Source organism: Trifolium pratense, linkage group LG2, assembly GCF_020283565.1.
Source record: "Trifolium pratense cultivar HEN17-A07 linkage group LG2, ARS_RC_1.1, whole genome shotgun sequence".
Taxonomy (NCBI): domain Eukaryota; kingdom Viridiplantae; phylum Streptophyta; class Magnoliopsida; order Fabales; family Fabaceae; genus Trifolium; species Trifolium pratense.
In genome coordinates, this window is record NC_060060.1 from 51,861,087 (window position 1) to 51,928,344 (window position 67,258).

At 32.9% G+C, this 67,258-nt stretch overlaps 7 protein-coding genes and 1 long non-coding RNA gene across 10 annotated transcripts; 5 read left to right on the plus strand and 3 right to left on the minus strand.

Annotated features, from left to right (window-relative positions):
- Positions 1-7,017: 7,017 nt before the first annotated feature.
- Positions 7,018-10,583, minus strand: LOC123907979 (ranBP2-type zinc finger protein At1g67325). Of its 2 annotated transcripts, none has more exons than XM_045958464.1 (10): positions 10,438-10,583; positions 10,112-10,157; positions 9,801-9,916; positions 9,312-9,588; positions 8,981-9,051; positions 8,248-8,302; positions 8,048-8,157; positions 7,897-7,921; positions 7,657-7,808; positions 7,018-7,386 (listed from the first exon to the last, which is right to left on the minus strand). In XM_045958464.1, the coding sequence occupies exons 1-10, from the start codon at positions 10,444-10,446 to the stop codon at positions 7,384-7,386; spliced, it is 864 nt and encodes a 287-aa protein (XP_045814420.1). In that variant the 5' UTR covers positions 10,447-10,583; the 3' UTR covers positions 7,018-7,383. The 2 variants fall into 2 exon arrangements, with proteins under 2 accessions (XP_045814420.1, XP_045814421.1); XM_045958465.1 differs by having other exon boundaries at positions 8,248-8,299; positions 10,438-10,582.
- Positions 10,584-18,283: 7,700 nt separating this feature from the next.
- LOC123908214 (probable polyamine transporter At3g13620) lies at positions 18,284-19,893 on the plus strand. The gene has a single exon (XM_045958782.1). It carries the CDS (start codon positions 18,367-18,369, stop codon positions 19,798-19,800), a length of 1,434 nt encoding a protein of 477 aa, XP_045814738.1. The 5' UTR covers positions 18,284-18,366; the 3' UTR covers positions 19,801-19,893.
- A 5,240-nt stretch (positions 19,894-25,133) lies between these two features.
- Positions 25,134-28,429, minus strand: LOC123908216 (non-specific lipid transfer protein GPI-anchored 1). The gene is made up of 2 exons (XM_045958783.1): positions 27,902-28,429; positions 25,134-25,674 (listed from the first exon to the last, which is right to left on the minus strand). Exons 1-2 carry the CDS (start codon positions 28,245-28,247, stop codon positions 25,454-25,456), a joined length of 567 nt encoding a protein of 188 aa, XP_045814739.1. The 5' UTR covers positions 28,248-28,429; the 3' UTR covers positions 25,134-25,453.
- A 2,037-nt stretch (positions 28,430-30,466) lies between these two features.
- LOC123910315 lies at positions 30,467-31,765 on the plus strand. Its single transcript, XR_006810188.1, has 3 exons — positions 30,467-30,542; positions 30,631-30,730; positions 31,643-31,765. It is a non-coding gene; the product is annotated as an uncharacterized LOC123910315 (long non-coding RNA).
- Positions 31,766-35,011: 3,246 nt separating this feature from the next.
- Positions 35,012-36,997, plus strand: LOC123908393 (probable methyltransferase At1g27930). The gene has a single exon (XM_045959013.1). The coding sequence runs from the start codon at positions 35,521-35,523 to the stop codon at positions 36,391-36,393; it is 873 nt and encodes a 290-aa protein (XP_045814969.1). The 5' UTR covers positions 35,012-35,520; the 3' UTR covers positions 36,394-36,997.
- Positions 36,998-38,448: 1,451 nt separating this feature from the next.
- LOC123908879 lies at positions 38,449-41,305 on the minus strand. The gene is made up of 5 exons (XM_045959608.1): positions 41,062-41,305; positions 40,848-40,951; positions 40,644-40,757; positions 38,908-38,991; positions 38,449-38,714 (listed from the first exon to the last, which is right to left on the minus strand). The coding sequence occupies exons 1-5, from the start codon at positions 41,303-41,305 to the stop codon at positions 38,658-38,660; spliced, it is 603 nt and encodes a 200-aa protein (XP_045815564.1). The 3' UTR covers positions 38,449-38,657.
- Positions 41,306-41,351: 46 nt separating this feature from the next.
- Positions 41,352-46,593, plus strand: LOC123908878 (alpha-ketoglutarate-dependent dioxygenase alkB). Of its 2 annotated transcripts, XR_006809775.1 has the most exons (8): positions 41,670-41,855; positions 41,954-42,105; positions 42,404-42,750; positions 43,283-43,421; positions 44,883-44,949; positions 45,080-45,201; positions 46,194-46,403; positions 46,437-46,593. XR_006809775.1 is itself a non-coding variant. In XM_045959606.1 (7 exons), exons 1-7 carry the CDS (start codon positions 41,746-41,748, stop codon positions 46,331-46,333), a joined length of 1,077 nt encoding a protein of 358 aa, XP_045815562.1. In that variant the 5' UTR covers positions 41,352-41,745; the 3' UTR covers positions 46,334-46,593. The 2 variants fall into 2 exon arrangements, 1 of the variants encoding a protein (XP_045815562.1); XM_045959606.1 differs by having other exon boundaries at positions 41,352-41,855; positions 46,194-46,593.
- A 1,536-nt stretch (positions 46,594-48,129) lies between these two features.
- Positions 48,130-48,765, plus strand: LOC123908459. The gene has a single exon (XM_045959102.1). The coding sequence runs from the start codon at positions 48,226-48,228 to the stop codon at positions 48,517-48,519; it is 294 nt and encodes a 97-aa protein (XP_045815058.1). The 5' UTR covers positions 48,130-48,225; the 3' UTR covers positions 48,520-48,765.
- The last annotated feature ends 18,493 nt before the right edge of the window (positions 48,766-67,258 follow it).

Genomic DNA, 67,258 nt, shown 5'->3' on the forward strand with positions numbered 1-67,258 from the left:
TATTGATTTGATGTTAAATATTATTTTCAAATACAAAACTTACAATTAACTTAAAGGGCTTACTTTAACATGACTCTATACATTATTTTTATCTGGAAATAACATTTCTTTAATAATTCTGAAAATTGAGTTAAGGATAAAATAGTTTTGAAAATTCTCATGTGCACAACATCAGTAATACTTGGGGGTTTGGTATGACCTCAAATTCATTAGAATTTCCCAAAGTATAATATATAGTTTGATGGTGTAATAGTTGTTGCTATTTGCACTCTCAGACTTGTTAGACACTCCTTTATAATTTATGAGGTAAATAATGATTTAATATTTCAATTAAATGTTGGCTTACCTTTTTTCTGAGATGAAGCAACTCTTACATTTCATCTAAAATAAGATCCCATTTAAGGGTCCCTTTTATATTAAGTTAAGTTAATAAAAATATGAGGAAACCATCAAATTAGTTCCTCACTCAATAATAGGGGTGAGCATGAACTCGAGACCCGACTCGAAACTGATATAACCGACAACATATTGAAGCATTCGGTCGGGTGCGGGTCGGGTCACGGGTCAACAAATTGCGAAAAACCGGGCATGGACGGTTGCATACAGGCGTGTGCGGGTCTCTAAAATTCAATTTCTTCATAACCGAAATCGACCGAACAACCATTAGATGCAAATTAATTTTTTTCCTTCTCTCCCTCTCAATCTCATATACTCTTCTCTTTGTTATTTTTATCCATCTTTGATATAAAATAAAAATGTTATATTTTACAAAGCTTATAATTAATAATATGGTGATGAAGAAGGTGGGAAAAAATATTCTAATATATATATTCTAGATCTATTTTAATTTCTACGTCTCTTTTACTTGATATTTTATTGTGTTTAGATCTGCATATTGAAAGAAAACAACTGCATCTAACCCTCTTTGTTTTTTAATTTACTTCGTCTATCTTTTGTTGCATTGTGACGAGATATTAAACTATTCAAAAATTATGAATTTTTGGAGAATGGGTGAGTTTTAGATGTAAACAAAGTTTCGATATAACCCGTAATAACCGACTCGTTCAACCCGCCACCCGTATGACCCGAACCCGAACAAACCGAAGATATAGACGGTCGGAATTGGGTCCAAATTAAATGGTTGCGGTTTTTTATCGATTTAGTGATTTTCAGCCCGAACCCGACCGAAACCGACCGATGCTCAGGCCTACTCAATAAGACACTTTTAAATAGATTTGTGACTATATAAAGCTCTTAAATTTGTCGTTATATGTATCCATTTACTATCAATTAAATTTTATATTTTAAAACTTTTTATTTGGTCTTTTAAGTTCATACAATTAATTTCAATTTAGTCTTTTAACATATTCTTTTCTTTGAAGGACGACCGTCAAAAAATATTCTTTGAAGGACGAATGAGTAAAATTTAACAAGGGCACTAATCCTTTTAAAATAGGACAAAACTTACATGCATTTTCATACATGCATTTCTTACTTTTCCTCTCACAAAGAGGTAGTTTTTTTTATTAAAAAATAATTTTCTTTTATTTTTTCAAAATGAAAAAACACAAATAACCACCTCTTTGTGAGTGGAAAAGTAAGAAATGCATGTATGAAAATGCATGTAAGTTTTGTCCTTAAAATATATATAAACTCAGATACCTACTCCCTCCGCCCTCATATGTAAGCAAAATTAACCTTTTTAGATTCATTAAGAAATGAATGTATTTAGTCTAAAATATAGACCAAATACATCATTTTTTCAATGAATCTAAAAAAACTATTTTTGCTTACATATGAAGTCGGAAGAAGTATTTAAGAATATCTTACAAAAATTGAATACCGGTTCACTGCTTGACTCATAAAAATCCATTCGATAAAATAGGCTTATAGTGTCATTAAATTATAGTCACTCACAATAGATTCCACTTAGAAGTACCAGATTTAGCATAATAAATCCTATTGTTTTCGTTCCATAGATACGGCTCTTTTCAAACTTCCACAGCCAAGGGGTTGTTTACTTTATAAAAATATTTTTTATAAATAAGTATTCAATCCGAAAATTAAACTTAAATTCTCTCGAACGATTCGTCTTTTAATAATTAGTTAATAAAAATATGTCAGACTCTTTATTTTAGAGCAAATCTTAAATTTAAGGTTTAACTACATATTTGGTCTCTTACGTTTATTTTAGGTTTCAATTTGGTCCCTTACGTTTAAAACGTATCAATTTGATCTCATACGTTTATTTTAGGTTTCAAGTTAGTCCTTTCCGTTAGTTTTGTCACTAACACCGTTTGTACATTACACATGTCAGTGTGTCCAAGTGCCACGTGTCTGTCCACATATGCAAATTGGCTGTCACATGTGACAAAATTGACGGAAAGGACTAACTTGAAACCTAAAATAAACGCAAGGGACCGAATTGATACTTTTTAAACGTAAGAGACCAAATTGAAACCAAAAATAAACGTAAGGGACTAAATGTATAGTTAAGCCTAAATTTAAACATTGTGACAAAGAGATGTTGAAATGCTAACTAAGTAAGAAATATGTATTTTTTGAAAACAATTATTTTGATGTTTCTATTTTCTTTTTAAAAAATGCATATAATTATTCACTTCAAAGTCTCTTATCTCTATGTTAGTGTGTATTATTTAAATAGAATTAAATGGTCTTTTGGTCCATGTAAGTTGGTGTATTTTTGTGTTTAATCCCTGTATCTTTTTTTAGCAACTCATCCTTTATGTTAATTTTTTTTGTTTTAATCCCTAAAGCTAAAATTCGTAGGAAAATCCACAGGAAGATTTTTCTTTGAATTGTCCTGCGCATTTAAAATCTGCATGTTTCCTGCGAATTTTAGCTTTAGGGACTAAAAACAAAAACACGCCAACATACAGGATCAAAATATTTTTTAATCCATTTAAATAACAGTTTTTTTTTTAATCGTAAATAAAACAAATTTTAAAAAACATTTTCACAAAGTAAAAAGAGACTAAGTTAGATGTAGTACAATTCATTACCCCAGCTACCGGAAATGTTGGCTTACTTCTATTATGTATAACAGACGTATGAGAAATTGATTTCTGCTATCTTTTGAATAATATGTGTAGGGATAGGCAAATTGAGAAAATGAGTAATTACAGCATTATGACAAACTTACCAACTAGATCCATTTATTGTTAGTTGTTAGGTATAAAAATTAATTTTGCCATTCATCAAAATAATTGCTATACTCAATTTTTAATTACTGGTTTCAAATAGGTTTTATGCGTATATTTAATTCATTACTAAATTATGCTGAAGCTTCAATTTTCTTATTACAGGAGATCCCACTAACATCGTAAAAGAGGCTTCGGGATAGATTCCGGCATCTGCATATTGTATACTTCAGAGTAGGGGTGATTGCGGTGCGGTTTGGTTCGGTTTTGAGCATAAAAGTCATCCTAACCGCGAGATAAAAATGCATGCGGTTCGGTTTGGTTCGGTTGATTTTTAAAAAGTCATCCAAACCAAACCAAACCAAACCAATGCGGTTTGGATCGGTTCGGTTGGTGCGGTTTAAAACATAACGATTGTACCGAACAATTTTAAGCATAAAAAAAAATAAAAAATTGAAGTTCCAAAATAACATTGTAGTACCAACAAAAATTATTTATCCAAAATAACATTATAGTAACTTACAATTTTAAATATATAAAAAAATTGAATTTTCAAAATAACATCACGGTACCGATAAAATTTGTTTATTTAAAATAACATTACAACACCAAAATAAAATTTCAGTACAAAAAATAAAAACAACTTGAAGTTCGATTAAATTGGTCGACTGACTTGGTAATTGGGCATGTATATTGGAATATAAATATATTTTCTTTTACGATATTGGAATATAAATATATAATAGTAACTTAATGCGGTTTTTGCGGTTATCCGCGGTTTTTGCGGTTTTTGCGGTTTGCGGTTTTGCGGTTCAGTAAGAAAGCCATCCAAATACATCCAAACCAAATGCGGTTTTTGCGGTTTTCGGTTTGGTTTGGTTCGATTTGCGGTTTTACTTTTGGATTGGTTCGGATACGATCACCCCTACTTCAGAGGTCCTAACTAAGTTGTATGGAAATTATTTTTAGACAAATCAGGCAATGCCAATTGTAGTTAAGGTTAATGTTGTTACTGATTTTCATGTGCAAGTTGGGCTTCATGAACCCAACTTAGAGTCCCACATCGGAAGTAATGAACCCGGTGTGAGGGTTTATATAGGATTGGACAATCCTCCCCTTTGAACCATGGTTTTGAGGTGAAGTTAGGTTCAATCTGTATCAATTGGTATCAGAGCAAGTTTGATCCTTGGGCGCCGAGACCGAACGGAAAGAATGAACCCTATAAAAGAAAGGGGAAGAATGAACCGTCGGGACGCCGGTTGTTCAGCGGGCGGATTTGTTACCGATTTCCATGTGCAAGTTGTGCTTCATGAACCCAACTTGGAGTCCCACATCGGAAGTAATGAACCCAGTGTGAGGGTTTATATAGGATTGGACAATCCTCCCGTTTGAACCATGGTTTTGAGGTGGAGTTAGGTTCAATCCTTATCAAATGCATCTCACTATATGAAAATCTTGTAAAAAATAATCATATTAATAAATAAACTTTTAACTATTTTAATACAAAATCCCAGTGAGTGATGAGATCAATGAGGACCATAAAAAACATTCCAACCATTTCGTGTCTTTACAATATGTCCTAGACCAAAGCGCAGCTAGCGGCTTCTTTGGAACACGCTGCCAAGTTCTTCATTTCTTCTCAATGGTTCTCTGCTTAAACTTGGTCCAAAAATAGTATAGAAGAGTAATATGTCGAACACTTAATGAATAAATTGAATCTAACTAAGCCCCTTGAATTGATTTACATAAATGAGTTACTCTTAATTTACCAAAATCCATAATCAAATAGTTCGTATGTACCAACTTAAAAAACGAGAATGACTAGTGTGATGATTAGTAAACTCAGGGATTGTATGCATATTTGGAAACTATACGTGTAAAATACAAGTAGAAAATAATTCCTACGAGTAAGTTGCATAATGAATCAATGTAATCGACAAAGGCAGGGCTGACAGCCTACTTGACATTATTGATTATTCAAACTGACCAAAACTCTTCACTAAACTTTCTTGATAGGTTAGTATGTCAGTGCAGATATGGAAACTTCTCAAACACTTATCACTCTCAGTAATGACACAAAAAAGCATTCAAATTGACTCGGTGTAATCGACACGGCTGACAGCATACTTGACATCATTAATCATTTCGAACTGACCAATTTTTTTAGTACATCTTGATAGTCTTATGTCGGTGACGCACAAAAAGGTAAACAAAATAAGAAGGCATGATAGCAGAAACTTCACAAAGATTAGCACTACCGATATTGACCAAACAAAGCACTAGTAAGTAAATTCAGAGACAGTATGCATATTTGGGGACTATGCAGGTAAAATGCAAGTAGAAAATAATTACCAAGAGTGAGTTGCATATTGACTTGATGTATGCCTTTGCCAAAAAACCAAAAAAATGATTTTTTGACACGATTTAAATGACAAGGCTAATAGCCTACTTGACATCATTAATTATTCAAATGGACCAAATTTTTTACTAAATGTTCTTGATAGTTGTAAATCAATGACACACAGATAGGGAAACAAAATAAGGCGTCGAGATAGCAGAAATTTCATGAAGATTAACACTCGCAGTTTTTTGACTCAACAAAGCACAAAGGTAAACCTAGGGGTAAAATGCAAGGGAAGTTTATCATGGGAAAGTTTGAATATTTTCCCACCATGGTGCAGTTAAGTTTTAATCATTAGATTAAATAAATAACACTTATCATAGACCCTCGACACTAGATTTTTTTCTCTAATACAATTTTCACCACCATTCTCTCTCCTCCTCCAAGCCCACTCACGCCCCACCACTACTACCAGCAACACCAAGTCCATTGTCCCAATACCCAATTCAACTTTTCAAAAAAATTAAGAAACCCAATTAGAAGAACGATGTTGTGATAGGTAGTGCTGGGAATCATAATTTTTTTGAAGAGGAATCAGTTGGTAAAGGAAGGAATATAAATGCTTATAGAGAGTAAATTTAGAAGAGATAATAATAATTGATGAATATTTCTATCCATTTCTTTGTACAGAGAGAGCTTAAGAAACTTCTTGTACATGTGATTTTCTCTTCTATGCCTTCGAAAGAAGCTTTTGAGAAGGAACCCATTTTTTTCCTCATTGTCACTGAAACTTTTGGTAGAATATAAAGGAAATTAAGGGAAAAACACAGACAAGGGAATAAGAGAATGACAGTAGGCTTGAATGTTGCTGGTGGTGGTGGGTGAATATGGGCATGGAGGAGATATAATGACAGTGAAGATAGTGTCAAAAAAAGAAGAAAAGAATCAGCGCTGAGAGTCTAGAATAAAAATGTGTTCCTTAGTTGATCTATGGTTAAAAATAACTGCACCATGGTGGGAAAGTATTCAACATTCCCATGTTAAATAATTCCTAAGAGTAACATGATATAATTGACATGACTGACAGCATATTTGACATCATTTATTAGTCAAACTGACCAATTTTTTTACTACTAAACTTTCTTGATAGTTGTATTCCAGTGACACAGATAGGGAAACGAAATAACATAGCGAGATACAAAGATTAGCACTCCCAGTTTTAACCCAATAAAGCACTCACAAAGATCCCCCCCCCCCCCCCCCCAAAAAAAAAAAAACTATCATCAGCAAGGGGTGCTTATATTACATTACATGACCATTAAAAAATCTAGGATTGGCTTAAATGCAAACAACTGTCAACATCAATACCCACACGACACGACATGCATCATCCGCACAACTAACCACAAGCACTGACACGAGAGAAAATGGTTTCTGCAATGCTGATGCATACACCGTAAAAGTGGTAGGATAACAGACACTTCCAACTAGCTAAAACTGAAACGCGGCCCTGAATAAACTAAAAATAATTGGAATCTTCAAATGCTTATGGCATCTATTCCTCTAAAGTTATACTTAAAATGCAGACAGTTCAGAACAAAGAAAACTTTGTTTTTTGAAAGTAACAAAAATGTAACTTAAAACTGGAACCTGCAACAACCTTTCAGCCAGGAAAGCTGGCTGACACGTGCATCATAACAATCCACAAAGACCAAAATACCATCTCAGTTAATACAACAAATTGACACAGATAATGAGAAGGTGGGTGACTTGACAACTTCTTCTACATAGAGGACGACAAGACTGACTGTCAGACACCCAAATTGAGCAATGCTGGATGACAACTCTGGACCTTCTCAACCCTCAAACATGTCCTAGTACTCACTGGAACAGTAAATAAATGCAAATCAAATATAGCAATAGATAGATACAAAGGAAAATCAAATAGGTATAATGTATATTGCAACAAGAGAATCCAAATGACAGGAAGCATAAGAGAAGATTTTCCAAAAAAAAATTCCATTTAAACAGCAACTTCACAACAAGTTTCATTTTGAAAATAATCACTATGTCGCAAAGCTGTTCATGAAAAACCAATTTTTGTTGCAACAATGAGTGAAGTTTCGCAAATTGAAAAGGCTTTACAAAACAAACCTGATCATTTTGATCTGGAGATGATGAGGGAGATTTTTCCGAATCAGCTGGCTTGTCAGCACCACAGTTCTGTCTGTTGCACTTTGTTCGGAACGGGTAATTTATGTTATTACATTTTTCACACTTCCAGCTTCCCTCGGGCATCTTTTGCTCTACATAATATAGAAACAGTATTACCAACTGTTGCATTTGTATCAGACAAGATCGTTAAAAATCAGATAACTATGGAAAGCAACTTACTAGAGTTCTTGTCAGACTTTGAGGCCTGCAGCATAATATTCATATCCAAAAATGTTGAACGTTAGCAACGAATTCTAAGCATTGTTGACTTTTTTCTATGATGAAAAAATGTGACAATCAATCTTTACACAAAGAGATGAAGGCAGCATACCTGAGACCCAGGTTTGGGAGTGTTGCACTTTCTCATGTTACAAACAGTTCTAAATGAGAAATTGACGTTGCCACATTTTGGACATGCCCAATCATTGTCACGAGTTGAATCTGTACATACAAGTGGGGGTTAAAAAAAACTATGCATAAAGAATCTTCTATTGGAACAAAAAAGAATGACACACAATAAATAAAGCATACCGGCTCCCTTTTTCTGAGACTTGTCATCGCGAAAAAATCCTGGCCTAGTGCCCTGCTGAGGCAAGGATTAACTATAAATTCTACTTTGCAACAATAATCATCAAATTGTATATTCAATAAAAGTATTGTGTTTTCAGATTACTAAGGATCAGATATGAAAAACCATATAAGAAATTATGAATGCAAGACTTCATATACACAAAACTTATGGCATGTGATGGTGCAAAAATTAATAGGTTGTTTGTTTTCACAGTGGGTTGGAGATAAGTGGAAGCTACAATTTGTAGTATCTATAAATCACGGCCAAATTTGCATTGGAAGCATTTTGAGTTAGGGAAAAATTTAACCAGACATGCACTAACTAAATATACCTTGATAAGGCCATTGTGACCAACTAGAATGCAAAGGTACGAGTACAGTACAAGTTAAGAATCCCGGATACAGATTTTTTAAAAAATAAATTAAGGTATGGGTACATCAATAAAGGATATACAAACAATAATATTTTAATTATTAGCATACTGGTTCTTCAGAGGAAACCAATAAAACAAGAGTCAAGATATCTACTTTTAACATACTCGTGGTTAATATAAAAAAACATGACCGCAGAGCGTGATGAAGTATTCATCATGCAACGATACAAGAAAGAATGCAGATTAGCTATTTTTTCTTTTCCAAAAAAATCATCCAGGCGAAAGTTTAAAATAATAAAGTTTTATCATTTATCCCATACCATTGCTCCAGGTCCAATAGGGACACCGAGGCCATAGCGATCCAATAGCTGGGGCATGGCATAGATCCCACCTGCCAAAGAATCACCAACAAAAAGTTAAACATAACTGTAAATGTAATAGGAGCATATCTACAAAATATAACATTACAAACGCAAGAGGGGTATTATAACATGAAATCAACAACAATCATTACAATTCCAACCGTCCATTCATTGTTTCCCCTTTAATTGTTTCCTTCATTAATTAAAAGTAATTTAAGTATAATATATTATATATCATTTTTAAGAAATTCAGTTACGTGTATGACAGGAAACGGGAAACAGAACATACCGTTTCCCACCATGGATCCACTTGTGTATGGTACTGGTGCTGATAGATGCAATGGTCTATACGGACTGCCAGCAGAAAGACGACCTCCATAATTGTAGTGATAGGCTGATCCTCCAGAAAATGGAACCTCATAGGGAGGAGGAACAGGTGATCCATTGAATAAAGACGGACCGTATGGTGGGACACCAAGATATATTGAGGGGGGAGGATTGGCGCCTAAATAAGGAGCTGCTGCTGAGTAGGCCTGTGGAGCTTGTAGAGGCTTGACAGCAGGTTTCTGGAAAGAGAACAACGCATACTAAGATAATTGAAACAATAAAGTAGGTTTCAAGGAGAGGATGTGCTGAAATGCTAGGACCAATGCTCATGTCCAACCAAAGAGCATATCTCAAAACTCTTACAAAGTGCATAGCAATTGCATAAAATCATCAGTTAATGCAAATCAAGTATAACATTTATGTTCATCCTTCATCATGGAAGACATATTACCGAATTATGATCAGCGGGCCTCGGTTGGGTGCAGTTACGCATATTGCAGGTTGTCCTAAAAGAGAAATTGACATTACCACAGCTGGGACATGTCCAATCATCTTCCCTGCGACTACCTACAATAAAAAACCAATTAAAATGCATCCGAGAACCGCATGAAATCCCCGTGCCAGAGAGGTGTGCATAAATTGATTACAGTATGTAAAATTAAACAAAACTATAATTCCAATTCCAAATAATAAAAAAAATATGTTGAACTATCCCTAAAACAAGAAACGAAACCAAATAAAAACAATCTAATTGTGACACACCATCAGTCCTGGCACGCTTAACAGCTGAAGAATTTCTGCTATCAACCTGTAAAACCAAAAAGAATAATAAGATTCCAATTTTTCATCTGGTAATTTATTTATTAATAAAGGAAAACAAAAAATTGGACATTAATAAAATTGGTTTATTGAATATAATTAAGAAAAAGTGATAATTGAATCGAATAGAAGAATTATGAAAATTAGGAAGGATGATGATTGACAAAACCCTAATTGAGATCGATTGTGATAGGGTTGAAGAGATTGAAAGTGAAGAAGACGATGGATCGAATGGAATTGGGTAATTAAGTGAAGGAGAGGGAATTTACCTGAGACATGGCTGGGTGGCTGGCGGTGGAGGAGTGAGTGGTGCGACGGAGGGAAAAGCAGAGAGGACAGAGATCCTTTGTTCTTGTTTCTTCTACTTCTCGAGTGGGGGCGGTCACAAAAGCGATTCCCAAAAGGTACCCAAAATAAATAAATAATAGTACTACGTAATAATTTATAAACTTTTTTGGTTAATGATTTTTTTTTTATTAATCTTAATCCTTTAATATTTATAATTTTTTTATCGACTACATCATGCGTTCCTTTTTAAGTAGGGATGTCAACGGGACGAGGAATGTGCGGAGGAAGCCTCTCCGTACCCCATTCGAAGTGCCTGTGGAAGAGATTTTGCCTCCATCCTCGTCTCACGGATATCGAATATTAACAAAATTTCTATATTTTCGATCAAGTATGACGTCATTTTTTTTCCTGCATTTTTCTTTTTAAAAAAATAAAAACAACACATAATGCATTTATAACAAAAAAACATTGCAAAAACATTTGCTACTAATAATCATACAAAACATAATAGCCAAAATATTCCATAATGTATAGTAAAATATGCATAATCATACAAAATTGTATAACCAAAATATGTTTCAAAAAAAAAATCATACAAAAAAATCATAACCAAAATATTTCAAAATTGTTGGAGAAAATAATGGACACACTCCTCGGTTACTTTTTTATTTTTAATAATAATTTCCAAATAATAATAATAATATAGTTAAGTATATATGGACGGATTCGGGGAATCCACGGGGACAGATGCGTCTTTCCCGATCCCCGCCACGAAGTGTCACTGGGGGAGTTTTTACCTCCATCCTCGTCACCACGGGGAAAAAATCTCTGTTTTCAGAGCTCTGAACGGGGTAATCCCCGCGGGGATCCGCTCTAACGGATACAAATTGACATCCCTATTTTTAAGTGTCCGTTTAGAATACTAACATCAAATTAAGAAAGTGTGTTTTTACACATTGTCTTTCTATTATACCATAATTTTAATCCACCAATAAATTCCTATTTTTTGCACACACTTTCTCTTTTCAAATAAATTTAATATATTATGTAAAAAAAAATATATATATTTTATGTACCAAATTTTTTTTTAAAAAAAAAACTTTAGTTTTTCTAAATATATAACATTAATTAGTTTTATTGAAAAACATAAGAGTAATTGATAAATGGTACAATTGACAAATTATACCTTAAAACACCAAATGAACAGTTAAATAGGAACGCCAAGTCCAACTTTCTCCCTAAAATATGGCAATTTCAAGGAGCAATTTGTAACAACATGACGTTTGAGATGTATGTGTATTTATAGGTCAAACCTAGAGTGACAATTTGACTTTGTTAGTGAGGCTGGGGATAGTACCGGTTTAGTACTATGCTATCCTTGCCTTGGTGTGTTTGGTTTGGAAAAGAATGTGGAAGAAAAAAAGTGAAAGAAAAGAAAGTATAAGAAAAGAAAGATAGTAGAAAGTAAGATGATTGTTTTAGTTGTTTGGTATAAGAGAAAGTGGAAGGAAAAATGATAAAAATATTTTATTTTATTGTTTGATTTGATATAAAAAGAAAGAAAATAAATATTCATATTAGCAAAATGACAAAAATGACCTCATAAAAAAAAGTCTCCTTTACAAAGCCCATATAAAAGTTTAATATTCATATTATTATTATTATTATTATTATTATTATTATTATTATTATTATTATTATTATTATTATTATTATTATTATTATTATTATTATTATTATTATTATTATTATTATGCATTATTATTAATTTTATAAAAAAGACAAACATGTGGATGCAATGCAGCACAACTAGGGGTGGACAAGGCCCGAAAAACCGGCCCAACCCACAATGTCCGAAAAAATAAACCGAACTGGGTTGGATCTGGGCGGTTTTCCGGAACTGCGGGTCTGTTTTACGGGTTCTTATGAGTTAATACGGTCGGGTTCGGTTCAATAAAATGGAACCATGGGTAACCGAACCGACACTGTTATTCTGCAGAGACATGCATCAACATTTATTATTCTACAAAGTAGACTGACTTGCTGACTTTTTTGTCTCTCACTTTAGCTTTTTAGTTTCCATTTATTTCAACTTTCAAGACACTAAAACCCACTTGGGGTTGGTCGAGTGGTGTTGGCTTGGGTCCTTGGAGTATGCTCCTCTCAAGGTCTCAGGTTCGATTCCCACTAGTGCCAATTTCGGTGGGCTAAGTCCATACAGAGCAAAAAAAAAACTTTGGCTTTAAATGGGGCCCCCGCAAGTAGGCGGTGGGATTGGTCCCCTTGGAATAGTCGGTCCTAAAGCCGGATACCAAGATTTAAAAAAAAAAAAAACTTTCAAGACACTAATAATTTAATTCCAATTTATCATCAATCAAATTAAATTTATTTTTATCCAACTAAACATGATATTTCCTTCTCTCTCCTCTCTAATTTCTCCTTCTCTCTAAAGTGAAAACAACTTCTTGTTCTCTGTTTTCTTTTTTTGATGATTTCCTGTGAAGCACTCGTACGGCTGTTTTCAAAAAGTACCGGTACCGGGTACTGTAGCGGTACGGGTACGAGTACTGTATGGGTACTGTGCGTACCTGACGCGTACTCTTTTTTTTTTTGCGTTTCGGTACTGTTGCGGTACTTTTCGCGGTACGGTAGACGACTGGACCTTTTTTTTTAATTGTTTACACGTTTTCTTTTGCTTGGCCCAATTTCCAATTTTTCTGAATCATTATAAAACTTAACAATCACAAGTTACAACCCTAATTTTGCAACTCTTTCACCTACCCATGTCTTCTTTGTTGCTCTTCTCTGTCTTTTTTGCTTGTTTGGACTGTGGAGGAAGAAGAAAAAAGTCTTCACTTTTGTACTGTTATCTACTACTTTATTGAAAAATAAAGGTACTACTACTAATTCTTTATATTTTATTCATACTACTAGCTAATACTTTACAGTTTATATTTTATTCTACTGAGTACTAGTCTTAAAAATTTCATACTTTTAAATTATAATATTTAGAATTAGAATAGTGGAGTAGGTAGGCTAATTTTATAATTTTTTTTTTAAGATGTCCTCACAAAGAAACAATAACAGTGGAGTAGGAAATAACACTACACGTTTAACAGATCGGTTTACAAGTGGAACTGGAAGTACTGATAGTGGTAAACCTCTTAAGGCTTATGTGACAGTTGTGCAGGAAAGGATTGAAGGAAACACAATTAATGAAACCTGGACTTGCAACTATTGCAGTGGAACCTATAAGGGTTCTTACTCTAGAGTAAAACATCATTTGTTGCGTGAGAAGAAAAAAGGGATAGCTATATGTACAAAAGTGACAGATGAATATGAGGCTGAGATGAGAGAACTTGAAACCATTGCTACTGAAAAAGCACAGCGAGTACAAGTTCCTTTCCCGAATGGAACAACAAGTTTGAATTCGCCAATTGATACGAGTAAAAGAAGAAGAGGAAGTGATGGACCTTTAGCAAAGACATTTAATAACGAAGCAAGGGACCATCTATCTGCTGAAATAGCTATGCTATTTTATACTGCTGGTTTGCCCTTCAATGTTGCCAAAAATCCTCACTTCGTCAGTGCATTCGCTTATGCAGCAAATACTTCTATCTCGGGTTATGTTCCTCCTAACTATAATTCCCTAAGAACAACCATGTTGCAAAGAGAGAAAAACAATGTAGAGAAACTACTAAAGCCTCTTAAAGACACTTGGTATGAAAAAGGTGTCAGCATAGTTTGAGATGGTTGGACGGATGTCCAAAAAAGACCATTGATTAACTTTATGGCAATTTCGAATGTGACGCTTATGTTTTTGAAGGCTATTGATGGAACAACAGAGTACAAAGACAAACATTATATTGCAAAACTAATTTTGGAAACAATCAGTGATGTGGGAGCACAAAATGTTGTCCATATCATTACTGATAATGCTCCTGTTTGAAAAGCTGCTGGTTCAATTGTTGAAGGTACGTATCCTCATATTTTTTGGTCACCGTGCGTAGTGCACACATTGAATTCGGCTCTAAGAAATATTTGTGCACCAAAACTAGATGATGAAGATGTTTATAGTGAATGTAATTGGATAGCTCTTATTGCTGCTGATGCAAAATTTATTAAGAAATTTATTAGGAACCATTCCATGAGATTTGCTATGTTCAAAAAATTTGTGGATTTGTCGTTTCTTTCTATTTATGAAACAAGATTTGCCTCAGTTATTGTTATGCTTAAGAGATTTAAAACAATTAAGAAAGGTCTCGTGTCTCTTGTAATTAGTGAAGAATGGTCTCACTATAAAGAGGATGATGTTCATACGGTTGCCTCTGTGAAGGAAACAATTTTAAACGATGAATGGTGGGATAAAGTTGATTATATTCTGAAATTTACAGAGCCCATCTATGACATGCTTCGTTCTTGTGATACTGATGAGTCAAATCTTCATCTAGTTTATGAGAAGTGAGATTATATGATTGAACAAGTCAAGTTAGCAATATATAAACATGAGAACAAAGAGTTGACCCAATATTCATCATTTTATGATGTTGTTTATAACATCCTAATTGATAGATGGACTAAAAATCACACACCTCTTCATTGCTTGGCTCATTCTCTCAATCCAAGGTAAATTTTATCTTATTCTACCTTTTCATTTTAAGTTTCAATTATCTTATCTCTCACTTATAATTTTTATTTTGTATAAAAGATACTACTACAAATAGTGGTTGGATCAATCCCCAAACCGAGTTGCGCCGCATAAAGACAATGAAATTTGCACTGGAAGAAAACATTGCTTAAGGAATTACTTTGCAGATGCACGTGAAAGGCTAGAGGCTACTACATAATTTGTTAAATTCTCAAGTGCGGAAGGAGAGCTCGGCCAATTTGATTCATTGCAAGATAGGTGGAACTTGACACCAAAAGAATGGTGGATCACTTATGGCTCCTTAGTCCCTAAACTTCAATCTATTGCATTGAAGCTCCTTTCATAACCAAGTTCTTTATCTTGTGCAGAGAGAAATTGGAGCACATATTCATTTATCCACTCGTTGAAAAGAAACAGGCTGAACCCCAAGAGAGCTGAAGACTTGGTATTTGTTCATACAAATCTACGTCTTCTATCAAGAAACAATAAAAATTATAAAGAATGAGAAACAAAAATGTGGGATATTTGTGGAGATGAATGGAATATGTCTGAAGGAGCTGGTTTGCTTGAAGTTGCAAGTCTTTCTCTTGATAAACCCGACCTGGAAGTTGTTCTTTTTGATGATGTTGATGAGGAAGACACTCTTTAGAGTGTGATTTTTTTCATTCTTGCATAGATCTTAAGTTTTATTTCAAACTAGTAACTTTTTTATTTTGATGTTTTGTCGTTATTTTGTTTCGTTGTCGTTTGAACAATATATTTTAATTAATTAATTATTTTTGGGTAACGTACCCGTACCGTTGTTTTTCGAAAATTGTTGTATTCCGTACCCGTACCGGTACCCGTATTTGTGCAACACAGATGATTTCTACTCTCTTACATTGTTCTTCACTTCTTCTTCTTCTATAATTTATTTTTGCAATATCTGAGACAGCCCTATACAAACATCACTATTTCAATCTTCTTTCTCTTGAATTTAGAAATTCCATGGCCAAGCATTTCTCATCCTCCAACTTTTAGATATGGATTTTGTTACCAAATTCAACGAGATCTCACTCATTATTTAAGATATGCTTTTCATTTTTTTTGCAAATCTGGATCTGTTAAATCTGAATCATATTTTGTTGCTGCATAGAAATACTGTGAATTCAGAAATTTTTCTTTTGTCTCTGATTTTTATTAGAGTTTTTTTGTACACAAAACTTTATTTTTTTATGCGATTTTTTTATTGAGTACTGCTATATCACACAAAGCTTTTCACCTGCGAAATCCACGAACGCACCTACGAGACACTTTTATATTATTATACACCCTTCCACTCCATTTCATATCTATCCTTAATCTCAATCTTTCTCTATCGCACTGCCACAAAGCTTTCCCTTTCCTTTCCCCAACATATCCATCACCTCATGAATACAAAAGAAAGGTTTTTTTTTTTAGAAAAAAATAAATTAAAAAGCGGACATAAATTGAAAACATGAAGCTGATCAATTAGAGAAAAACTGGTGAACTTTGGACATCAGAAAAGGAAAACAATGAAGCTTTTCCGATTAACATTCCCAATTTAATTTCTAGTAGCTAAAGTTCTGATTTCAAAGTTAATTGAAATTTGATGTTTTAAATCAATTTTTTCTTGATTAAATTGCGTCCTCTTCATTAGATGAGAGGGTGATGAAGCACATCCTAGAGAAGGGTTTGGATTTGATTACGGTGCATTATGTTTCCAGCGATAAAAGAAGAAGAAGAAAGAGGGTGAAGACTGTAACGCCCGAGTCCGACGAGGGCGGGGAGTGGTTGTCGGTGAATGAGGCATGACAATTAGCGGCTCCTGGCAACTTCTAGGCAAAAACGAATCACATCGGAATGAGAGGGATCCTGAGGCTGTGCATGTTTCAGATTGCATGGTGGAAGGAAGGCTTATAAGGATTGATGGGTACTACCTATACCAACAAGATGCATCTTCTTTTCGGTAGCTCATTCGATAAGAACTCCACAGTTAAGCGTGCTTGACTTGGAGTAGTCTTTGGATGGGTGACCTTTTGGGAAGTTCCCGGAAAGCGTGCGAGTGAGGACAAAGCACGCTGAAAAGACTCGTGTTGGTTTGTGGGGTCAGTCGGTCATCCTGAAAGCAGTTTGGGATGTTACAAAGACCAAACACTGTCCAAATTTGTTTTCACGTTTACCCGTTTAGCCAACTTTGCGTTTCTCGTGAAATTACTTTTCGTAGGATTAATCATTTTCCTTTTTTATTTGCATGATTCAACCCGTATAAACCGATCCGATTGACCCGCCGAAACCGAAGCCAAATTTGGGTCGGTGTGGGCAGTATATCTTCAACCACAGTTTGGGCTGGGTGGTGTTTTGGGGCCTAAACTGACCCAGCCCAGCCCGTTGTCCACCCCTAAGCACAACAACAAAAGAGTCAAAAACATAACCAAAAAAATTTGGATGCAATAATAGCAAAAACATAGTGGCATTTTTTTCATTTTAGAGCAAAAACCTTGGTCATTCCAAGCTTTCCGTCCACAAGTGGGAGGAAAGGTTTTTTGTGTGGGTCTCAGCTGCAGGTTTTTTTTCCTTCACCTTTTTAAGTTGTTTCAAACAAAGGAAGCCCTATCTTTCCATCATTTTTCCATCCCCTCACTTTCTTTCCTTCCTCTTTCTCTTGAAAAAAACACAGTGTAAATGTTATCCCATGTTTGATAACATGCCTATGCATTTTGACACCTTATGCATTTTGACACCTTAACCCTTGTTTATATTGAGCTTTAATCAGGTTCAAAACACTAATTATTTACAAATGCAATTTTTTTTATTGAATTACAAATGCAAAATTTAAAAGAGCATCAAATACATTTGATTTGAAATAAAACAAAGTAGTTTTAACCAATGACATAAATGGTAGATATTTAAGTTCCTTAACCATTTGGTTCTGAGTTTGATCTCATGTTGGTGCGTATGGAGAAATATTTGTTGAGAGAGATCAACCATTAAATGAATCTTAATTACTTTGAGAGAATTAGTCTCCGCAGTTGTGTGCGGAGGATACCTTTGATTAAAAAAAAAAAAGCTTTAAAATATGAGGTTTTTTTTTTTTTTTACTAAGAAAAAGTGAGGATTAATTAAACAAAAAAAAAAAATTTCAAAAAGAAAAAATGGAACAAAATAAAGAGAGGATCGTGGCTTTCATTCATGCATTGAAAGTTGAAACAATATAATCTGCCAGCTACTATCATATTCCTATGTGAGTCATCCAAACTAAATGATGGGAGAAGAAAATCCTTCCACCGTCCCAACCACCACACCACCACCAAAAACAACCACTACAACCACCACTCCCAAAAAACTCACCAAAAAACTAACCCTAATCCCTTTAATATTCATCATCTACTTCGAAGTAGCCGGTGGACCATACGGTGAAGAACCAGCCGTTCAAGCTGCGGGTCCTCTTTTCGCCCTCCTCGGCTTCCTCATATTCCCTTTCATCTGGAGCATTCCAGAAGCTCTCATAACCGCCGAATTAACCACCGTTTTTCCCGGAAACGGTGGTTTTGTAATATGGGCCGAAAATGCTTTCGGCCCATTATCAGGTTCTTTAATGGGCACATGGAAATTCCTTAGTGGTGTAATTAACGTAGCAGCTTACCCTGTTCTTTGCATCGATTACATCAAAAAACTGTTCCCAGTTTTTGAATCTGGTTGGCCTCGTAACCTTGCAATTCTAGCTTCAACTCTTTTATTGTCTTTTCTTAACTATACTGGTTTAACTATTGTTGGTTATGTTGCTGTTGTTCTTGCAATTGTTTCTTTGTCTCCGTTTATTTTGATGTCATTCATTGCTATACCTAAGATACATCCACATAAATGGATTAGTTTAGGTCAAAAGGGTGTTAAAAAAGATTGGAATCTTTTTTTCAATACCCTTTTTTGGAACTTGAATTTTTGGGATAATGTTAGTACTTTAGCTGGTGAAGTTGAAGAACCAAAGAAAACTTTCCCTTTGGCTCTTTTAATTGCTGTTATTTTCACCTGTGTTTCTTATTTGATTCCGCTGTTTGCTGTTACTGGAGTTGTTAATGTGGATCAGAGTCAATGGGAAACTGGTTTTCATGCACAAGCTGCTAAGATTATTGCTGGAAATTGGTTAAAAATTTGGATTGAAATTGGCGCTGTTTTATCGGGAATTGGTCTTTTTGAAGCCCAATTAAGTAGCAGTGCTTATCAATTTTTGGGTATGGCTGAAATTGGAATTTTGCCAAAATTCTGTGGAGTTAGATCTAAATGGTTTAATACACCTTGGTTGGGAATTTTGGTTTCAACTTCGATAACAATTGCGGTTTCTTATATGAATTTCACTGATATTATTTCATCAGCTAATTTTTTGTATAGTTTGGGGATGTTATTGGAATTTGCTTCTTTTCTTTGGTTAAGATGGAAGAAGCCATTGTTAGTGAGACCTTATAAGGTTCCAATGAATATGCCGATGTTGGTAGTGATGTGTTTGGTACCATCTGGTTTTCTGATATTCATAATGGCTATTGCTACTAAGACTGTATTTTTGGTTAGTGGTTTGATGACTATAGGTGGGATTAGTTTTTTCTTTTTTATAAAATTGTGTAGGATGAAGAATTGGGTCAAGTTTGAGGTTAAAGAGGTAGAAGATGATGATGGGTTGGAAGTTGATCATGCTTTATGATATAATCAGAATTTATATGTAATGTCTCTTTTAGTTTTTACTATATTGAACATATGTAAATTTCAGATTTTCATCAGAGATTGTGTTTGTGTATGGCTGTAAAAAATTTAGTTACTTGGCAGCTACAAGTGTTGAGTTTTTTTTTTTTTTTTTGGATAATTTTTGTTTACTTTGTTTTTGTTATAATGTCCTATTTTGGTCAAAGTCCTATTTTGGGCAATTTCCTTGTTTTTTAAAAGTCTATTTTGTCATTTACTTTTGTTTTGTTCTAATGTCGTGATCAAAGTCATTTTAGAGCACTTATCTTTCTTCTTGATTTCAAAATTTATCATTATTATTTGTAGAAAAAATGTGTTTGAAGGAATTGGAACTGTTACCTTGTTATATATGCAAGTTGTGAGTCTGACCCATTGTATTTTTTAGTAAAACAAATAACTCAATGAGGAATGCTATGACTAATCTCTAACACACCTTCTTGAATACTCTTTTAACTATTGGGCCCTCTCATCTATTTCTTGAATACTCTACTAACTAGGGTTTAGAAAAAAATGGACATATTCTCTTTTTTTTTTTTGGGTAGGAATGGACATATTCTCTTTATTCAACCATTAACTAGACATCGACCAGTGCGATGCACGGGTTATGTGAAGTGTTAAAAAAGAAATCATAGATGTATATAATAACAGTTTATATAAAAAAAGAAGCATAACTGAATTTTGTTAAATAAAATAAATAGCATATACAACCTTGCAGTTTAAAGAGCTAATGAAGTTACATTATTCGCCGAATAAAAATAATTTTCTTTCTGTACTGGGCGAAATCCAAGATGGGCCCAAACATGCCTTGTCAGATAAAGGCGCCTACCTTGAGCTGGAAGTGTAGTTGATGATGAAGTTAGCACCGAGTGAAACTGGGTGGAGTGTGATGTCTTAGCCGTTCCAGGGGAGGAGCCGGTGACGATTGCGACCCTGTCTTGAAGCGGTTATGCAGTAGCCACAGCAGTGCCAGTTGACAAGAGGCGATGTGAACTGATTTCGCCCAGGTGCCTTCAATCCTTTATTTGGCTTCAATTTACTATCATAGATTGATGATTCTGTTTTGATCCTTCAATGATTTGTAGTAATTGAATCCACATGAAATTAATAATCAAAAGGAATGCCTCCATAAGATCTTGTCATGTGATAAATTTGTGTTATTCTTCTTGTCTGTGTTTAATGTAGCAAAACGGTGAAAGTATCGGTGTCCATGACTTAGGAGTTAGGATCTCAGCAGAAATGTGTATGAATTTGTGATTAAATTTGAAGAGCTCATTCTTTATTTTATTTGTTTTTGCCTGTTTCCCAAGTAACCACTTGGTTGAGAAGTCACTTTGCAACTAAGAGGTACCTGGTTCGAAACTTGGCATTGGTAATTAAAGATTGTTTGCAGGTGATGGTGAGAATAGTTTGAAAGCATTTCTATCTCTATATGATATAAACTTTGGTTTCTATCACTATAGGGTGCACTAGTTGTTATTTAAATGATGCAGCAAGTTGCTTCTGAAGCATGGAGAGTATAATGTTGGAAGCAATCGTTAGGTGCACTGCTTCTTCTCTTTGGCAAATGGCTTACGCTTCTAATATGGAGAAGAAGAATAGTCGAAAATAAACTAGGTTACCAAGTGAGGAGGCAGCAGCGAATGAGTCACCGATAAAAAGGATGAAGAAACGAAGATTTATAAAAAAGCAAGGCTAACACACATCAAAAGGAGACACAATGAGATAGTATAATATCACCAATGAGTTTCGCCATCAAAGATGTCCGAGGTGCACTCGCCTATGAGTTTCACCCTCAACGGGTCTCAAGTCTACCCCTTTTTCTTCGTGATAAGTAGTAATGACTATCTCACAAACGCTGCGAGAAAAATTTGATTCCATGCTATTTCGATCGATGCATCCTCATTCATACATGTATGGTATGGATCTTTCAAACAGATTTTGAAGGAGGAATGGCTTATTATGAACGATGAACAATTTCCAAAGGTTGAACTCTCTTCTTTATCCGATCTTTTTCAAATTCCTTACATGTATGATACACATAATCATATCATGTTGTATTATTTAAACAAATTCAAATAAGTCCTGTGCTTATTTTTGTGATGCTTCTCAAAATTTATGACCGTGTTTACACATGTACACTGCGACTAGTAAGTCCAATTAGAAATAGAATATGATAAAATGTATATGTCACTTTCTATAAGAATGAATATATATCCTTTGTTTATACCACTACAGCTCTTTTGAGAGCGAATATTTTTTCCACAAGCTACTTCCCTATGTTTGTGACTATCATCATGACTGAAACTTTTTTATTGTTTATTTTTCCAATTCTCCTTTAGATCTTTAATTGGCTGCTCTTTGACAGGTTTAACTAATTTGGAGTATTTGAATCTGAATTCTTGCCAGATTGGTGAGGAAGAGCCTGCTAATTTGACAGGTTTACTACTACGTTTCATGTTTTCCCTTTATATAGATTTGAATGGTCATTACATTATTTAAAGCTTAGGTAGAAATGTAGAATTGCTATACTTCTTTAATGTTCCTACATACAATAGATCTGAAATGGGTCCATCTTTGCCTTGGATTGGACCTTTCAATAGAAAGAGATTTATAGCACCAAGTTTCCTCTAGATCCACACTTTGGAGATATATTGAATGATGCTCTATACCTTGTTGTCATTTTCAGCTGAATTGTGTTAACTTCTTGATTCTACTTCAGTCCACTAAGTTAAGATTGGAACAAAGCCATATGGAACTTGGCATAAACCAAATGGTTTTGACTTAGATTTATAAAATTATCATGTTGTGAATTTAAAGAACTATTTGGTCTTGACCTTGAGCTTAGAATATTCATTACATCATGCATTGTCTGGTGTTTTTTTTTTGTTGACAAAAACAAGCTTAATTCATTTCATTAATCAAAAAAGTCTCAATACAACGAGGAATTGACTGAAAAATACGGCGACTAGACATAGAATAGGTCGCTCTTGCTAATGTATGGGCAACCATATTCGCTTGTCGCTTGACAAACTTGACCTCAAAGTTAGGTTTCATACATAATAATGACTTAATGGGGGAAACTAACAAACTAAACTCTGATATCCCTATTTGCCTAGAAGTAATAGCATCAACTACAATTTTTGAGTCACTCTCAAAAATGACATGTGATAAACCTCTTTGTATAATTTCTTCTATTGCTTCCTTGATTACCATTGCTTCACCTTCCAATGTGTTGAGCTTTGTTTGCATAAAGTTGGTTCCTGCCATAACAAATCTACCTCTATGTCCCTTGCACACCATCCCGTCGCTTCAGCTGTTCCGTAAAAACTTGCGTCAACATTACATTTTATGTAACCAGGAGGTGCTTGCCTCCACTGTTGCTCGACATGGGCTGTTCGCTGCTGCTGTATGTGCGTCTGGTGCTGCTGTCTGTGCGTTGACAGCTGCTGTTCATGAGGCTGTTGATCTCCAATTAAGCCTTGTATCATCATGTTTGCTTGTAATTTTTTTCATTAATTTGCTTGATTTGTTCTATAATAATGTGTTATTTTTTTCATCATGTGAGTTCTTTGCAATGTCTTGCATCATGTAATTTTTGCTATTAACCTTACAATTTACAGCATGTACTATTAAAATGTGCTTATAGAAATACATTTGATTTATACATTTGAAAGAAAAATCTTGGTCTTCTAGATGACACCTCTCAATTTACTCAGGTTTCATACATCTTTATAGGCCTATAATATAGCTTCCATATGTCAATTTGAATTTAGAAATGTCTGAGGTCAAATTTGAGTATGGTTTTTTTTGGTTCTTATTTTGTTATAGGCTTGCAACAGAGTGTTATAGGTTTATTTGAAATACATAACAAACTAGTTGTTATAGGCTTATTGGAAAAAGAACAAAGTCTTATTGAAGTTGTTGTTTATTGTGTAACAAGACTATTCACTATGATTGTGATATTTTGTATTAAATTTGGGAGTTTTATCTTAATGAAGTTGTTGTTGTTCATTGTAACAAGACTGTTCATTGTGACCCAATTAATTGAGTAGTTTATAGGTATTGATTGATTGTGGAACCATCCCTTGGCATATGAGGGAATTGGATAAATTTACCCTAGATATAGATAAATTTAGTGTTAATAAAGTTTGAATTTATCTATTTGCTGCATTTGAATAGTGTAAGAAAAGATCAAAAGAAACCATGAAAGCAGAGTAGCTTAAAAAAAAAAAAAGTTTGCCACGGTTATAGGGGTGGCAATGTTTACTGCGTTGTTTAGCTTCGGTACCACGCTTTATATAGCCGTGTCAAAAACCAAATTTAGCCGTGGCTAAATTTTGCAACGCTAGGATAAGCCACCCTCAAAATTAACGTGGTAAACTTTATTAGTCATGGTCTATGACACTTTTAGCTACAGTTTTGACCGTGGCTAAAGAGCGTTTTTTTTTTTTTTTTGTAGTGACACCATTATGGAAAAACTTACTTACCAATCATTATAAGCATAAAATGCACTTGGGAGATCCTTACTGTAGTAGGAGATGTAACTTGCAGGTTGAAACTATAAGCCATGTGATGAGGGATTGTCCCATTGCAAGAGTGGTATGGATGCATATAGTACCCCACAAGCTTAGAAGGAATATTTTTAATACTGATATGGATGTTTGGATTGAACAGAATATGCTATATAATTGGTAGGATAATGATGGTATCAATTGGAATGCTCTATGGGCCATAGCATGTCATTGTTTATGGTTATCGAGAAATAGAGAAACTCATGACAGTAATGTTTCGAGACCTCCGGAAGCATTGGGTGTGAATCCGGAAGTTTAGCAAAAGACTATAAAATAGCTACTGCAATAGCAGATGAGTTGCAAAAAGGAGTAAGAACTCAAATTCAAGTGAAGTGGCAGCTAACAAGTATTGGGTGGGTTAAAGTCAATACCGATGGTGCGAGCAAGGGTGATGGAAGCGCAGGTTGTGGAGGATTGATCAAAGGTTCAGATTGTGAATGGTTAGGAGGGTTCTCAAAGCATATTGGGCGATGCATTGCAATTGTGGCCGAACTTTGGGGAGTGTTAGAACTTAGAAGGGTTAAAAATTGCGAGACAAAGGATTTCAACATATAGAATTATGCGTGGATTCGGCTTCTGTTATTTGTATCATTCAAAATGGAGGTGGTGGTGGTGGAAATGTTATGGATCACATGATTGTTTAAAGAATTCATCAAATGCTGAGATTAAATTGGGAAGTAAAGCTTAAGCATATCTACAGTGAAGAAAACTATGGCGCCGATGGTCAACAATTAATTGACATATTAATTGAACCCATATTCTTAGAAGACTTTTTTTGTTGACAAGTTCTCAACAATCACCAACAAACTACTACTCCATATTAATGGTGAAACCGAAATGTAACAAGTGAACAATAAAGGAAAATTAAATGATGACCAGTTCCCAAAATTCAAGAAACCATTAACAGAACAACAGAGATGCAAACCAATTAAATGCTGTAAAAAGTCCTACAGAAAACAGATACAACAAACCAATAAGAACCAAACTTCACTATTTGTAATTAGGTGAAGCATTCAACCATAGTATCTATCCAACTCATCATGATTAAATGCTCACAGTTACTGCACCAAGAACAATGGCCAAAGTTACCATCATCACTTCGGTCATCATAACTGGTCTAAGGTTATATGAACCACTTGATGGTGTTGGTGTTTTTGCAGTAGTTCCAGTTGATGAAGCAGATGATGAAGATGTTGGAGGGTTTATCTTTGATGCATTTTTGAAGATTGCTGCATCAGGGGAACTTGGAGATAAACCCAAAAGCTCTGTCACCAAAATATATATTCATATTATGTACGTTAGTATTATATCATAGTGAAATGTTTCAAATCAAATTTTTATAAGTTTATCCTTAATTTTCTAATCTAATAGTAACATAGCGTAGGAATCGAGATTTGAATCTCAGAAACTCCACTTGTTCATATCAAATGTAAGATTCAAACCAATAAATTACCCGACCAAAAAATAAAAAGAAATAAAAAGTATAAGTCTTATCTATATTTTTTACAAAATTACTATCATTCAACGTTTATATGGTCTGTTTGGTTCAATGGAAGAATTGAGAGATTTTAACGAAGAGAATGAAATATAAGAAATTGGGTGAGAGAGATTTTAATTACTCATATATTTAATTTAAAAAAGAGAAAGAAATACGATTTAAAATATTATTATGTCACCTCTCCTACAAAACCGTTTGACCAACCAAATTAAACCAAACACACTCTCACTCAGTATTGTTTGATTTTTTTTGTTACACCTCAGTAGTGTGTGTGATTGAGTTAAGCACCTAGATTCTTTAGAAGGAAAAAAAAAGGTTGTTTATGATAGTACTCCTATAGTCCTATGTGTACAAAGAATATTTGGTGCTATTTGATGGACAAAGCAAATATAAATAAAAGATTATTTTGGTGGAAAATAATTAATGCATACAAGGGTTTGAAAGCAAGTACATCGATTATAACTACTTAACCTGTCTAGGTGCAAGCTGTGTAATCAATTCCCATCCTCCTACCCAATATAGATGACAGGTCATTCACAATTATGTATGGTTATACCTCCCATTATACTAGTAGTTCACAGGTGCAAAATAAATAATTTTCTCTCTTCTAACCAAAAGAGTTGCAAAATAAATAAACAAAAGATGTATCTAAAGGTGTAATTTAGTAAAAGTTAGGACCTTAAAAGAGTTTAACAAAAAGGTTTAAGGATCGATATGTGACTATTAATCAATTTCCCTTTGTTTTTTTTTTTTTTACAAAAATATTAACTGTATCTTTCATTTTTATTTTTAATATGCTTAATAAATACTATTTCGGGAACACTATTTAATATGATTAACATCAATTAATTCTTATTTTTATTTTCATTTATATTTTATTAGGTTCAATTTTTATGATTTCAATAACATCATACAAGATACGATAATGTTATCCTATTATCCTGACCGTCAAATGGACTCTAATCGTTTATTTTTTTTTAAGTAATTTATTAAAAAGATTGATTATAGCAAAATTTAATATTTTCTTCGGTCCTTTTTATAAAAAAAAGTTATTTTTTTTGTTCATTAAATAATTAATGTATTTACTATTTAGTCCATAATATAAACCAAAAGACATTCTTTCTGCAATTACATATATGAAAGAAAAAAAACAAAACAAGAGGCCGAAATAATGTAAGGAAATGAGAAGAGATGGATTGTCTTTGTATACCGATTAAGTTAAAATTATGAAAAATAGTATAATGTTTTTATGCCATTTTCAAAAGAAAATGTGAAAATGGTAAAAATAAGTACAGTTTTAGGAGCTCAAAAAGACAGCACTTAACGTTAAATGGGAAGCTACGTTTTTGAGAGGTAGGTTAACACACGTCTAAAAGGAATGTGAAAACTAAAAACTGACAAATGAGAAGAATTTTTTAAACTCTATAGTTAATCTTTGTCCAGAAACGTCTTGAGCACAAAGTAAATTCTGTACAAATGAATCAAATTTTTTTCAGACATATGAGTCGGATATCAAAACTTTATTTTTATTTTTGGAGTAGTAAACTCCTAAACTTTGCTTTAAAGTCAGGTAAAAATAACTACTTAAGTCTGTTTTGTGTCCAAACTTAACAATAGCCGATATAAGAAGTTTTGAGTTTTTAAGTTAAATTTTGAGCCGGCTTAATAAAAATATAATTTTTTTATTGGTGTTTAGCAATAGTTAATCTTTGTTAGATAATATATTGGGCACAAAGTAAACTCTATACAAATCAATCAAATTTTTTTTAGATATAAGAATCAGATATCAAAACTTTAACCACTTATATTTTTATTTAAAGTCAAATAAAAATAATTTCTTAAGTCGGTTCAGCGTCCAACTTAACAATAGCCGACATAAGAAATTTTGAGTTTTTAAGTTAAATTTTGAGCCGACTTAACAAAACTTGTTAGGTCGGATACTACTAAGTTAGTAGAGTAGTAATTTGTAGAAGAAAATAGTAGTAAAAACTTACTGGGACAATTGGTTATGTTGGCATCTTTGACATGACAAACAGTTGGAAGTTGAAGAAGCTTATCTTCTTGAATACCCATACTCTTACTTTCAGGGCTACCCTTATGTGTCTGTTGAATGATATAACACAAACACTCTGGATCTGTTTCCTTAATACTGTTAGCAGCATCACAACATTCTTTCTTAGGAGTATCAGCTTTTCCAGTTGCAAAATCCAAACATGGAATCACTTTTTGAACAACTTGTCCACATTTTTGAGACAGATCCTCAGCTCCATTGGAAACAACAATGATCAGAGCTAGAACACATAGAGACATAAATATTTGATGTTGCTGTGTTTGCTTCATCTTTGTTGTTGTAGTGAATTGTAGGAACAGGTGTTGGCTTGTTAGATTATGAAGGTGTTGAAAAGGATGATGAGATGGTGTAATATTGTGGTCTCGTTCTATTTAATGATGAGAAAATGAGGAGGGATATGGTTCTCTTAGTAAAGCCCTTAGCTTGATGGGTAGCTAAACGTCCTACTCCCTCCGTCCCAAAAAGAATGACCCATTTTGAATATATGCACTATTCATATATATTGTTTTGACCATATTTTTCTACTAATAAATAAAAATAAATATTAACATATAAGATGTTGTTAGATTCGTCTCGATGAGTATTTTCAAAATATCAATTTTTTATAATTTTTACTATTATACAATTAAAGATATTAGTCGCCAAAGTTATGCATTGGCATGCGTGTTTCGGTCAACTGGGTCATTCTTTTTGGGACGGAGGGAGTATTATTTTATTTGACAACTCAACAACAATAAATTCACTTCAACCAAGTAACTACTCATCTGCATTTGTTACTCCTATTAATGGTCATGCATGTGAAATAATTTTTTTTTTTGGTTTGTTTTTACACTTCAACCAAGTAAATATTCATCGTGCATTCGATCTACCGAACCACCTAATCTGATTCGAAAGTATATCAAGTAGTTTCGGATTTAGATCCTCTCAAATTTTCCCTCATGTTTTCTCTCATTTTTCTTAATCTAAGGGTTGATAAAAGGAGAGAAAACATCAAAGAGAAAAAATCAACCACTGGATTAAGAAAAATGAGAAAACATGAAGGGAAATTGAAGAGGATCCAAATCCAGTGGTTTGAGCCTCATCTCGATCACAATTATGGGGATCGAATCATAGTTCTCTCTACCAAGTCCAACACCAATTATATCACATCGGGCAGCATGTGAAATAAATTTGTTTTTTTTATAGATGACAATAATTTACCTAATGTGTATTCCATAATATTGATAATTGTAGAGTTATCCTTAATCAAGAATTAATGTTGAGGATCAATTGTTTCTGTCTAATTCATGAATGAGTGAAAATAAGAAGACAAAAAATATAATTAAAATTAATTTTAAAAATGGAGTATCAAGTTTTGACTTTCGTAGGAACATAAATTTGTTGGAGTGATAAAAGAAAAAAGAAACATAAATTTGGATGGACGAGCAAAAGCCACTAGGTGGGAATAAATGAACAGAGGGGGGGTAGGATGGTGGCAGTTGGAATGAAATTAAGAGCACGTTGTTTGTTTGGAGTATGCAAGTTGAAACACAAGCCATGAATAAATGATATCCTTGTTGGAATAATCTTTCATTTCATTTTCATGCACCCCTTTAAAAACCATACATGTTTTCACATTTTTTAATTAATCACTACTATCTTAAAAGTATCGACATCCTTTGAATAATCAGGTGTTTTAATATCTTCTAAATTAAAATGATTTCTCCATCCCACCATTTTGTATGGGCCTTCTAAAATAGTGACACTCATCTCAATTTTTAATGTGTTTAGTTTAGTAGTGAGACTCTCACATTTTTTTTTATAGATGAAATGACAAAGTCATTGAAAACTCACACATACAAAGTGGAGTGATCGGAGTTCGAATCTCGGTCCGAGTCCGACACTAGTAATTTCAGGATTTCTGTCAGTTGAGTTAGAATTTGTTGACAGTCTCTCACATTTTAAATTGAAGATTTGATGAATATAAAATTAATTCTAACCTTAAACTCTTGCAAATTAATGTTTACTATGGACTAAGCTAGGATGACTCACATGCCATCTTCCATCTTTATAAATTATGAACCCATCCAAGCCTAATTCACTAACCCTAATTCACCCAAACCTAATACCAAACCTAATAACCCATTTTTCCAAACCTTTTTCCAAACCTAATACCAAACCTAATTCTAACCCTATAATACAAAACCTAATTCTAACCCTACTCACCTTCTTTGACAGATCTGATGAGAAGACTGCAAATTTCAGTGTCAGAGATCTTCACATTCCTTTCATGCAATCTTCCATGTGTCCCCTCTTATTAAAAATTAAAAATCTAAAAATTCTATTTATGATCAGAAGACCTGCAAATTCCTTTCATGCAATCTTCCATGTGTCTTTTATGGAAGATTTCTCCCTGTATCTTCCATGCAACATTCCATGTGTCCAACATATTGTATCCATGTTTCTCTATAAATACCACCAATCAACTCATCTATCACCAACAAATCAACCATCATCTCTCTTGACACAAAGATGACTAACTCAAGTGAACATCTTTTATGCATATGATTTTTCTTGATGAAAGGGTAGATTTACATTTTCATTCTTATGCTTTCTTTGCCAATTTAGTTTCAATTAATCTAAGTTTCTATGAATCTCTTTATTTTTATATAGGGTGACTCAATTCATGCAACTGTTAGGAAAAATTTGATCTCCCAATTTAAGGATCAACTTGAAGAAGGATGTGCTTATGTTTTTGAAAAATTTATGGTTGGTAAGAATGATGTTACTTTCAAGAGTACTCCCCATAAACACAAACACATGCTTGGTTTTTTTCTTTCTTCTCTGTTTTAGTAAAAAAAAAATTCATCGTGTTTGTTTCTATTTTTTATGTTGTTTTGCAGTGCTTCTTGTGCCAGAGATTTTGCAGTGCTGCTTGCTGAGCCAGTTTTTTTATGCATGTTTGCTGTTTTGTTGTCTTGCAAGTTAATGTTTTTATTCATTGAATCTGTTGCTGTTTTTATTTTTTTACTGCTATTTCATGTTTTGTAGCTAATTATTTATGTAGCATAATTTAATTTGATGCTTGGTGCAAAAATATAGGACATTTGTTGCTATTTTTTAGTGTTGCTTCCTATTTTTTTTTAAGCTTACTGTACCAGATTTTATTTATTTTTATGCTTACTGTTGTTGTTCTTGCTTTTTCCCTTTTTTTTCTCTTTAATCTGTTAATTATTTATGATTATTAATAATTAAAAAAAAACAAGAAATTGAAATTGGGGGAGGGGGCAGCGCTGCTTCTGCAGTCAATTTTTAAATTTTTTAACATATATTTTAGTCAAATAAAATATTATAATTATTATATAAATTAAAGTAATATTAATTATTATGATGTGTTTGTTATGCGAATAGTTTCTACATTATTGGATATGAATTTGCATTAAACAATATAAAAAATCCATTTTTAAAAAGTTAATTACACAATTTTGAAAAAAAATGTTGCTATATAATATGTCCCTTTAGGACACATATTAATATTAACATTTTTATAAATAAAATTGTATATCAAGTCTTAACAATTTTTTTAACTATCATATGCTAATATATTATGGCTTTATTTTAACTTTGAGTACAATATTGTGGCTTTATTTTTGCTAATACTAATAAATTTGTATATTTGTTACAGCTTGAAACCAATGACAAGAGAAAAAAGAATCTTCCCTATTTTTTGAACATATTGGATTAGCATGAAATCAATGAAAAGAGAGTCATGCATACTTTTCAAGATGGAAACCTATGAGTTTGAGTTTCATAGTGCAAGTGTTTGGTTTGTCATTTTTTTTAGCTTCTTTTGATGAACATGAAATATATGAGTGGTTTGTAAAAAATTGAATTGAGACTATTTTTATCAACAAGAAGGCTTCTATGTATACATGAGCAAGATTTGATTAAACAAGAAAATACAGAGTAAGTGCTTCGGTAAATTAACTAATCTCCAATTTAAATCAACAATCATCATCTCCATCGCAACTATTGCCTTCACTGAGAGATGACAATTTTGATCGCTGATAAAACTTTTACAATCACTATTACAAGTTATAATTGATAAAAAATTATTATTCACGGGTAGATGACAATTTTGATCGCTAATAAAACTTTTAAAATCACTATTACAAGTTATTGTTTATAAAAAATTATTATTCACGGGGAGATGACAATTTTGATCGCTAACAAAAGTTTTAGAATAACTATAACAAGTTATTACTGATAAAAAAATTTATAATTGACCGGAGAGATGATATTTTTTATCGCTAATAAAAATTTGTGCCAAATAGATATGGTGTTCCAATCATGTTATGCCATTCTAACCGGTCTCACATATTCATCTATTCACTAATGACCATTTGCAAAATGTAGATTCCTCTACTTCTTCTAAGCCATATTCACTCAACTCTCTTTCTTAACTTATATAAATTTTAAAATAAGAGTTTAATTTGTATGCATTATCAGTGTAAAGTTTTTATACATGTCACGGGTCTTGGAGACTCCATTGTAAAACTCGGTGTGATGTTTCACTTGATTCACGTTATTATGACGGTCTTTTTATGTTGTAGGTTTTCCTCTGTATCAAATTCAAACTATCATTCTTACGATGAAATGTGTTTGTTTGTTTTTAATTTTATGTTGTTTATGTTAGTATCCAACTTGACTTCTATTATCTTTTGAATACTTATCCAAATTTTGTTGTGTTCATATGATTTGCATCTATATTTACAATGATAGATTATACCTAACTCACTTGATTAACAACATCCATGATTGAAATATATATGGTATTACTTATAAAAATTTATAATTCACGGGGACATGACAATTTTTTTGCTGATAAAAGTTTTAAAATCACTATTATGAATTATTACTGAGTAAAATTTATAATTGACTGATCGATCCGACAATATGGTGATTCACTTTTGTATTGTACTTATAATTTGGTTTTTAAGTTTGTTTACTCTTTTGGATGTAACAATGCAATTTACTTCTTGATTTTATTATCAATGATTATATGAATGATTTTTAATTTCATCATGTAAACATACTACTCATAAGAAAATTTGACCAACTTAATTTATACATGTCACGGGTCTTGAAAGCTCCACTATAAAATTTGGCTTGGCTTTTGTGAACATTTATATTATCCCTTGAATATTACTACTTAGTCTACTTAATTATGTTTAATTTATCTTGATCAACAATATCCATGATTGACAACAACCATGATTAACATATAAATGACGTTCCACAAAACCCCGTGCAACGCACGGGGAGCTGACTAGTTTTATTCAATAAAAAATTGAGTGTTAGAAATAGAGTGTTTAGGGTTAGTTTGATAAATTTTAGAATTAAATATATTTTTAGTTCATATATTTTGATAGACTTCAAAAAATAATCTCTATATTTTTTTATTATAATTTTAGTTTCGCTCATTTTTTTTTCCGTTTTCAATATTAGTCCCCCTGCTGTCAACTTTAGGTGATTAGGCAAGACGTCACGTAGAACGCCACATAGATTCATTAAATGGTGTGGTTTCATACAATGGATTATGTATTTTTTTTATTTCTTTAAATAATTTGTTTAATTAGAAGTTCAAACATTATATTACGGACAACGCTTATAGTCATTTAACATGGATTATGTATTTGGGAAAATCTTTTCTAGGTTACTCATGTCCCTCAACATGATTTGTGGAGTATCATCAACTAAATTTATAAGAGACAGAAAGAGAGATTAATTATGTTGCTGATTGGTTTAGCCTACTATGCTCACTCTCAAGCATGAGTTCATTATACTGTGTGTTATGGATTAAACTTTTAGGTTGGGTCAAGCCTAATGTCACACCCATCAACCTGATACCATATTTGTTGATCTATATAACCAATACTTTACAACCTTACAAAGGTACGTTTTATTCTAAGTTCTATCACCCACCTCAGACTTACATTGACTTAGTGTCAGAGTGTTTGCAGATACACCCCTCATCGTTGTTATCTCTATCGTAGAGTGTGGCTCCACCACAAAGAATTTCTTCCACCGATCAACCATCATCGCAAGCCTTCTTGATATTTGAGTTCTGATCGGAACACTGTAGAATGTTGGGTTAAATGTTAGTTGTTATCCCCACATTGATTACGAATGAGTTGAATATTGAAATTATAAGAAATATAAGACGCGGGAGACTCACATTTCAAGTTAAAGTTGATGAATTCAAGAGGGGAAATGATACTTATAGCGAGAAAGTATATCACGAATGGATCACGAAGTTATTTTGTTTGTACCCTGCCCCACCTCTTTATATTTGACCACCCATGTATGGTAATAAAGCTGGAGGATCTAATGGCTGAAAACAATTCGTGAAGAATTCGGGACGTTTTTCCTCGCGAGAAATAGCACCTCTCATTCAAGAGTGAGTAGTTTGTCTCACATCAACTATAAATTTGTTGCTCCAATCTCTTTAATGGTCATCGATTATTAGTTCATCGTTACCCGTGATCAATATCGAGTCTCTTTCTTGTGCTTGTGGGCTACTTGTATTGCATGATGATGATTTCTCTTCCCACCCCCACAAATTTCTTTTTTCACTCGAAAAATTTCGGGAAACGTTTTCCGAAATTTTTTTAGTGCAAATTAAACTAAAATTTACACTGAAAAAAACTTCGATAAACGTTTTTCAAAGTTTTCTGAGTGAAAAAAGAAATCTAGGGGTGGAGAAGAGAAAATTTCTTTCATGATGCTTTGGGAACTAGTTTCTCTCATAGAGTAGTTTCTTGCTTTATGGGCCTAGCCCATCCGTTGCATAATTTTTTTTTTTTACTTATTCTTTGCTTTTTAATTAATTATTAATAATAACTTACATTCTGAATCTCTATGAGTATAACTCAATTGATAGAGATATTGCATGAAAATAAGTAGGAATTGCCGAATTGAGGTTCAAACCATGATACTTACACTTATTCACCTTAAAAGTGAAATTTTGGCCACATAGATCCACAAATTTATGCATTTATAAATATCGACAGTCATTTGATTAAGATCACATGGTTCAAATTTGATATTGATATTTTAAATTACAAAAAAATTGTTTTTCTTTGAATAATTTGATCAAACGATTATTAATCAACCCAAATATATGAAAATATTGACAGAAGGAGATCATTTCCATCCTACATAGGCCACCAACAATTTGGACATTCATTTACTTCCAAAATTCCTTCAACACCAATTGCTTAAAAAATAATCTCTCACATTTTATACTCTCTTTGTCATTGTCATTTGAACCCTCTCTCACTCTCATCTCATCTCACTCGTTTGCGTTGTACTGCCAATTTCTCTCATTCCCATCATATTCATTTGACAAAATCAAACCACCTTCATCACCTTTTCCCTTAACTTTCAAGCTAATAACCAATCCATCAATCCCTTTAACACCACACCATAACATGCCACACAAACACAAACACACCACAATCACATTACATTAACAACAAAAAAACAGAGTCATTAAAAAAAATGAGGAACCGATATTATAATTACCCTCTCCAACAGAGAAAATTATTCATCGGATTAACAACAGTTGGATTAATAGTCGCTGCATTATTCATCGTCACCGCGATCACCTCCGACACATCATCATCACTACATTGTCCAATCTCTTCCGGGATCCAAACCCAAACCCGAACCCGATCAAATGACAATAACAACCCATCCCCGATCCAACTCAGAGCAATTCTCCACTACGCTACATCACGTGTTGTTCCTCAACAATCCGTGTCAGAGATCAAGATCAGTTTCGATGTATTAAAATCATACAATCGTCCCTGCAATTTCCTAGTCTTCGGTCTCGGCCATGATTCTCTAATGTGGGCTTCGTTTAATCCAGGTGGTAACACATTGTTCCTTGAAGAAGATCCTAAATGGGTTCAAACCGTTTTAAAAGATGCACCGGGCCTTCGAGCCCATACGGTTAAGTACCGGACACAGCTCCGTGAAGCCCATAAACTCATTAACTCGTATCGGTCTGAACCTATGTGTTCTCCTTCTAAAGCTTATTTACGTGGCAATGAAGCTTGTAAGCTTGCGCTTGAGAATTTACCTGATGAGGTTTATGATACGGAATGGGATCTTATTATGCTTGATGCTCCTAAAGGGTATTTTGCGGAGGCACCGGGGAGAATGGCTGCCGTGTTTTCTGCTGCTGTTATGGCCAGGAATAGGAAGGGATCTGGTGTGACCAATGTTTTTTTGCATGATGTGGATCGTAAAGTGGAGAAGCTTTATGCTGAGGAGTTTCTTTGTAAGAAGAATTTGGTTAAAGGTGCTGGTAGGCTTTGGCATTTTCAGATTCCGCCTGCTAACGACACCCATGCTGCTCGTTTCTGTTAAACTCCTCGTTATCATCTATGAACTACAGATACATACACGAACACCGGATACTTATAATAATTTGAGGCGATGGTATAGTTTGATGTAATTACATGCGTCAAAATTGTGTCTGAAGAGCGAGTCAGCCTAATCTAAAGTGTGTCTGTGCTTCGTAAAATTTCATTGGTACTCTTCAAGTGTTGATCATTTTTCTTGTTTTTGCTTTTTGTTATTAGAGATAATGCCAATGATAGAAACAGGGTACCATGTGTTACAGAGTTACGTTACATTTCTTTTTTGGTTGATAAGAACGTTACATTTTTTTTTATCATTACAATACTATGTTACATTTGGTTATTCCAAAATTTGGTGACAAACGGAATCACCGACAATTATAGAGGAATGCAGATGCTGAAATTGGGCACTGCACCTTCCTTTTCCTGACAGGAATGGGCACATGCGAATAATGTAATTTTCTTTTTTTGTTTAGACCTTTCGATGTTGCTGGGAAACTAAGAAAGGTATATGTAGTAGTACAAATTAGGTGTTACTTTTTTAGTATTTGTTTGTGTTATTATATGATGATGATGATGATTTGCATTTTATAGTATATATTGATGGAACATTATTATCATGTCTCATACAATTATACAAACAAGGAACATTATCATCAAGAAATTTGAGGTTTACTTTGTAAGTTTATCAATAGTTAAGGGATTATTATTTAATAAATGTAACAAATTTACAAAAATACTACTAATAAAATCTGGTAAAATATATAATAGAGGATTGGTAACGGACAGGGATAGCATAATATGCCCATAATATTCGGGCACCTAGCCATACACTGGTTTGGGGCACCTATCCATTAGAGTTGCATTTCAGATTATCAAGAGCATATGCACATTTATTAGCATTTCGATAAATACAACGATACATACTTTTCAATTAAGCTGCATACGAGTTTTAATCTATCTTATGAGACTCCAACCCTTAGCGCTATCCACCTTTTCATTTCTATCACTATCCGCCACCACGACACAATCAACACAAATTTCCAAATTTCGAACCCCTCTTCTTTAAGCCAGCTGCAACCCTTCATATAGGCCCCATAACACAACTATGTATGCATCTTTGCTACCCAAGAACTTAGTGAATCCAACACTCCACTTACCACTATCATTTCTAAGCACCCTTCCACATCCGGCGGTTTATGTTTGTCGTTTTGAAGCACAACCGGTGTTGAGTCGAGGCCACCCTATCCGTGGAAGAAACAACCTATATTTAACAACTCTTTACCCCAAATCACGACGAGATTTAGTCATGAAGTGCCATTGAACAATTGGAAGAGAAGACGGTATGCAACCCCTTCAAAAGCTGCAAACAAGACAACTTTTGGAGTGACCCAAATTCAATACCACACCATTCCGATTTTATACAAGTCTCACGTCATCAACTATTCAAAAGTTCATTTTTCTAAACTTCTAACTCCTCTCATTTACTATGCTAACGTCATAGTGTTTTCAAATACACTTTCACACCATCAGAAATTATCTCATCCATGACTTTCTGCCAAAAACCTCCATTCAAAGTCCAAAGAGTATTTATTTCCTTATATCCACTATAACCGTGAGATCATTTATCTTGTAAAATCCGAGTTTTGATAAGAACAAATTCCTTCATGTTTTTTTTTGAGTGAATATACTCTCAAGTTTTTTATTGTTAAAGTTAAGTTCCTTCTTCCAAAAACAAGAGAAAAAACTAGAAGAAAAATACAATAGAAGACAAAATCAAGCAAACAAATTTTGCTGGTGGAAGATACTAATCGTAGCACAAGAGTAAGGGAAGATACTAATCATTTTGTACTATTGTGTAATCTAAGCCGTCGAAATCTATTACTGCGTGTAAATGTGTGATTCTTTTACTGCAGAGAATCCGGATCCGCACACTTCTACTACATAGCATAACTTGTAAGTTTTTATTTTATATATTTAAAAACCTATCTGTGCAATCAAGGAATCAAACAGGACATCTATGGCTTAGTGACTCGCCACCTTAAATTACATTTACATGCACTGTAAAATAATGTCTATAATCATATTATAATTATTGGAAACAAGTCATATACTAAGTTACATCTTCATAAAATACAGAAGTGACCCAGTTTGCAACGAATTATAACCATATCGTGGATTAATCAAAGAACAAAATCAGCCTAACCACTAGAAAGCAGACATGTCAATATACCAATTGGAAACACTGCATCCTATACAAAATCTACCATACTATAAAAAGTATTTCATCCTGTCATCCCTCCTCATGGCATTATATACAGCTTGGACCTGAAAAATACAACACAATTCAATATCAAGGGTATGTTCATCCAGGATCATTTGCATGGAGGTACAATCTACGTATATAACAGACGAAATTTCATGTTCTTTTAAGAATAAATCCATATTTAGCAGAAACATAAAGGTAAAAAAGGGATCATTTCAGAGAGAGGAAAAGATAAAAGGGTACAAAACAGAACACCTGTTCGCTGGAAACAACTTGGACTGGCCCAATGTTGACAGACACATATTTGCCCCTTGCTGATAACTTGTGCTTCACACTCCCCTGTAACCAATATGTAAACATTCTTAAAAGATGATCGACTACCAAATGTAAGTGAGAATGTAACATACTAATGAGGATTGATCATGCAATATTTCGCACTCTTCCTATCATAACTTGAAGGAAATCACAACGAACATGGTAAAAATTATACTTCAAAACACATTTCAAAATTTCAATCAAAGCTCTCATATTACATGTGATCATTAACAAGAACTTGGTAAAGAACTCAGAGTCATTCCATTTTGCAAGTCCCTACTTATAGTGGAATACTCTACATGTCCTCATAGTGCTTGTCTTTTACTTACAGAGCAATTAAATTCATCATCACCCACCAGGACGTAGTTACAAATTTTAATGTTTAATCGCTTCTAAAATCACATGTACACAACACTGCTATGATAGGTATGCTGCACAAAGAAGGTAAAAATCATATGCCTGTTGGCTGGTCATCTGGTGGTGGTAAACTCCAAACATCTGACTCGGGGTGAAAGGAAACTGAAATACACTTAAAGGATAGCCCAAAATTTGCTTATTTTGGGACAAAGATCATCAATTATCATCCAAACTTTAAAGAATAAAATAATTTTTTAATCCGGACACAAATAACAATGAAGCCCTTGTAAGTTCCAACCTTTGACAGATGTTGGCTTACAAGTTTGTTCTTTACATCAAAAAGTCTTTCTCTCAATGTTGTATGTGGAAGCGTAGGCCCGTTTGCGTGCATGTGTAGGAGTGCGTGAATGTAAGAGAGATAAGCCATATAATTTTTGGGACTTTAAGCTCCACCAATCAGACAAAAGTGCAAGTCAAAACTCTCTGCTAAAATGCATGTACTTTCATTCCCTTTGAACAGCTTCTAGAAGGGATTTGGTAACAAAGTACAGCTCATGAGTGCGTACTTAAAAAGTCTTTTTATAGTGTGAAACCCTATGATCAGAGTCCTTCATAATGTAGGGTCTTGATTCGTGATTATTGGTACCCGCTGTCCCATTCAGACTAGTACTCATCACATAGCTCTCTTCAGAGTTCAGATATACATTCTAAATTTTGAAGCTCAGTGATAAAATGTAAACCTAATATTAGCTTGATACAGTTAGTAGTTTGGTATCATACAACTATCAACAACAACTAAGACAACTCATAAGCCAGAAATATTTAGCAGATAAAACGATAAAGTTTCACAAGCAATCTTAGAACCACCACAGCAGCCAAACTACTCAAATAAAAAATTCCAGCCTACACCGGACTTCTAAAGTTGGCTATTAAGATATTGACTAGTTACATAGAATGTAGTAGACATATTATACATCAGGGGGTTCATTTGGCAATCAAGGACGTATGGTCCTGCCTTGGATGCTACTTAACAAGTCAAGCAAACAAACACCCAAAGTTACACAACAAGATCGAAGAAAAACTAGACACAAAATTAACCTTACAATAACAAAAAGCAAAATAATAAATATAATATTTGGTATGCCTATGTTCTAGGTTCTATCAATCTATTGTAATTACAAATAGCGCATATCCTATTCCCGTGGTATAAGAAAGCGACAACAATGCACACATCATTTCAATTAATCAGTAACATCCACCCCCCAATAAATAGTTTCAATGTCTTAATTTCCAGAAACGCGTTGATATATAAAATATACCTGAGGAATGGGCTGTTGGATTACAGATTCCACAGCAACAACCATAGCTTGCACAAAGTCGTCACCACCAGTTCCTATTGCAGTGAACCCCCTAACAGTTGGATATGTATTCACCTATGTAGCACACAACACAACTATTTATTATGATAATTAAAAAGACACACTAAAATCAAACAAAAAAACACATAATGAATGAATAAACACCTTTTTATCCAAAGCAACCCATTCATTAGTAGAATCATCCGTCACGGTTCCTCCAATAACCATATTCGTAGTTTGCCCAACTCTCCCTTCAGTTTTAGATACCTCTACAACCATTAACCAAACAAAACACAATTTCATTAACTTTTCTTTTAAGCTCTAAACAAAAACAAAATTAAATAAAATAGTTAAGATTTTTAGAAAAAACGGGAATTACCTGAAATGGCTTTCAACACAGCTTCTTGAGGAGGACCTTGATCATCCTGAAACGAAGGCTTATCGTTATGAGAGCAACGAAGAACACTTCCACTGCCACGGTGAAACGGACGAACCTTAATAGTTTTGCACCGAAATCCAACTCTCTTATTCGGATTCAAATTGAAAAGCAATGGTTTGAATTGAAATTGGAATTGAAATGGTTCAACAATAATCGCTGAACGAAGCATGCTTCTGCACGCCATTTTCTTTTCTGGCTTTTCTTTTCCTCTCTTCTCTTCTTACGCTTTGAACTCTCTCAAAACACAGATTTTTTCGATAAGGAACAAAATGAAATGTCTTTAATACCCCTTGTATAATTTTAAATTTTGTCAAATACCTATGAAATTTGAAAATAGACAAATACCCCAAATTATGAAAAGTCAATCAAATTGTCCCCTTGATACTGCCGGTCAGAGCCTACATCAGGAAGGGACAATTTGATCGACTTTTAATAATTTCAAATAATATTTACCTAATTTCAAATTTCATGAGTATTTAACGAATTTTAAAATTTCAAGGTATTCGTATAATAATTGTTTGGAGGGTTTTATTGACTTTTGACCTCGAGCTAAATAATTTTTTCACTTTGTTAATTTTTCCCCTTTGCGTCTGTAACCTAATTTCGGTTCGGGTTGATTTTCCGATGTACGGATCGGAGAATAACCGGGAAGATTCGGAGCCAACGGCTTTCAGAAGAGCTGAGAAGAATTACAAGCTCTACTACGATAACAATGCTTCATTCAAGAACAAAAAGTATTTTAATTTTAAATTAATTTAATTTCATATAATTGTAGTTGATTTTCACTTTATTGTTCCTTTCGGATCCTAATTGCAATTTTCTTTCTTCACAGGAATAAAAAACCTAAACCTGTGGACTTAACGGAAGTACTTGACTTCAAATCAATTCTAGAATGTCATCACCGGAACGGTGAGCTTCCTCATGGTGTTATTGCTCTTCAGGACAAGTTCAATTCTCCAGTGTTCTCTTTGCAGAATCACCCTGGTAAATTTTATTCTACATTTGCTACTTAACTAATCATATAAGTGCTTATGTATAAGCTATTTTTATAACACGATTTAAATAATGTCGAGCTATTGTTATATAAGTGATAAGCTACGAGTTTATGAAAATAAGTTGTTTCCATAAACTCTCTCGAACAGTCTAACAAGTGTTCGTGTTAGTAGATAAGTTCAAATAAGTCAATTCAAACAGGCATAGTAACTGATTGGAAACTAACTGATCATTTACAATTTACAACATACAAGTGCATACTAACTGAATGGTGATGCTTATTGTGCAGGCTTTTATTTTATCCCTGGGGCATTAAGCATAGAGAAACAATGCGATTTGATAAGGGAGAGTTTGGTTGATTTTCCGCAGCCACCTAACAGAACAAATCACAATGCTATATATGGTCCTATACACAATTTATTTCTTGCGGCTAAAGAAGGGAAAGTTTTGGTTGAAGAGAAATCTCTAATTACTTCGAATGAACCTAGTCTTGATTCCGGTTGTAGGGACGGTGAGGAATGGAAGTTTACCACGGAAAAGGAAGCGTCCTTGAGAAAATGCAAATCTGTTTCTGGTTCTTCTTTGCTGCGAAAGTTGCGATGGAGCACCCTTGGCCTACAGTTTGATTGGTCTAATGTGAGTTATGATTTGTCCTTCAAATTTTTTCAGCCACATTTAGATTTAAATTTAAATTTGAATTATATGCTTATTTTGTTTGGAATATAAAACATCATACCTGCTAATGTTTACTATTACATGTTTGCTTTGGAGAATAGTAATCGGTTACTTGACTCCCAATGATGTATTGCATAGCATACATCCGTTTTTAGCTAGAGAGGAACTCTCTTTTTAGTTGTGACTGAGATGCAAGAAAATTGCTTGTAAAAACATGCACCACGATTCCAGTGTCTCAATGTCCTTCTATCACACACCAAACCTTGCTTACAAACAAAATTCCTGAGGTTGATGATTTCGTCATTGTTTTTTAAAGATTGCTCAGATACTCATTAAATTTTGTTAGGGAGTAGGTATTCATTCTACTCTGTTACAAAGATGTCAAATAAAACTTTTTTAGTAAAGGTTATTGATATTTAAAGATGCTTAGATGCATCACTTTGATGTGTTCGTTATTGTTGAGAAATTTCTCTGTGATTTTCTTTATGTACAGCGAAATTATAATGTGTCTCTCCAACATAACAAAATCCCTGAAGCACTGTGTGAGCTTGCCAAACAATTGGCAAAACCTGCATTGCCTGCTGGTGTTGAATTCCAGCCTGAAGCTGCAATAGTTAATTACTTCGCATCAGGTTAGCTTAAAGCATTTTTTTTTTATTGTGAATTTTCTTGTGTAATAATTCTAGATGTCCTCTTTTAACTCCATGTTTAGTTTAATTTCAGTAAAAATAACGTTGAAAGAAATTTATTTATGCTTGGGAATGATTTTTAAAAGTTTAAAAGAATCTATTTTGCTTGACTGGTAAAATCTAATTACTTTTGAAGTGTGAACAGGGACGGAGGCACATACTAAGTTGTGTGGGCACATGCCTCCACAAACTTTTTAAGAATTTTTTTTATATAGAGCATATATTGTCATACTAATACTAATATGTATATGTTATGTTCACACTTTAACCAAAACACACCAATATAAAGTTGTTATGAGAGTCTAAAAGTTAAACTCATTAGCACAAATACTGATTTCTTATACGGAACATATGATTTTTTGAGAGTTAATATTAGTGTAGCAAATTTAAATCCCTTTTTTTCTTTTATTCTTTTGCATGTTTGATGGGTTGTTGGGTACGTGTAGGAGGTTCTCATGATAGTTGGTGCCTCTGCCTTTGTTTTTGAGGGGTATGTGGTGTGCAGAGCTTTAAGTTGTTTGAGCCTTTGTAGTGTATGATTTAAACATAGTTTTAATTGTGGTTTTTTTTTTTTTCATTTTTTATTTAACAACAAATAATGAAAAAAAAAATTCAAAAGAAAGTCAGGTTCAAAGCACCCATCAACTTCTAATTCCTCATGCACTTGATGAATGTAGAAGCATAAAATTGGATCCATTTATGGAAAAAAAATTGGGATTTGATTTTGAAATGCTTCCTAAATATCAAGAATGAGATGCAAAATAGCATGAAAGATTAATGGTTAACTGATTCTTTAGTTATATAGAGAGATATGTTTTTATTGAGATTTAAAATGAAAAAATCTTTCGATATTTCCCAAAGATATCAGGTGTAGAGAATATTTCTTTTGATAATTTGAGGGTATTTATCCACCAACCAATAAGAACAAGTCACATAAATAAATATACATGTGATATCCACAATTAACTTTTAACCAAATTTTATTTAATCAAATTAATATGACTTGTTTTCTTGGCTAAATACGCTCAAATTATCAAAGGACAATGTAGAAAAAATCATATATATTTAAGGCTACAAATTAAAATTACACATGTCATGCCCCCATTATTCAAGATTTCTGGCTCCGTCACTGAGTGTGAATGCCGTTGTGAATCTGCATCAAGAATACATTAATTACTCTTGACAGGAAAATTAGAAATTTTTAGAATTGTACCAAATTTTACAATTTGATTCTCCTAAACAAAAACTGCTCCAGTTGGGTATGTTATTCAAACAAGCACTAGTAGTAACGAACAATATCTCCTTTTGTAAAAAATACATATTAGCAATTTTTTGAACACACACCAGTGACACCATCATTTAGTTCAGTGATTTATCTTTTACTTTGGTGTATATATACTGCAGGGGACACACTTGGTGGCCACCTTGATGATATGGAAGCAGATTGGAGTAAGCCCATAGTTAGTTTAAGGTATTATGCTGATTTTTTTAGACTATCTTGTTTTTTGATCTCTAGATACAAGCATGTTAATGTCAAATGAAAGATTTAACATGTACTAGGATGATGAATTCTTATTAGTTTTCTGTCGTCATTGCCCCAGCTTGGGCTGTAAAGCTATTTTTCTTTTGGGAGGAAAATCTAGAGAGGATGCTCCCATAGCGATGTTTCTTCGAAGTGGTGATGTTGTACTCATGGCTGGAGAAGCAAGGGAATGCTTTCATGGTAAATATTATACCCTATAAAGATATATGTTGTAAATATCCAGCCCTATATATTGAATTTGAATCTTACACGAAACCATCTCATTCTCATGAAACTGCAATGGTTTTTTTTTGTTGTGTTTTGAAAAAGCTAACCATAACTATTTATTACATAAGATACTTAGCCTGTTTGTTTTAGATTTTTTAAAAATATATTTTGGTGTCTATGCTTTTTTCATCGAAGGGAGAGAAAAACATAATTTATGGTGTCTGCTTTTTCAACCATATAATATTCATGAAATATAAGTATGGCGGTGAGGGGGTCAATATATTGGCTGAGAAGCTTAGGGTGTGCTCTTCTTGATGAAAAGATGTTAGCAGAGTGGATAAAGGGGTTTGGGGGCTTATGAGGTAAAGCCGAAATATCACTTTGGCCGGCTGTTTATTTTGTCAAACGGACAAAGCAGCAATGGTGGCAGATATAAGATAACAATAGTCGGGTGTGTGGGAGTGGAGGTGGAATTGGAGTTGAAGGATTTACTTGTGTGAGGAAGAACTTGTTGAATGAAATGCTCTTTTGTGTTAGGAGGATGAGTGTGATAGGTGGATTTGGAGGGAAGCAACATTAGGACAACATTCTTTAAGTCAGGCATACAGGGTCCTTACAAGGACTCAAGACAGGCTTACTGTACACACACAAAACACACACCCACACACACTTGGCTTTGTTGTTGTCAATGTTATTGCACACACACACGCACAACACACACACACACACACACACACACACACACACACACACACACACACACACACACACACTTGGCTTTGTTGTTGTCAATGTTATTGCAGAATGCATTTTATGTTGATAGACTTTTTTCCCAACCTTAGCATGCCTTGTGATTTGTGTTAGTGTCTTTTGATAAATCTTTTTGCCTAAAGTGTCTTTATGTTGGTTCGTTTAGCTTCAAAATTATGTTTAATATTGGAAATTGTCTTATACATGTTTTGCAGGTGTTCCTCGGATCTTCGCTGATAAAGAAAATGCTGACATAGGCCATCTGGAGACACAGCTGACGCAGGAAGATGATCTTTGTTTCCTAAAATATATTCAAACTTCAAGAATCAACATCAATATCAGACAAGTTTTTTAATTAGCATTTTCATCTTTCAAAGTGAAATTTTGTTATATTATGAGAAAAGAAAAGATATATCATTTCTATTGTATCATGTCCAGCTCCAGCAAACCTCGTGGTAATATCTGCTTATGCTTGCATGCATTGTGGCAAGGTTTGCAATATTGTACAAACAATCCAAATTAACAACTTATTTGCATCTTGTAGATGATGTCTTGTCTATCTCATGTAATACTTGAATACAGACTCAACAATGTGAGAATTTAGCTTACACATAATCTTTAACTTATGTCTTTTTTTGAGAATAATAGCTATTAGTCATAATCTTAACCGTGCACATTACTCATCTTCTGCCGTGTCGGCAATAAGTTCTGGATATTTTAGATAAACGGTGCTTGAAATGTTGACAAAACAAATCATGTTTTGTAAGGGACTTTCCTATAGTCATAGGTGGTGGAAAAGACAAAATAGATGGTCCCTGTATTTATCTGTGGCATATGAGACTTTCTTCCCTGCTTGAATCGTCTAAACATTGGGCATCACTAAATCAGATAAAAATCGTCCACATGAATCTTGAATTATTATTTCTTAAACATATTAACATATTTTGCATCACTAAATCAGATAAAAAAAAAACACATGGATCTTGAATTTAAATCACCTTACATTTTTTTTTGTCAAAGTAATTTATTAGTTAGAAATTGCACACTTAGTGATTGTCTGAAATTTGAATCTCGGTTTTTATATATAAAATGTGATGTTATTATCAATATCAATTAATTAAATAGTAGTAAAATTGAAAGAAAAAAAAACTAAGCTATGACCAAACTATTTTGATATAAAGTGTACAAATTTCAAAATTTAGAATGGTAGAGATATAGTAGTCGAAAAAAGTGTAGGAGGATGACTATCTTTATTACATAATGTGTTAGGGATTAGATTTTAGCATATACAGTTTGATGGGATGCCCTTTAAATAATTAAAAATTAATGGCATGGACCTTTTTTAGAGACCTTTAATTTGACTTAATTGAATAATTCAATTTACAGTTTATTCAAAAACAAGAGTCTAATTAATTTATCAATATTTAATGCTTAATAACAATAAAACATAGTTGTCCCATAAGTGTAGCTCAAATGGTAGCTACCAGGGACATTATTGGAGTGGTTGGGGTTCGAACCCCGGATTCCACACTTCTCCACATTTAAATGTGTGAGAGTCTAGCCACTAGGCTACTTGACAAAAAAAAATTAGAACATAGTTAATTATTTTCAATTCATAATTGATTAATAATTAAATAATTAATACATGAAATAGCTCCCTTTGCTCTTTGTTCAGTCAACTCTTCTTTTCTTTTCTTTTTAATTTAATAGTTGATAGACTATGAAGATAGAAAATAGTCTAGAAGAGAAAGAGAAAAAAAAGTGAAGAATGACACAAATTAGTGCAATATGAATAGCATGAAATAATGAAAAGAGTCCAAATTCACATTTACTTTCTAAAACATATAATTAGTAATATCAACAACGTGTGCTGTTAATTAACATTTTTAAAAGATGTTTTATATGTATTTTTCTTATTAAAAAAACATTTTTTATTGTGTGGTTAAATGCAAAGCACCGTTCAAAAACTAAAAATCTTAGAATCACGCATTCGTAGAAGAAAAACTACAATTGAAAAAGAAAACATCTACACACACTATCCTCCAAAACTCCAAACTTTGTTACATTACAGCCACCAAACAGAGTGTCGTCAACGTGTACAATTCCACAACCACTTCATAATATATTTATTTATTTATTCATCTCTTTTATTCTGTATTCATTTCTTATTCACCACTCCAAATAAAAATCTTTATCTCTTCTCTTTCTCTTCCTTTACGTTATTCATCAATTTTCATCTCTTCAATTATGGGTCCACTCGTATTGAGCCAATTAGCCACCGGTTTAAGCGTCTTAGCCGGAGCGGTTCTTGTTAAATCGGTTTTAGATCAAAAACCTATGGCCGGTCCATTTCCTCGATGTCCTAGCTGTAACGGAACCGGTCGAGTTCCTTGTTTATGTTCGCGTTGGTCTGATGGTGATGTTGGTTGTAGTACGTGTTCCGGTTCGGGTCGGATGGGTTGTAGCAGTTGTGGTGGGTCTGGAACCGGTCGACCTTTACCTGCGAGAGTCACGATACGGCAATCAAACCGCCCTTCTTAGTTGACCGGTTCGGTTTAGAATCTGTTTGTTCGTTAGTAACATTTTATACTTATTTTTTATTTTATTTTTTTTACTTTTTAATTATATCCCGAATTCATCGATCGTCATATAGGTATTTGTGTAATATAAAGTGCAAATTTGACACTTGAAATAGAAGAGAGAAAAAGGGATATTATTATGTTGTAAGTAAATTACTGTAAGTATGAATCTTGATCATCATCATCATCATCATATAATTTTGATTAATCCTATTTAGATTCTCTTTAATAGAAGCTTAATTAGCTGTTTGGATTTTGATTTCAGTACTTGCAATGAATTACACTCTATCAAGTTACCACACAATTTGTTGTGATGTGAATTGTTGTACAAAAAACAAGTAATCTGTGTGTAGCCATTAAAAATAAAATAAAAAAAATCTATCAATTGTATGTTTGGGTTGAAATTTATCAAGTGTCTTGCTAAGGAGTGTCACATTATCCACCGTTAGTAACATTTAACGGTAGGGACAATTTTTAGTGACAGAAAATTTTGGAATTTGCATATTTACATATATTACCCTTGAATTAAAAATCAGATGTTAAGTAATATATAGTGAGATCACTTATATATTTAATATACTTAATGTTTTAAGATGTTGAGTGGAAATGTAGTGTCTAAAATTATTTGTGTAGTTGTTTCGATTCGAGTCTTATATAATGATTCACCCACCCAATGTTTAAGATCCTCATAAGTCCCAAAAGCGGTACTAGAGCTGTTTGACTTGGTTGGGGTGTGCGGTGTTAAGAATCATGAAATCATAGGGACGAAGATCATACTTGATAGAGAAGTATTCATGAGAAAGATACTCAAAGAAATTCATATTGAATGAATATAGATTGATAAAAGAATGAGTAAAATATATAATAGAGTAGTTTATTTATAGGACTATTTAGAGTAACTAACTCTCTAATTAACTTTCTAATCTCCTAACCAACTTGATAACCTATCAACTAACTCTAGTTGATTAACTAAGTATCTATATACTTAACATGTGGAAGTGAGAGTTGTTATTAAAGTTGAAATTGATATTGAGAGTCTCGCATCTGATAGGAGATTATTGATGTGTCAAATAAGAGTATTAGTTAAAAGTCTTACTTGAATAAAAGATAAATAATTAAGATGACTTATAATATCATGCTTTAAGAATTTCACAGATGATGTTAGTGTTTAAACTCACTTTCATAATTGCAATTTGCAAGTCCATGATCCACCACCACCATGTGTTTAGGCTCACCAGAAGTCCAACAAAACTTGAATATAATATAATTGTGCAATGATGAATGCAAGGCAACTTGCCAAATTGACTGATTGAATCCAATTAGAAAGTAGTCTTAGGCTTACTGTTTCCGAGCTTGACCTAATCAAATTGGACCATTTCAAATGATTGTACAAGTGTGACTCAGTAGTGCCTAACTACATCTAATTATGTTAATGTTTTTGGTTAGTTTTTATTTAGTAGTGCCTAACACTAAATTTGTTAAACTTTAAGTTAGGCTTGCACTCTGGCATGACATTATTTGCATGTTTATTGGTTGAATTGTTTAGTTCCTAATGTTTTTTTGTCTTCTAAGAAGCCAACTTAATATACATACTGATTAAGCATAAGGTATGTCCAACTAATGTAGAATTACAAAAGGTCTATCTAAGAACGTTAACAATCCAACAAAATCTTTTAAATAAGGTATCGAGTTACATCACCACATACTCAAATTAAAACTATAACTTTTCTTTTTAGATTTAAACCACCATCAAGCTGTAATTTTCACCTTATCACACTAAGCCTCCACCGACGATGATACGCTACGAGTAAAACATTTACTATTTTTTTCTTTCCAAAGAGTCAAATATCAAGTCAACCAAACCATTTGTAAACTTGACCAATCTTCTTTGTAAAAAATATATACATTACAAAATGATAAAGGTCCAAGCACACTTAGTGCTAGTGCATCTATGATGCAATATTGTGTTTATCTAGTAGTTTTAAAACAGAGAATCCTTTGTTTTAAATTATAAGTTATTTCGTAAAATTAGAATTTCATGTATACTAAAAATTCATTTGCATCAAAATGTTGTCCCATTAAAATAAAACTCATTTAATTTATGTGCATATATTTACTAATGATGTTGTCACATTAAAATAAAACTCATTTATGTGCATATATTTACTATTTATTTTTTGTACACGGTAATTAACGATAGAGGTTTTTTTTTTGTACAAGATGAAAGAAAAAGGAAAAGACAAAAAGAAAATTATCTAAAAAAAAATAGTCCCACTAGCATCAGCTAGCAGGAGAAGACTCATTTTATCCGGCGGAACAGCTATAGGAGAATAAGTTTCAGGGTTGCGAGCTCCAAACTTGCCTAAGAAATCTGCACAACTGTTCCCCTCCCGAAGAGTATGCACCAATCTAACCCTACAGTTTCTAGTTAGAAGATCCTTTATGTTATAGATAATCGCTGCATAGTGGTGCCACTCATTGATATGATTAGATAGCAGCTTAATCACGATTTTGGAGTCAGAATAGCACCACAAATCCTTAATGTCCAGCTCCCACACCCAAACTAAACCATGGTACACTGCCAATAATTCTGCATGAAGGATATTCGAAAAGCCTATATTTCCAGCAAAACCGTGCACCCACGCCCCGTTAGAGTTTCAAATCAAACCTCCGAAGCCAGAGATACCTGGATTGCCGATGCTACTCCCATCAACATTCAGAATCATCCTGATACCACCATGTGCATTTCAGCGAACCATTATAGTGGTTGAACTTATGTTAATTAACTATAGAGTTTTGCTAACGAATATTCAGTGTAGTTGTAAAAATAAATCAAGTATTAGTGCACATTTTGCACATGTTGTAATTCTTTTTTTTATATCGTTCATTTTGATGTTCTCCTCCATAGCGACTTATTGTTTTGACTTTTGACTATATGTACTGTACATGATTAGTTTTGGTAACCCTGCTGTACTTGATTATTATTACTACAGTACTTTTCTAGGAAGGGTGTACTATTAAAAATTTAAAATAATACATCGGTCATTGACTTCTATCAAAATAAATAATATAGGTTATTGACTTGATTGTACATGTAATGCTGATGCAAGTCAACTTTTATAGTACTGTACTGGTCAGTCAGAAAGTAATTTTTTTTTTTGGTACAATAGCAAAAAGAAGAAAAAATAAATAAATAAATAAAATAAAATCAGGAACGAGGGTGAAGCACCCTTAAAGCATCGGACTGAAGGATACTCTTCATCTCCACGGGCGGAGATTCCCAAAAGGTCAATTTATCATCATTAGTCAGAAAGTAATTTGGAAGAACCATGAAGGATTTTTGTTGTTAATTGTTACAATGAACTTTCTTCCTTGGTGGAGTCTATGCTACAATAAGTACTGTAGTTGCAACTAAAAAGGTTACACAATTTACTCCCTCATTTTTAAAATAATTGTCACGATTGTAAAAGGAAAGTAACACTTAAGTATTAAATTTATATTCATCAGAATTTTTTTTTCTACCCCAACAATTGTTAATCTATCCCAACATTAATTTCGAATGGATGAATTTGTCCTCATATATAAACTAAAACCCTGAAGAAAAAATTTTTGTTACCGGAACACTTTGAAAAAAGTGTTCTGATATGTAAATTTTTTTTTTACCTGAACACTTTGAAAAAAAATATGTAGGTATGTAAAATTTTTCCAATTTTATTTTGTTACCTACACACTTTGGAAAAAAGTGTTCAGGTATATAAAATTTTTCTAATTTTTTTTGTTACCTGAACACTTTAAAAAAAAGTGTATAGATATGTAAAATATGGTGATTGATCCGTCCTTACGTAGTAGTGGTGATTGAAGTTAACTATTAGTAACAATTTTTTCTGTATAAAATGTGTGTGGTGGGGGGTGTATAACCCTGCTAAATAAACTTAGACCCAAACGAACGAGCCTACAATAGAAAAAAACTATCATGTTGGATAGTTTTTTTTTCTACCCCTACAATTAACCATTTACCCCTACATTAATTATGATATTCCAATTCTACCCTTTATTATATATTTTTTTTAAAAAAATTATACCTACCCACTTTGTAAAAGTGTTCAGGTATGAATATTTATACCTACACACTTCGTTCTTGTATGAATATGCATACCTACACACTTTTATAAGTGTTCAGGTATGAATATTCATACTTATACACTTTGTTCTGGCATGAATATTCATCCTACGCACTTAGTATGAATATTAATACTTACACACTTTGTAAAAGTGTTAAGGTATGAATATTCATACCTACGCACTTGAAAAAAGTGTTCATGTATATAAAAAATTTCTTAAATTGAATAAATTGGTAGGCAAAATTACAAACCGGATCACTTTAGTAATATTTTCCGGAGAACTAAAACCATCAACACCAAAACACTTTGAAAATAATGTTTTCCGGTAATGCAGTGTTTCAAGAAGCATCATCACATGACAACCATACTGCTTCTGAAAATTAGCATAAATTAGGACGAATGACAACAATTGAAAGATTTTCCTTGAAGAATGTCATAACATACAAAATCTGAAAATCAAATGCTACTATATTAGTATTACTGTATTACACACCTTGAGAAACAAATCGGTGGAAATTCTGAGAAGCTTCAATGTCCTGTAAGCAACTTTATCCAAAAAATTCTTTCATGAATCGGTGGAAACAAAACAAATCAATACAAAGAAACTATTACATTCAAGAAATTCTTAGTTCTCTACTCTTTACCATAAACCATTTCTGGATTTTCATTTAAAATAATTATGCATTTTACCGAAAAAAAACTTCCAAGTGTTCCGGTGTGTTAATGGTCTTAGTTATGTAATTGATATAATTGGTATAATTACCGGAAAACACTTTTAAACTGTTCCGGTTTATACTTTTGGTCCGAAAAACTTAACTCAAGTTTTTTTATTCAATATCAGAAAATTTTTGGTTACCAAAATTATTTTGGTGAGGTGAAATCAAATGACAAAAGGGTAAAAATGGAAAAAATATTGGTTTGTTGGGGTGAAAGTATAAATGTTGGGGGTATAGAAAAAACTTCAAGATGTTGTCACAGCAGCCTGGTAGATGATGTCTAAAATCAAATGGAACCCAAGATGATTGGGTTTTTTTTTTAATATGATGAAAACACTACAAATTAGTCACAAAACAAATTCTTCAAATCAAACTCAATATATCGTAAGCTGAAAATTCGAGTTGAAATTCTAGATTTTTTTAAAATGATAGAAAATTAAATCTTTCATTTACATATTTATATATATACACGTAAGATAATTACATTTGAATGGAAGGCAAACAGGCAACAAGCTGCGCCGCTACCCTTTTTGGATGGCAAAACCAACCCTTTTAAACACTACATCCTGAGACCTATGAGACACCATATTGCTATGCATGACTAGAGATTTTAAAATGAAAATTTTCTAACATTTTTTATTAGGGTTAGAAATAGCAAGCCTAACCAGATTATGAACAACTTAATTTACATTACTCCTAACAAAAGGAAATGTATTACTAGAGATTACCCAACAATTTTAGGTATGTCTATGATGATTCTACCACTGTAATTGTTCGCAAAATTGTTCATTTCGCATTGCTTTTATACATGATTGCAAGTCATATTCAATCATGAAAGAGCTCTGATCAATATTCAAATTCAAGGAGTAGAGGATTGTATGGAAGATCTCCATTCCACAACTTTGTCGAAGGAGCAACAATGTTTGGATGTAAACACCCCTAATTAGGTATATATAATTGAACACGACCACCCGAGAAAAATAATCAAATAAGGCCACGAAATAATTCAAACTCTGAATTTATTATTAAGAAGCCCGTAACTTATCAACACAATGAGCAAGGATCCTCAACAGTATTGGAGGGAGTTCAGTTAGATTTGCACCCTTTATTATTATTTTAATAATTTAAACTGCATGTGTCAGAAAAAATGTAGAGATGAGATTTAACTGCAGGAAAATATGACTGCACAGAATCCTCTCTCCAACACAATAAGTATTAATATTCAGTAAAAACAAAAAGCAACTAAAATGAAAAAGGTTGTCTCTAAATGCACATCTTAATTAGTTTTTGCACCTACAAAACTCAGAATGTACAAGATCAAAACATTTTTCCGCACAACCAGTATCTAGCCCACTAGACCGTTTAATATGGTTCGGGGGTCAGTTCTGACATCAAGTGGTTTCAACCCCCTCTAGATCGCAGTTGCGGGGATCGAACTGTGATCCTCCCAACCAAATTCACCGCCAATTACCACTGGACCAACTAACGATCAGTTACAAGATCATATTTCATCCAAACAATTTACATGTTTCATAAAATCAATTAAATTTTATACGGTCATTGCATATCCATTATATTATTAATTTAGTTTAAATTTTTTTACGATTTTGAGTTTCAAACCATAGAATTGAAAAGTCATAAACAGATTATTTATAAAGGTAACATCACTGCTATTGATTCCCCTCCTCTTTATTTATCTTCAACTTTTCCTCTTTATTTTTGTGTCGGGTGTAAATATTAAGCCCAAGTTGTTAGGACCCTGATGAAAATTGCTTTTTAGGCCCCCTATATTACTCTCAGGCCTCCCATCTTGACCATTTTGCCCTTGAAACAAATTTGGATATTATAATACGAAACTGTATAAGTTTGTATTCTAACTACCGAAATCACATGACAAACCTAACAGGCAAAGCAACGCGTGCACAGAAGAAAGGTATGTTCGGCGACTAAGTTACGAAGGAAGTCTATTTCGTTTCGAAGCTACCGAACCATGTTGGTCACAGGTAATCCTTGCGCAAAAGTAGGCCTGGGGATTATAACATAAACTGCAAACTACAATTTGATAACCACTAGAGCAATTTCGGTAGTTTTTTTTTATTATTATCTCCTAAACATAATTGTTTATGTTTTGATATGTGCTTTGTCTTGTTCGTTTGATGCTGTTTCATTCTTTATTTTGTTCAGTTGATGTATGTTTATGCAAAATCATGTTTCATTCTTAATTGATATGTATATTTATGAGTTCATGTTTCCACTACATGTTTTCTACTCTTTCTTTTTATTTTTTTACATTCCAACTATTCTTATATTCATAAATATTCATCTTTTTCTGTTGTAGAACAATTTCATAACCACTAGAACACTCCATTGGAATTTTTGCAATTTTGTGACGTTTGGAAGGCTTCAAAGCAACTTCTCTTCATTCACAGAGATCCTACACTCATTTGGAGTCATACAACAGGTAATCTCTGCTTTAAACGATTTTTTTATTTATTTTTAGTTTTCATGGTTTTGCTGTCAAATTGTGCCTTGGAAGTTCATATATGATGCAATTTCGTTAGTTATGATACAAACTGGGTTTGGTAGTTATGATACGAAATTGATTTGGTAGTTATGATACAAAATTGGTATGTATCCAAAATTATTAAATTCTAAGTCTATAACCTTAATTTTCAAGTTTTTTCATTTATCTTCAACTTGTAGGGACTAATACTAAACTTAATCAGTTCGCTAGCTTATCATCACAGTGACTTGACAGAAAGAAAAAACAAAAGAACAATACCACAACATACATATTAATCCAAATAAGCAAACATTTCAACAATACAAATAAGCATACATAGAACTCTATAACTGATAAACTTACTTCTCCTCTCCACAACGCGGTAGCAACATGCTTTCCAAACAACGGCAACAACGACAAGTCACTTGGACCACCACCATATCACGTAACTGGTGGTGGGTTTCGTCCCCGTGTAGTTCTTGGATTTCTTTTTCGTGGAGGTGGTGGTGGTTCAGGCTCGACCTCTTCTTCAGTGTCATGTTGTTCAATTTCAGCCGCTTCTTCAACTTCGTCCATGTGTTAAGGCTCGTGTTCAGGATCATGTTGAGCTTCGTCCACTTGTTCATGCTCGTGTTCAAGCTCATGTTGAGCCTTTGAAGTTGAGGGAGCCTTTGGGATACCAATTTGTCCCGCACGCTCTCTACGTGTTGAGCTGTGTGCTAAACTTTGCTTTCCCAACCTTTGTCTCCCAACTTTATATGACATTCCTAAAACAACAAAATAATCCTATAAGAACAATGCACATAATCTCCATGAAAAAATACATATAGTTTTTAATCAAAGAAAACTCATAGCACCACTACCATAAGAAAACTAAACAAGAAAAAATCGACAATATTCGATCATAAACATCATAACAGCATCACAAAAATTCAGAAAATATAACAACATCATAGAGAATCAATCAACCCAAATTCAATAAAAAAAACCTATACCCTAAATCCTCAAATCAGAATCACGAATTCATTCCCCTAAAAATTGCCCCTTTTCCCAAAATTTACGTTTTAATGAAACTGAATATGTTCTTCGTGGTTTGTAATGTATAAGAAGAATCTGAATATGTAGGGATTTCGTATTCTACGAAACGAAATGACGCGTTTTCGTAACGTAGAAAACGAACGTAAGCTTATAAGAGTTGTGATAGAAGTGGTTACCGTTCTGATATCTATGTGATGAAAGGTGATATAAGAATACACTCTTCTTCCTCTTCAATCTTCCTCTACAATTCAATAAGTCACAACAATAATGTTTCAAGGACTGATGAAGCAAGAAAAGGTGAACAAGAAGCTGAAGAGGTTAGCGTTTCGTATCATAAGAAACGAAATTAATTCCAATTTGTAATATAAAACCCAAAGTATCCTGGGTCCAAAATTGAGGGGTATTTTGAGATTTTTTGGGGTTCAAGAGTAACATGGGGACTAAAAAGCAATTTACGACCCTGATGGCAACAATGTTTCGAGGCCCATATTTATTCATAAATCACATAGTACATATGAATCAAATTTTGTCCCAAAAATAAACAAATAAATAAAGAACAGGAATAACTCAAAAGAAAGTAGCACTAAACCGAAATTAGATCCTCTATATTATTGGATGAATGCATTTTAAAGTGATATTATGTTATTTATCGAGTCTTTTTGATGTTCAAATTCAAATAGACCCCTTAATAGGACAAACCTTAAGTATATTTTCTTAGATTTTTTTTTTTACAATTCTTGTTCCGGTATAAACTTTAGGTTGGCTCAATCTCAATATTATCTACTTTATATAAGTTTTATGTATGCTTATATAAGTTTTATATAAGCATTACACTGATTTAATCATAAGTGTATTTGCAATCACCCCACCACCGGACATCATCTCTTTCATGAATTCCGGTCAAAACCTCCATCAAACGAACATTTCTTCAGTTTGTTACCAATGATTTCTTAAAATTCATTTAGAAAAGCATTTGAAAGGGAAATAAGTGGGGGTCTGGGGTTCGAACCTTAACTCCTGCATATATAATGCAATATTTCTATCAATTGAGCTACACTCATGGAGACCTAAATGAGAGATCCAAAACATAATTTTATTTTAATTGTCTTATTTTTTTTCCTTTCTTTCTATCCTTAATTAAGAAGTTGGGAAAACAAATTAAACAAAAAAGGAGAAACTTGAGACTTTTTCACTCATAATACTTGGCACCAAAAGCCACCAACATTAGTGATTTAGTGTATCATATCATATTAAATTGATGGTAGGGAATGTTGCAAAGATCTGCCACAAACTCATTCTTATCTACATGTGTGAAGCAAAATCATATCTTCTTCCGTATATAATATCACTAAAAATTGGTAAAAGTCCAGGCCCACAACAACACATTCCTTGTCTTTCTTTAGAGATTTACTTTTGTCACACTATCGGTTACTCGCGCGCCCTACGATTTTCCAATTTTACCCTTCGCGACTTAGGTAGCGGATGCTATAAAAATCAGAAATTTTGAAAAATAACTCCCGCTACTTAAGTAGCGGACGTTACAAAGGTAGGGTATTTTGAGGGGTGTCCGCGACCTAAGTAACGGACAAGGGTATTGTGATAATTTCGTAGAGTACGCCTCAGAATCAGTAAGATGGCAAAAGGAGATCTCCTTTCTTTATACGTTGGGCCATACCACAGAATCCTATTCTAGCCTCTTTTCTACCGTCCAAATCCGTACTTTGGGATGTATGTATGGACAGTATGGTATTACATTATCGCTCTCTATACAAAAGGAATGTTTGATTCAGATTACAAGAATATTATATAGAGATTTGCTATTTTGTATTTGTCTTGGACGGGCTTGAGGCTGACGTCAAGTACATATTAATTAATTTGAGTATCAGAGTATTTACAAGTATACTAAAAAATTTAAAAAGATATCTTACACACTAATTCGCCGTGGTTATTGTAATTTGAAGTATATAACGGAAAAATGTTGTTCACTATAATATAAATTACTTTTCTATATTCATCTATCATATATGATTTTTAACCGGAAAATTAAGCTATCTACTACCATATGTGTTTCCTAAGGTTGCAAAGCTGTGGTATTGGCTTAGTTAATACATATACTAAACAAGCTAAAATTTTAAAATAATTTGGTTTTAAACGATTGCACATAGCCTTTATGCACACCACATAATGATTTTTTTTTTAATTATATTATTAGTGCGAAATATTTACAAGGTTGTCCATGATTAGTTTCTGCCAAAAAACTTGGCTATACACATTTAATTTTCAACTACATTTTTTCTATCTGCAAAGTTCGAATCTGATACATCAAAGTTCAATTCCACTCCGATCAATATAAAAGTTGTAGTTAGTATTTGAAATTAAAAAATAAAATTGATAATTAATCCAGCATTAGGTCTAAATTGATTTGAATTGTCAACCACAAATTGCTTAAAGCAATAAAAGATCCGACCAGAAGATATGGTTTGTGGGGGAAATTAGTCCTTTTAAGGAAGCAAATGGTGGTTAACATTAATAATAGATAAATGTCTATTGTAATTAGTAAATGTTTGAGGTCTACCAACATTATTATCAAAGCCGTCATGATAATAGATTGTATTTAGGTAACAATCCTTATAAAGAGACCATGATTTTGATTTCTACTATATGTGTTTCCTTTTTCATGCAAGCATGTGCTATCAATTAGTGCGGCTATTATGACTTAAAAGAAATATGTTTACCAATCTCCTAATTATGTCTCTTGTGAATTATAGCATAAGTCTCAAAATCTCCTTCACTTACACAGTTACACTTTATCTCAATTATGGATAAGCACTTATATAGTCATCAATGTGGGGTCTCTACGTTTTCCACATACATATCCATTTTATTCCACTCATGCATCTATTGATTAGTCCTCTTCGTTTCCTTGTTAGTTGCGGACTCAACAAGTTAAATTTTGAATCATTGACTTGTGTATTATAAAGAAAGAACAACGCTATAATTTTTTATTTTACTCATAGTATTTGGTTTATCGACCGTTTAATCTGGTTGGGTCAGTTCTGACATCAAGTGATTCCAGTCCCTCCCGATCGTAGTTGTGGGGATCGAACTGTGATTCTCCCTATCAAGTCTAGCGTCAATCATCACTAGAACAACTTCAAATAAATAGGAAAGAGAGAAATAGTGGAAAGAGAGAGAGAGAGAGAGAGAGAGAGAGAGAGAGAGAGAGAGAGAGAGAGAGAGAGAGAGAGAGAGAGAGAGAGAGAGAAAAGAGAGAAGTTGAGTGGAAATTCTATGTTGTTTGGATGAATAGAAATAGAGAAGATGATGAGTAAAAATATGGATAGAGAGAAATTAATAAAAATGAAAAAGATAAATTTATCCTTCATATTTAAAACTCAACAAAAATAAGAAGAAGGACATTGTGGGAAACTGCATCTCTCCACTCCTTCACCTAAAAAATCTCACCTGTTGAGAATAGATTTTTTTTGGCATAGGACCACCTAAAAAACTTCTTTCTCTCCTTATTTCTCTCTTCATCCAAACCGAAGAAATACCTTATTTCTTTGCTATCTCTCTCTTTATTTCCCTCTATCATAAATCTATCAAAACAAACATAGTGTTAGTAATACTATATGCGCTCTTTAATATAAAAGGAAATTTACCTTTCAGATATATTGAGTAACTAATATATGTAACTTATATCATAGATAAGATATATTAGGTACTCGATGTATTTAAAAAAGAGATTTTCTCTTATGTTAAAGACCGGAGGAGGAAGTAATAGTAGCACATTTATTTGATTCTCAAAGTGTACTAAAATTATGCAACATTTACCAATGGGTCATCCAAACCTCTAAAAAGCTGATATTATTTTGTTGGTTCTTGGTAGTTAGGGCCCCTCAAAAAAATATCATTCTGTTTTTTCAGTTTGTGTTCTTACGGTTCATAACAATGTCACATGGTTGTAGGGGTAAAATTGCAACCAAAGATTAGTAAAGATTTGTGGCTAATAAGATATGATGGTAAGGTCAATTCAAATTCCAATAATGAAAAAAAATCTAAGTTAGTGAGTGTAATGCAAGGATGTCGAAAATTGGATATTAAGACTATGTAATTTGTTCCTCAATTTGTGGACATATAGTTGCTATGATCTAATTACCACCACCAAACCATACACTTTGTTATACACTCATTTCGTTTGGTTTTGGATGTGGGCGCAATTCTTAAAAATTTAGGTTATACTTCACTCAAAATTTAACATAGTAGTATCATGGAAATAGTCTGAATAAGTTTCTTTTGTTTTAAAGTGGTCTAACTAATACTAATTTTGAATATAATAATATTAAAAAAATTATATTTAAAAAATTGAATGCGAATGTTTCTACATTTGTCTCTCTAACATGAATTTCTTTAGAATATATGTTATCATTTTCCTTTTATTTTTAAATTATTATTCTACCTTTTAATAATCAGAGCTTCGATTTTAATTCATTAACTTTATTTAATGTGAGATTCTTAATACATAATTCACACTTATGACACAATATTAGAAGTGTGATCTATGCGACTCGATAACATGTTGTGACTAAATGAATCTTTGATAACTCTATATCATATTAAAATTTTAGTTAGGCTCGACTCAATTTTAGGAAAAAAGGAACCCTATAAACATCTTGTTTTTGAAATATCATATTATAGGTACGAAATTTTCACCTCCGTTTAACGGTGAGTTATCTACTTCGAAAAATTTATAAGCTATACAGAATGGGTTTTTTCCTCTTAAAAACACTTTAATGCTAATATACATGGTCAAAAAGTTGCCAGAGAACCCTCCTCAAATTCATTCATTTGATATTGCATCAACTATGGATGAAATAAAATAACTAAATTTAGTCTAATGGTGAAAGATTTGAGTGATATACACGAAGTTTTAGATTTAAATCTCATTGACTTCGATTGTAAAAAAAAAAAAAACTATGGATAAATTAAATGAAAATATATAAGAGAGATCAAACACACATATAATGTCTATAAAAATTTGGATGAAAATATTGTGTAACACCCAATATACTTAACCTCTCATACACAACAATATTCAATTATTTTTAAGCACCAAAACCAATAGTGATATAGGATAAAGAAAAGCTAATTAAGCATATAGTTTTCCACTTGTTTGTGATACAAAATTCTAGCATGGCATTGAGGTGAAAACAGATTATAGTGCGGCTGCTTATAAACTTTTCAATTATTGAGGTCCAGAACAACAAAAAAATATTTAATCATTAGCACAAACGCAACTCTTGCTCCAAGTATTGGGGTCCAACAAAAGAGAATCCAAACTGAAGTTAATCATCTTCCTTACACATCAAGCAGGCAACCGATTTCAACCCAATAATGAAATTATGTTTGAAGTCAACTCAAGCAATTATCTTCAAAGAAAGTGTTTTACCTATATATATATATATTGTTTTATGCTTTATTGTGTCTATAATATGTCTTTAATTTATATACACATTATCTATTTTAGATGTAAAATCAGGTATCTCTATGCAAACTGTAGAGATTAAACCATCAAATCTTGTAGCACTCAAATAGGCGGCCAACTCTTCTTATTGCATGTCCAAGTCAAAGATCAAATTCAAAACATTAATTAAACTAGTTGTGACACGCGTCATGTGTTATCATTAACAATTTAATTGTTTTGCATTAAGATTTGAAGTCAAACAAATTTAATTGATTTGAATATTGATTTTCAAAATTCTCAAACTTTTGATTTAGTTTCTTAAACCATATATTATCCGCATTACTCTTCTTCTCTTAACAATTTTTTTTGTTGATAACATCTTCTTTCTTCAGCTTGACCAAGAAAAAGATCTTCACTGTTTTGTTGTAAGGCTCTTTCTCTGGGACAAAAATGAATAAACAAATTTATACGGTTGCTTATATACACACACATACGGCATCATCTTGATTGTAATTATGATGATCACCAAATAGCATATAACATACTACGCAAATCATGTGCTTATTATGAATGGATAAAGAATGTGTAAAAGTCATATGAATTGAAATATTCAAACTAACGATCAATTACTTAAGCAGTTGTACTTAACTACTTTATACGGTCTTTATTTAAGTTCATAGATTGATGCTCCTTTTATTCTTAATTATAAGGAAAAGTCAATTTTTCAGATTGAATAATTGATGTATCTGGTTTATAATATAAATCACAAACATAAGTTATTCAGTGAATCAGAAAAATGAATTTTTCCTTATAATTAAGAATAAAGTGGGGTAAGATACATTAAATATTCTAAACTTTAAAAACAATTTTTTTATAAAAAGAATCGGAGGAAGTATTTGATTTTGTACTTTATTTCATTATTATATTGTACTAGACACTTACCCGTGCGATGCACGGGTCTTATGCGCTATTTTATACTATAACGTCAAAAAATTATTTGTATAAGTAGTAAATTTAAAATTGAAACAAAAGGAGCAAATATATTAATCTGAAACTTATTGGAGTCTTCATTATCCCTTACCAAAAAATTACTGCATTATCGAATTTGACATTTATATTAATTTGAAATTTATTGGAGCAAAAATAAACCAACTTAACTCATACTCAAATATCAAATATGATAAAAATCATACAGGGCATAACAACCATTAGTAAATTTTATTTTATCTAATTTTTTTTACTAACATTAAAAAAGTAATCCTGACAATCGACCAACTTCTTATATTTACAAAGATTGGACAAAAAATTATTAACAAAAACATTAACTATTTTGAAAAAAAAACAATAAAATACACAAAATAATAAAATGAACACAAAAAATTAAAATGAATAATAACCCAAAACAACAACAACAACAACAACAACAATAATAGTAATAATAATAATAATAATAATAATAATAATAATAATAAATGAATGTAAGTGGATGATGTGGCTAAATGAAAGGTTTTCATTGGTTTTTGGATTAGGGTTTAGATAGACAATTCCATAACTATCTAGGATTTATATATATAGATTACTCATTTTTTTTCTAAATAATAAAAATTGATCTATTTACGATTAGATATGACAATTGGAGCAGGCGGTGCGTGTGCGCTTCAAGTTAGTGTGTATACTTGCAAAAATACTTTGAAGCTCAAGTCAGTGAAGCTTCACGAAACTGGGTTAGGCACCTTATTGGATCCTTAGCCTTAGGGTCGAGTCATAGTTCAAACTAGAATAAAATTAAATACATTAGATAGTATCAACAAAAGTATGAACTCGGTATCCTATCCTCGTGAGTTTTGTTCTGTTGGTAGGGACATTACATATATTATGCAGAAGCCATGGTTTAAACTCCGGACACTCCATTTATTCACATTTATGGTGGAATTTCCAGCCATTAGACTAATAAAAAAAATACATGTAGCATTACACCCACAACAATATTGTATAAATACATCAATTTTAGAATAAATATAAAAATTATATTTGTTCTTATATATAGGATCAGAGGGAGTATAATTGATACCCTTCCCACTGAGAGAAAGAGACAGAAACAAAACTCAACTCCATATCTCAAAATACACTACTACAAAATTTACAAACTATTCATAGAATAAATAAGAGGGAACAAATATTTTCCCCAAACACCATTACCAAGATACATATTTATTTTAGTGAATATAGCAATATGAAGAGAGACACGTATAACAAATTAACAACAGCCAAAAACATGATGTTGAAGGAAGATCAAATGGAGGGAATAAAGTTGGAAAGTTTTGTAAGTATAGTTGTGAGTCTACATCGGATGTAAGAGGATCAAAATATATATTTTAAAGTAGAGATAATTTAAATTTACAAATCTATTTTATAGAGTTAAATTAAGTCCAATTCAAAATTCTACGAGCCAATTTTATAGGATTGAATTAAATCAAACCCAAAATTCTAAAAAAATCACAAATGAAAAAATGTGATATTTATAAAAACTACAACATATTTATATTTTTTTTTTTTTTTTGATAAATTTAAATTTTATTAAAAGTTAATGACAGTCAATTATATGATGTTTTTAGTAGTAGATTAGGGTAGTTTTAATAGCAATTGAAGCCCAAACAAATACCTGGAAAAGTGGAGTTATTTGGCCAAGAAGCAAGAAAAATGGAAAAAGCATAAAAAAAAAGGCAAAAACGTAATAAACAGCGCAATCCATCGTACCTACAATGAGATCCAACGTGGCGCGATGAGAATGCGATTTAAATTGAAAGAAAATCTGCAACATATCTTTTTCATCTAACACGATGACTTGTCATCGTGACACGATAAAGATTACCCACCTTTATGCTTTCTTTTCCATATTGTTTTATTATGGTGTTTAGTAGCTAAACCCATCAGGGTTAGGTCAAGTAGATTAACTCCTCTAGGACTGCTTGAAACATGTAATTGTTAAATATGCTTGAATCTCATCCCCAAAAGCTAACTCAAAGGATGAGGTTGCCCTCACATATTTATACACTTCACATCCCGGGAACCTAAGCAATGTGGGACTTCAAACAAACTTCGACAACACAACTTCATATTCAACACCCACCCTCACGCCTAGCGTGGTCCTGGGTCAAATGTCCACATTGCAGTCCTTAACCCGGCTCTGATACCATGTTAAATATGATTGGATCTCATCCCCAAAAGCTAGCTCAAAGGGTGAGCTTGCCCTCACATATTTATACACTTCACATCCCGGGAACCTAAGCAATGTGGGACTTCAAACAAACTCCGACAACACAACTTCACATTCAACAGTAATCTGGTTATATTCCAAGACTATTTACAATTGCTATTCAATTTATTATCTGTTACTATCTCTATTTATTGTTTATACACTAGCATATATGAATGCGCGCATATTCTGTTAGTAACTATGGTCGAAGTGGATAACGTGACACATCTAAGACTACGGAATCAAAGAGATACAATAACCTACCTATATGAGACCATTAAATTCAGTATATGCGGTTAGGTTTGAGATTAAGAATCACACATAGCTAAATTTTGTACTGATATTAGGGAACCAGTTAGGCCAGAGAACTTGTTAGATTTTCAACCTCTAAAGGTAAGGACGTCATTTAAAGGCTGAACTCGTTAAGGGTAAGGACACGAAATAACGAAGACTAAACCTAGTTTAATTGGTTCAACCTAAACAGATATAGCGTCAGTTACCAAGTAGGAATAATTAAACTAGGCTTTCTTTAATATGAGCAGATATAGCGTCAGTTACCAAGTAGGAATAGGGGAGGAATTCGAAAGTACTTAACCAATTTTCTCATATGAAAACTAAATCCTTCATTAACTACTCTCTACTTTAAATAGTCATTTATATCAAACGGTTCAAAAACCCCTTCAATCAAACAAAGTGAATGCAAAGTCTTTTATTTTAATTTACTTTTATTGCGTAAATTCCTAAGCAAAACTGGTAACTTTGACACAATCCCCGTGAAGAACGATAACTTACTACTTTATTACTTGGTTGCGATTTTGTGCACTTGCAAAGCCACCATAAAAAATCCAGCCTAATATTATAGTGAACAAGAGTTGCAAAGATAAACTTATTTTTATTAAGTGTTGCAAAGATTCTCCCATTATTTACTCGAAAGTTGGAAATAAAAATACAGTAAAAATAAGTTTATATTTTTTATTCATTAACTTTTTAAGACAATCCAATATATAACTTATTTCTTCTTTTTTTTTAAAAAAAAAATCGTTTTGAAATAGTAACATCAAATTAGTAAAGTATATTTTTGCACATTTTCTTTCTAGTATATCCTCATTTTAATTCCCCAATAAATTTCTAATTTTTTCACACACTTTTTCTTTCCAATAAATTTAATATGTTATGTACTTAAAAAAAATTAATATGTTATTTTTCTTTTTTTAAATATATACAGCATTAATTATTTTGATCCCTCCTCTTAGAATAATTAACAAAGAATATATGTGACAAATCATACCCTTAAAATATCGAAACGACAGATAAATAGAAACCATAAATTCATAATCAAACGACACTTAAAAAGGAATAATTATAAAACAACTATTATACTATTATTATAGCCTATAGGTACCGAAATTTTAGATTTCCTTTCATTGCTAATGACTGATGTTTATATAATTAGGATAAGATACCGACCAAGCATCATAATTTTGATTATTAACTATATGAAACTATAGATGCAACTATTGTTTACAAAGAAAACGTAATCCTCTTATCTAATTTTATCTCTTCAACAACAGTCATGTAAAGGAAGGCATGTTGGTCTTTTGGA

Bases quoted from the DNA above. Each gene is read 5' to 3' on its own strand.
- LOC123907979 (XM_045958464.1), bottom strand. The intron at 9,917-10,111 runs GTGTGTCACAAT...TTTTTATTGTAG, and splicing joins TAAGCGTGCCAGGACTGATG to GTAGTCGCAGGGAAGATGAT. The intron at 9,052-9,311 runs GTATGTTCTGTT...ATTCTTTGGCAG, and splicing joins TGGATCCATGGTGGGAAACG to GTGGGATCTATGCCATGCCC.
- LOC123908878 (XM_045959606.1), top strand. From the start codon at position 41,746: ATGTACGGATCGGAGAATAACCGGGAAGATTCGGAGCCAACGGCTTTC. The intron at 43,422-44,882 runs GTTAGCTTAAAG...TATATACTGCAG, and splicing joins AGTTAATTACTTCGCATCAG to GGGACACACTTGGTGGCCAC. The intron at 45,202-46,193 runs GTAAATATTATA...CATGTTTTGCAG, and splicing joins AGCAAGGGAATGCTTTCATG to GTGTTCCTCGGATCTTCGCT.
- LOC123908459 (XM_045959102.1), top strand. From the start codon at position 48,226: ATGGGTCCACTCGTATTGAGCCAATTAGCCACCGGTTTAAGCGTCTTA.
- LOC123908216 (XM_045958783.1), bottom strand. From the start codon at position 28,247: ATGAAGCAAACACAGCAACATCAAATATTTATGTCTCTATGTGTTCTA. The intron at 25,675-27,901 runs GTAAGTTTTTAC...TTTTGGTGACAG, and splicing joins CAACATAACCAATTGTCCCA to AGCTTTTGGGTTTATCTCCA.
- LOC123908879 (XM_045959608.1), bottom strand. From the start codon at position 41,305: ATGGCGTGCAGAAGCATGCTTCGTTCAGCGATTATTGTTGAACCATTT. The intron at 40,758-40,847 runs GTGTTTATTCAT...TGTGCTACATAG, and splicing joins GGGTTGCTTTGGATAAAAAG to GTGAATACATATCCAACTGT. The intron at 38,992-40,643 runs GTATATTTTATA...TATTGGTTACAG, and splicing joins TCCAACAGCCCATTCCTCAG to GGGAGTGTGAAGCACAAGTT.
- LOC123908214 (XM_045958782.1), top strand. From the start codon at position 18,367: ATGATGGGAGAAGAAAATCCTTCCACCGTCCCAACCACCACACCACCA.
- LOC123908393 (XM_045959013.1), top strand. From the start codon at position 35,521: ATGAGGAACCGATATTATAATTACCCTCTCCAACAGAGAAAATTATTC.